This window comes from Colobus angolensis, unplaced genomic scaffold (assembly GCF_000951035.1).
Source record: "Colobus angolensis palliatus isolate OR3802 unplaced genomic scaffold, Cang.pa_1.0 Scaffold32, whole genome shotgun sequence".
NCBI classification, from domain to species: Eukaryota; Metazoa; Chordata; class Mammalia; order Primates; family Cercopithecidae; genus Colobus; species Colobus angolensis.
This window is the reverse complement of record NW_012116488.1, coordinates 9,915,128-9,986,613: the sequence shown is the minus strand read 5'-3', so window position 1 is coordinate 9,986,613 and position 71,486 is coordinate 9,915,128. Positions and strand designations below refer to the sequence as shown.

General features: G+C 47.0%; 1 protein-coding gene across 4 annotated transcripts; it reads left to right on the top strand.

Annotated features, from left to right (window-relative positions):
- Positions 1 to 16,399: 16,399 nt before the first annotated feature.
- LOC105518490 (chromosome unknown open reading frame, human C14orf132) lies at positions 16,400 to 65,628 on the top strand. 4 transcript variants are annotated; one of them, XM_011951505.1, is made up of 3 exons: positions 16,400 to 16,615; positions 58,282 to 58,533; positions 65,262 to 65,628. In XM_011951505.1, the coding sequence occupies exons 1-2, from the start codon at positions 16,589 to 16,591 to the stop codon at positions 58,504 to 58,506; spliced, it is 252 nt and encodes an 83-aa protein (XP_011806895.1). In that variant the 5' UTR covers positions 16,400 to 16,588; the 3' UTR covers positions 58,507 to 58,533; positions 65,262 to 65,628. The 4 variants fall into 4 exon arrangements, with proteins under 4 accessions (XP_011806895.1, XP_011806894.1, XP_011806893.1 ...); XM_011951503.1 differs by lacking the exon at positions 65,262 to 65,628 and adding an exon at positions 27,260 to 27,357 and having other exon boundaries at positions 16,438 to 16,615; positions 58,282 to 58,870; XM_011951502.1 differs by lacking the exon at positions 65,262 to 65,628 and adding an exon at positions 17,354 to 17,446 and having other exon boundaries at positions 16,460 to 16,615; positions 58,282 to 58,870.
- The last annotated feature ends 5,858 nt before the right edge of the window (positions 65,629 to 71,486 follow it).

The following is a 71,486-nucleotide window of genomic DNA, read 5'->3' as shown; positions in this document are numbered from 1 at the left end:
ATCTTACAAATGAGAGTCAGAGGTGAAGAATTACTCCCAAGGTCTCTGAGCTACCAGAGAAGCTCATCAGTCCCAAGTGTTGCCAGATTTCTAGACTCAAAAGCTCAACAGTTACTAGATATTGGTTTCTTAATGTCAATTCCACTAAAACAAACCAAGGCTCCTTGGAAGAATGACTTGTCCCCAGGCTGAGACAGAAAAAGTATGACATGGGCCTATAACATCTAATTGTTTCTGAAAAGTAAGTAAGTGCTCAAAAAGAAAAATGATTGGAACATATAAAAAGGACACAGAAACCGACCTGAATAAATTTGAATGGCCAGATTTCACAATGTGAGCATTAGAATAATGATTCTTGTTATGAACTCAATTGTGTCCCCAAATTGTTATGTTGAAGCCCTAATCCCCAAGGTGATAGCATTTGGAGATGGGGCCTTTGGGAAGTGATTTGGTTCAGATGAGGTCATGAGGGTAGGGCCATCATGATGGGGTTAGTGCCCTTGAAGAAGAGACACACGAGAGAGCTTGCTACCTCTTTCTCCACCACATCAAGACACAGTGGATGGCGTCACCTGCAACCCAACCATGCTAGCGCCTTGATATTGAACTTTCAGTCTCTAGAACTGTGAGAAAATTAATTTCTGATGTTTAAGCTGCCCAGTTTATGGTATGGTGTCATGGCATTGCTAGCAGACTAAGACAATAGTAAGATCGTAGTTCATGGAATAAAATAAGAATCCAAGAGTTCATACAGATAGGAAAGGAAACCTCTTTTTTCCCCCTTGGTCCGGAGAGGGTATTTCTAGACTCTTTTTGGAATATGTCTATCCCTGGTAGACTGTGAGATGTAATCACTGACAGTCCAAGTTTGGGTCATAAAGTAACGTCCAAGGCTGAGAAGCTGGAAGGTGGAGAAGTTGTCAACCTGGTCTAACCACTCTATGTGACTGTAGGCAAGGTTTTTGGAAGAAAAGCAGGGTTTTTAGAGCAAAAAAAAGACCAGGGTGGGTGTGAGACAGGCAAAAACAATAGATGTCAACAACATCCTGCCCTCTGACTGTCCAACTTCCATATACCAGTCTTCCGACACCCTCAAAAATATCTGCACTTAACAGAATGCAACAAATCATGTACAACCAAACACTGCCCTCTCCCCTACCCCAAATAGAGACAACCTAAAGTCATGTTCACATCCATATCCAGTTCCAAAATGGGTAAATTTCACTAATCTCCATTAGATCTGAATGTAGTTTCTAGAGTTCCAGCAACCTACAGCTGAACTCCCCCACTCAGCCTATCTCTTGTACAGCAGTGGAGAGACAATAAAAAAGAAAAATTGCAAGAAAAATTCCTTTGGGAAAAGAGGAAGCAGCATAAGGCTGTCACTTCACATTATTAAGCTTATGCATAGCCGCTAGGGGTTCCTCCTGGCAATGGATGAGTTCCTTGCTTAGCCATGTTTGGCTGCCCCTGTTTCTGCTCTCTGGGGAGATCCCCCTCAGCTGCTGACCTTTACTGCTGGATCATGAAGGATGCTCCTTTGACAGTTACATGTCTTTTGCAATCCAATTCTTGTTGGTGTAGGCTCAAAACTTCACCATTGTCTTGGGGGTTGAGTAACTCAGGCTTTTAATTCCCATGATTGGGATTTCTCTAGAAGTCCAGTAACTTGCAAACTCATTAAGATTCTGGTCAGTTATGTCTGGACAACTCCATGGACCAGCACCCAAAGCTAGAAGTTTGTTCAAAGTCTAGTGCTTGCATGCAAGTTGTGCACAGCTTGGGAAATTCTACGGATTAGAAGCAGGCCTACTTCTGTTCTCTCTCAACCCCAATCATCCCTCAACAATGTGGCCACCACCTTGGCTAGGCAACCTAACAAACAAAGTGTGGAGAGGTGAACATGCTCACCTGCTCTGTGCCCAGGCTAAATCCTAGTGACGTCTTTTTCTGGAGCAACTCTTACCCTGGTGGTTGGCACACATGGGACATGAGATTGATATTTGGAGGAAGTGGAGTGTGAGGTGGATGTCACACTTTTCCAGGATCCTACATGTCTCTCTCTGTTTCTTTCCCCCAAATTGACCTGATTAAGGAACAGAACTGGTTTTTCTAATTCTGTAAGGAGTAAGATTATCTGACTCTCGGTCAACTTGGATTATTGGCCAGAGACCAAATAAAGCCTCTTGTAGGAAAGCCAGATTTTATTCCCTCTCACCACTTGGATGTGCCAGTTTCCTTCAAAGCTCATCTCTTTCTTGTAAGGATTTACTGAAGTCTGTAAGAAGCATCCAGCATGCTCCAAGATCCTTTTTCCTGCCATGTCTCTTAAAGTTCAATACCAGTCAGCACGGAGCCCCAGTCCCAGGACAAGCAAGCAACTCTCAGACTGATTTGCTCCTGCGTAAGAGGGAAGGCCAACTTCTGACCTGCAGTTAGAGAAATCCTTGTCACTCTCACACTAGTCCCTTTCAGCTGATCCTTCATTCCAGGTTCTATCACTTGCAACGTGCCACTTCTGCTACCAGCTTTAACACTAAGTAAGAGCTTTTGGTTGCAGGGGACAAAAACTCTAAATTATTTTTTCTGGTAACTGAAAAGTCCAGGGGTAGATAGGCCTTCAGGCCCCAAAGGATCCAGATGCTCAAATGCTGTTACTGGAAACTCTCTCTTCATTTCTCAGCTCTGCTTCCCTACCGGTTGACTTTGGTAGGAAGATGGCAGCTAGCAGTTTCCCATTTATAGCCTATCAGGTTAGCAACTTCTCAGACTGACAGTTTCTCTTTCCAGTCAAAACGCCAAGGCTCACTCTCTCATTGGACCACCTTGGGATCATGTGTCCTCCCCTGAATAAAATCGTCCATGGTGATGGAGGATAGGATCAGCCCAGCTGAACTCCTTGGACAGAGAGTTGTTGATGGGGAAAACTGGAGCACAGTAACCAGGGGAGGGAGAATGAAGACTGGACAGGCACAAACATCACATATCCACTATAAGGTGCCAGACACACAAGGCAGCTGTACTTGGAGAGCACAAAACGAGAGGGAAAGAACACTTCTGGAATATCTACTATGTGTCTTTCTTCTGCTTATTTTTTCAACATAAAATTTTTAGCACCTATTATTACAAATAATAGCAACAGCTAATTCATAGCCTTTTTGTTTACTTGGCTTTACACTATTAATTCATTTAATCCTCACAAATCCACAAAGTGAGGACTATAATTATCATTCTCATTTCACAGGAAACTGAGGTACAGAGCATAAGCAAATTGTTGAAGATTAGACACCATGAGTTGTAGAGTTTAGCATCTCTTTTCATTTCCTGGGGCTACTGCAACCAAGTATCACAAACTGGATGGCTGAAAACAATAGAAATTTGTTCTCCACATTTCTGAAGGCCTGAAGTCCCTAATCACGATGTCAGCAGGGATGTGTTTCCCCAGGAATCCTGGTGGAACCCTTCCTTGCCTCTTCCCTGCTTTCGTGGTGGCCGGCAGGCCTTGGCATTCCTCGGCTTACAGCAATATCAGTCCCGTCTCTGCTTTCATTATCATGCGTTGATCTTCCTGTGAGTCTCTGTGTCTCTTCTCCTTTTCTTATAAGGACATGAATCATATGAGATTAGGGCCCACCTTAATGATCTATGTTAACTTGGTAACCTCTGCAAGATCCTACTTCCGAGTAAAGTCACATTTAACAGGTTCTAGGGGTTTGGAATTCAACCCCCTAGAACCTGTATCTTTTTGGGACATGCATAACAGCATCTAGGCCAGCCTGGTTCCAGAATCTTTGTTCACCTTTAGCCCCAGTCTAAGAGATAGCCACTGGGTCCCAGTGGCAAGGAAGCCAGGAGTGTATCTTCCAGGGACTTTCAGGTTGTACGCAGATGTATCTGGTATGGTAAGCAATGAGTGCTCCAAGGAGGGTGGTCACAGAAACTGAGTACCCACTGAGCCCCAGCAGGTTCTGAAGGAGGGGATGTCTTCACGGAGCCATGAAGGAGGAGGAGGATGCAGCCGAAGGAGAAGGAGAGGGAAGGAGTGTGCTCTAGGAGGAAGGAACACCAGGGCAAAGGCTGAGGGTGCAGAGGGAACACGGCTTGTTTGGAGAGGACAAATCAGTTCAAAGAGATGGCAAAGAGTGAAATGAAAAAGAGGAGTTAAGAGGCCGGAGGGAGGGCAGAACTGGAAGGGTTGAGGCAGCCATGCTGAGGAGTTCAGACATCAAGATATCAGGACATCTTGCCCTAGGTGATGTGAGGAGCATCGCAGGGCAAGTGAGGGGCTCAAACAGAGGCACTGAGACTGCAATTCAGTCCTGGCTGTCCTGTGAGGTTGGTGGTATTAGCTCCATTTTACACAATGTAGAAAGAAACAGAAGCTCCCGAGATTAAGTTGCTAGGTCTGGGCAGAGGCAGAATCTGGACCGTGCTCTCACCCTGCAAGGTTCCCAGGGGACTCAACTTACTCCAGGAAGCAGTGGGGCATGAGGCAGTGGCAATTGCCAGCCCAGATGCTGAGTTCAAGGCCCGCCCTTCAACTCATGAGCCGGGTGACAGGAAAGTTGCTCCTCTTCTCCGAATGCAGACACCTTGCCCTGGCCTGGGCTGCCTTGTGGGGCTGCTCTGGGGAGTGACTACGTGATGGGTGCTAAGGGCTGGGAAAATCAACATGCAGGGAGACAGGAGCAGGCTGGAGACCACGTGATCACTGTCATCGTAATTGTTGTTCTGCGAGATGATGGGCTGTGGCTGCCCTGGGCAGGCAGAGTTGCAGGAAGAAGTATCTTACAATTTGCTTCCTGCATCACCACTCTGCCACCCTCCCCAGCAGAGCTGCATGTTCCCCCATCACTTCCTTCCAATGCAATCCGCACTTTCATTAAAACGAGTTCATCAGACTCTTTGGAGGTGCAGCCAACAAAGGAAGCAAAAACAGCAATTACCGTCTGGGGATGGTGCCTGGAGATTTGCAGGTTTCCTGTGAAGAAAAGCAAGTGTGGGTGGCATGGAAGGATTTAGCTGGGGCTTTGGGGAGGAGACACTTCCCTCTTGGCAAGTGGGAGAAGCCGGCAGGCATCCAGCATGGGTTGGGACTGGGATTACTGAGAGGGATGTGGGCTTCCTGAGAGGGAGCATTCATATCCCAGCTCCCAGTTAAGGTGATGGGTCCAGGCCTGGGATGCCAGAGTAGAGGGGGCTGTCATCTCCAAAGACAGCATGGCTGCATTTGAAATGGCTCTGTTTTGTCCGCTTGGGAAACGGGGGCTTTATTCTGGTTAGAATTGCCTGTACCTGGCTCCCTTGCTGGAGCACTTTGTCTGTTCCTTCTGCTTACGTGTCCCAAACCAGTCATCCTCGAGGGCCACGAAGCCAGCCTAGCCCCCTCCAGCCCTCCTGCATCCCAGCCCAGTCTCATACATGAGCTGTACTGCGAATGGACAATGCCAGTGCTTGTCAACAGAAACAGACTGCAAGCCACTTGTACAATGTAAAATGTTCTAGTCGCCACTTTAAAAACATTAAAAAGAAATGGGTGAAATTAATTTTAATAATATTCCCTTTAGTCCAGTATATCCAAAATATTGTCATTTCAACATGTGATTAATATTAAAAATCATTAATTCTTTTACACTAGGTCTTGGAAGTCGTGTATTTTACACTTACATCTCAACTTGGACTGGCCGTGTCTCAAGGGCTCAGTAGCTGCATGTGGCTGGTGGCCACCATGCTGGACAGTGCAGTCTGTGCTGTGTTTTAATGTTGGGTGTGGCCTTGTTTCCATTTATCAACTTGCTTCATCTTCCTCCTGTGGAACTGTGGTCGAGGAAGGGATATTCACCCCCGGGGACCCTGGCACAATGCCTGGCTCTTGTAGGAGCTTAGTAATTGCTTTGGAGTAATTGAATGATCGTATGTGAGGGTTCCTCTGCTCTCACATTAAGAAGTCATGCTAGAAAATGAGGACATTTAATTCTCCCAGTGTAGCAATGGCGAGGGCTTCCCGCTCCTAGTGCCCTTTTCTTTCCCAAGCTGCAGAAACCTGGTATCAGTGAGGAAACTGGGGCCAACAGGTGAGCTTCTGTCCATCTGAAAATCACTCAGTATAACTCTCAGCCCTGATGGGTGTGCATGGGCAAAGGAAAGCAAGTGGGATCATTGAGATGGGCATAGGGAGACGTTTCCTTTCCGCATTCTTCTGCCTACTTTCATCCATCCCCTTACCCAGCCATAGATGCTTATGAGCTCATTAGTTTGTTCATTCGTGAAGCATTCTCAGAGCACTCCATTTAAGCCCAACGTCTCCAGGTGCTGGCGTGTTTCGTGGATAAACAAAAAGCCTTCCTGCCTCTTTCTCTGTAATCCTCTGGTGCACTTGTTCTAGCAGGACATTTGTTAAAACTAGAACAAACATAAGCACATAAGCAATCCCTGCACACAACAGGCCCCTCCCTCCCCCCGCGGTCTGTAACCTTCCTTCTATGCTTCCACCGACAGAGTGCCTACTATGTGCCAGGTATGGCGCTAGGCACTCTTACCACCATTTCATTCAGCCCTCCACTTTTACACATGAAAATGTTTGGCTCAGAAAGGCTAAGTCGCTTGCCCGATGACATCAGCTAGCAGGGTGAGAGTCAAGATGCAAACCTGATTCTTCAGCCTCCCAACTTTTGGCCATATTTCAGCTCCTTGTCACTGCTGTTGAAACTCTGCCACTCTGGCCACCCTTTCCAGGCGTACGGTGCTCAGCACATAGTAGGTGCTTAGGAAACACATATTGGATAGATGAATGGAATACCTGCTGAATAAAAGAATTAATAGGTGAAGGAATGGATTAATTCTTCCTCACTTTAATTATTTCTGTTTTTGCATTGATCTGACTGAAATATAGATACAATAGCATAGAAGACATTGGGACTTTAGACTCATCTGGGTATGGACTGAAATCCTGGATTTGCCTATATTTGCTCAATAACCTGAGCAAGTTAACCTTTCTGAGCCTCTGTTTTTTGTAGTTTACTGTCCATCTCGTGTGTGTCCTAGTGTGATATGCTCAGTAAATTCTTATTAAATTTGAATTGATTTAAATTGAAACAAATTGAGTTGAACTGCAATTTCATAGCAGAGTCCTAGGGAGCCCTAGAAAAAAGAAGGCTTAATTTGGATTGGAAGAAAGATGAATGGGCATCAGACTCACCTGGAAAAGCTGTAAGATCCACATTACATAGCCCCTCTTCCAGAGAACCTGGTTCAGGAGAAATCTGTTTTAACAAGGTCCCCTGGTGACCCAGATATCCAGATACTAGGGTCCAGGGGTCACCTTTTCCAAAGTGCAGGTGGGAGGGACCCCCTGTAGAGAGTGGTCAGGGAAAAAAAATGTGTCTTACTGAGTGAGTGGACACAGGAGGGAGTGTTGGGGCCAGGCCTTGAAGGACAGCAGGATTTCCTGTGCATGTTGCTGTCCCTGCTGGCCTCAACTGCTTCTGCCTGTTAAAAAAGGGTGGGTCATGGGCTAGGTCCACCCACTGCGATGTGCCTTGAATAATGTATGAGGTCACTCAGTGAGAAGCTCATGAATGCTTAAATCCTTTTAAGGGCTTCCCAGGGAGGCAGTCATCCACCCCAAGGCCTCTGTGGACCCCTGCCTTCTCCATCTGGATCCCAGATGAGGCATAGTGACAAGGTCATGCCCCCCTGCTATAGCCTTAAGGCCAAGAGCCTTTTAAGGAACAGAATGTTCCTTCTCACAGATTCCAAGTTCTCTGCACACATGAATCTAGCACTGCACACAAGTATCTAGCACTTGGCGTAACAGCACGCTGGAGAGCGTTCCAGGATCCCAAAGGTGCAGTCCCTGACTCCATCCCTGCGCCACACTGCCCAAGAGCATGCAGGTGGCCCAGCCCGAGACTCGACTCCAGGTCCCCTTCCTCTCACCTCCAGCCCTCACCAGCTCTGTGTGGCTGGGTTAAATCACCTTGCTGCTCCTGGCCTCAGACAGGATAATTAAGTGTTCTTGCCTGGCTGCTGTGAGCATGGGAGGAGAGGACATGGAGGAGGCCCTCCGGTTCAGCTCCTCGTGCAGATCAAGGGCTGCCAACACAAAAGCTGGTGCTGTTTTCCCTGTTACTCTTGAAGGTTCTCCCCACGCCTCCGTGTCCCCAGGGAGTTGACACTTGTCTCACGATCAGTGTCTCTCATGCATTGGGCTGTGTTACAGGAGGGCAACAGAGAGCCTCGAAGATTCAGTGCTTTGAAGGTGAGCAGTGAGCGAGTCTGCTCTGTGTCCACGGGGAGACCTGACCCCACTGTCTCTAGGTGCTCACTAAAAACAGAATGCTTACTTATAAGTGGGAGCTAAACGTTGAGTACACACAGGCATAAATATGGGAACAACAGACCTATTAGAGTGGGGATGGTTAAAAAAACCACCTCTCTAGGCTGGGCCTTGGTTGTTCACACCCGTAATCCCAGCACTTTGGGAGGCCAAGGCGGGCGGATCACCCGAGGCCAGAAGTTCGACACCAGCCTGGCCAACACGGTGAAACCCTGTCTCTACTAAAAATACAAAAATTAGCTGGGCCTGGTGGCTGGCACCTGTAATTCCAGCTACTCGGGAGGCTGAGGTAAGAGAATCCCTTGAACCTGGGATATGGAGGTTGCAGTGAGCTGAGATTGTGCCACTGCACTCCAGCCTGGGCATTAGAGTGAGACCATCTTAAAAAAACAAAAATCAAAACCAAAAAAAAAACTCTCTCTCCAGTACTGTGGTTGCTACCTGGAGGATGGGATTTGTATTCCAAACCTCAGCATTTTGCAATGTTCCCATGTAACAAACCTGCATGTGTACCCCTGTATCTAAAATAAAAATTCAAGGAAAAAAAATGCAACCCTGAAAAGTAGCCCAGGAAAAGAGTCACTAGAACCTTGCCTTCCCGCCATCCCCTCTGAGACCCTACAGGTGATGCTCAGGGCCCATGGCAGGTTGCTTCTCCCAACAAGTAAATAATTTTAAAGTGGAGAAATGCTATGGAAAACACAAAACAATGTGCTATGATAGAGAGTGGCCAATTACTTAAGCTAGGGTGATCAGGGAGGGCCTCCTGGAGGAAGTGGCTTTTGAAATGAAATCTGAACCATCAGAAGAAGGATCTAGAGAGAGTCCCAAGTAGAAGGAATAGCAAAGGCTAACTCCCTAGGGAGAAACACAACTTGCATGGTGTGCTCCTGGGACAGAAAGAAGCCTCCTATGCTGGAGCACAGTGAACTCAAGCATTGGTGGGCTGAGAAAGGGTATAAGAAAGAGAGGAGATGAGGATGACTTTGTTAATTCCCCCAAAAGACCCTTCTATGAATTTTAGGCCTCCCTGCCTCTCCACCAGGTGCCCTTGTGTAGTGTGCAACTTTTAGAATCATACATGGAGGACTTGGGTAGTTCCATTCATTACTTGCCTGTGATGGAGCCAGGTGGGCAGGGAAATCAGCTCAGTGCTGGCTGGGCTAAATGTGAGATGCCATCAGCCACTCAGGAGACAGTGCTGAGGAGACAGCGGAATGTGCCCCTGAAGCTCACAACAGAGGTCTGGGTGTCCTCAGCGGGTCATTTTACAGGCCTGGATGAGGTCACTCACGCAGATCATGTAGGGTGATCTTCCTAATGTGTATATCTGCCTGGGAGATGCTTACCAGATAGTGGGCGACGCCAGCAAGGGCCAATGAATCAAAATTTAAGGAGGCACTCACTGCCAGGCTCCTGCCAATGTAGGGTTGGTGCCTGAGAGTGAGTGCAACCCCAAATTTTGTGTCTCCTTAAGTCTAGCCCCAGTCCTGGGTAATTGAGCAGATAGGATGGTGCTTACAACAAATGGTGCTGGTATAATTGCACATCCCTTTAGGGAAAAAAAAGAACCTTAACCTTTCATTCAGACCATACATAAAAACAAAAATAGATTAGAACCTTAAGCACAAAGACTATAACTATAAAACTTTTAGGGAAAAAAAGGAGAAGCATCTTCGTGACCTTGAGGCAGGCAAAGATTTCTTAAATAGGACACAAAAAGCATGGACCTTGAAAGATAAAAAATGAATCAATAAGATTTTTATCAAAACTAAGAACTTTGAGAAACACTGCTAAGAAAATGAAGAAAAAAAGCCATGGACTGACATAGCTAAGTGTTGATGAGGATGTGATGAAAAAGAAATCCTTGCACACCATTAGTGGGAATGTTGACTGGTACAGCCATTATGGAAAAAATATAGAGATTCTTTTAAAAATTAAAAATAGAACTGCCACATAACCCAGCAATCTGTCTTCTAGGTATATATAGAAAGAAAATGAAATCACCACATTGCAAAGATACCTGCATGCCCACATTCATTACAGCACCATTTATATAGCCAAGTGTGCACATATATAGTGGAATATTATTCCACTTTAAAAAAGAAAGAAACTCTACTATTTGCGACAGCATGGACAAAACTAAAAGACATTATGCTAAGTGAAATAAGCCAGACACGGAAGGAAAAATACTGTATGATCTCTCTTATGTACGTAAACTTTTAAATAAGCACGTAGAAACCTAATAGAACAACGGTTACCAGGCACAGAGCTGGGAAATGGGAACCTATAGATCAAAGGGTGCAAAGTTGCACTTATGCAGCATGAGGAAGTCTAGAGATCTGATGGCAAGAGGACTGTGGCTCATCATATCATATTGTATGCTGGACATTTGCCAAAAGAGTAGATTTTAGTTACTTTTGCTATAAAGAAAGAACAACAGAAAGAAAGAAAGAAAAGAAAAGGTCAACTCTATGCAATGATGAGTGCAAATTTGCTTGACTGCAGTAACCATTTCACTATATATGTGTATAAGAAGATAAATATATGAAAGCAGCATGTTGTACAGTTAAATACATACAGTTAAAAGACCAGAAACAATAAAATTAAATAACAAATAAAAAAATTTTAAATGAAAAAATACCATGGATTATTGCAGCATATGTATTTGACACAGGACTTGTACCCAAAATACATAAAGAACAACTAAATAATAAAAAATAAGAAAAAGACAAGTGATCCAATTTTTAAAAAAGTAGGTGAAAGATAAGAAAATAAAAGAATGGCCAATAAGCACATGATTTGATGCTCAGCATCATCCGTCATCAGAGAAATGCAAATGTAAGCCATAATAAAATACTGGCTTATACCCATTAGAATGGCTAAATTGAAAGCAACGAAAATACCAAGTGTGGCAGGGAATGTAGGGCAATTAGAATTCTCATACACAGCTGGTGGGAATGTAAAATGTACAAACACTTTGTGAAACAGTTTGGCAGTTTCTTACAAACAAGCAACTAAGCAAACAAAATATCTATACAAATTCTGACACATAAATGTTCATCAGTGCTTTGTTCGTAATAGCCAAATACTTGGAAACAACCCAAATGCCCGTCCACAGGAGAATTGATAAACAAGTTGTGCTATATCCACACATCAGAAAACTATTCAGCAGTAAAAATGGAACTACTGACACAGGTAACAACATGGGTGATTCTCAAAAATATCACGCCAAACAAAAGAGTCAAACGAAGAGAAGAGTACAGTTGTATGACTGCATCTATAGACATTCTACAAAAAAAGGATATGCCACTGGCAAATAAGCATCTGAAAAGATGTTCAACATTGTTAGCCCTTTCTTAGGAAACTATAAAGTAAAACCACAATGAGATATCATGTCATGCCTATCATAATGGCTAAAATAAAGAAAAATAAAAAGGACAATGCTCATATTAGTCAAAGTTCTCCAGAGAAAAAGAACAAGTAGGACATTCCTAGAGATAAATAAGAGGAGGTTTATTATGAAGAGTTGGCCAAGAAGTCCCAGAATCTACCATCCACAAGCTGGAGACCCAGGAGAGCTGGTGGTGTAATTCAGTCCAAATCGGAAGGCCTGACAATCAGAGGAGGCCATGGTGCGTATCTATATCCCAGTCTGAGAGCAGGACAAGATGAGATGAGATGTCCCCAGCTCAGGTAGTAAGGTAGGAAAAAAAAAAAAAAAGCAAATGCCTTCTTCCAGCTTTTTGTTCTATGCAGGACCTCAATAACTGAATGACATTCATATGGTTTGGCTGTGTCCCCACCCAAATCTCCCCTTGAATTGTAATAGTCCCCACGTGTCAAGGGCAGGGCCAGGTGGAGATAATTGAATCATGGGGGTGGTTCCCCCGTACTGTTCTAGTGGTAGTGATTAAGTCTCATGAGATCTGATGATTTTCCAAATGGGAAGTTCCCCTGCACAAGCTCTCTTGCCTGCTGCCTTGTAAGACGTGACTTTGCTTCTCCTTTGCCTTCTGCCGTGATTCTGAGGCCTCCTCAGTCATGCGGGACTGTGAGTTCATTAAACCTCTTTCCTTTATAAATTACCCAGTTTCAGGTATGACTTTATTAGCAGCATGAGAACAGACCAATACAGATGCCCCCCCTCCTTGGAGAGGCCAATTTATTGTCCTGAGTCCACTGATTCAAATGCTTACCTTATCCAGAAACATCTTCAGGGACACACCCATAAATAATGTTTTATCTGGGCACCTGATAGAAACTGATTCATAAAATTAAGTATCACAACAACAAATACTGGCAAGGATATGGAAAACCCACTCCTACGTTGCTGGTAGGAATGTAAAATGTTACAGCCACTGCGAAAAACAGTTTGGCAGTTTCTTTGAAATGAAAACTGTAACTACCATACGATCCTGGGCCTTTATCCCAGAGAAGGGAAGACATGTTTATACAAAAAGCCATACACCATGTCTATAGCAGCATTATTCATAACAGCCAAAAGCTAGAAACAACCAGGATGCCCTTTGACAGGTGAGTGGTTAAACAAACTATGATACATCCATAACATAGAATAACATCCAGCAATGCGAAGGAACAAAGGAACAAACTATTGATACAGGCAACGATCTGGATGGACCTCCAGGGAACTATGCTGTGTGAAAACTGCCGATCTCAAAAGAGTATAAACTGTATGATTCTTTTATAACATTCTTGCAATCACAAAATTATAGAAAGGGAGGGCAGATGAGTGGTTGCCCCCGGTTAAAGAGTGGGTGGGGCAGGGAGGAAGTAGGTCTCCCTGTAAAAGAGCAAAGTGAGAAATGCTTGTGGTGATGGAAATGTTCTGTATCTTCACTATATCAATGTCAGTATCCTTGGGCCGATACTGTACTCTAATTTTGCAAAGATGTTATCATTGGGAGAAACTGGATAAAGGGTACATGAGATCTCTGTATTGTTTCCTACAACTGCACATGAGCCTATAATCATCTCAAAATAAAAATTTTTAAGAAAGGCACCATGAAATGATTTCAGCAAAAGATTTGCAAGATCTTTATGTAGAAATACTAAAGAAAAGTTAAGCATATAAAGAGATATGGCATGTTCTTGAAGAGAAATATTTATTATCTGTAATATGTCAATGATACCCAAAAAGAGTTAATAGAATTGTGTTCAAGTCCAGGTTATTTGGAGGAGCTGACGAGGTCACCCTAAAATGTATCCAAAGAGCAAAGAGCCACAGGTAGTAAGGAAACAAAGAATGCAGTGAGGAAACCTGCTCTCCCATACATGAATTAGCATGAAACTAGAGTAACTAAGTCAGAATTGCATTAGTATTAGACAGATGAACAACCAATGGAACAGAACAGCCTAGAAACAGACTCACGGCTAGATGGACACCTGATAAATTTGGTGTTGCAGATCAACAGGAAAGAGCCGATCTAGTCAATATGGGGCTGGAATAATTGAACATTAATATGAGAAAAATAAAATTGCTTCCTTACTCCCGCCTCACACACAATATATCAGTTATACAAGGCTGAAATATGAGAAAAAGCATTTAAATTTTTACTAAAATACTACAGGACAACATCTTTATGGTCTCAAATTGGCAAGTAATTTATTAAACAAGGGCTAACTATAAAAGAAAATATTAATAAATTTTGACCAAATTTAAATTATTTACTTCTGTTCATGAAAATATATAATAGAGTGAAAAGAAATGTAAACATGAAAGAAGATACTTAAAAACCTATAACTAACAAGACTAGTACCTAAAACATACACATACTTTTCCTGAGTCAATAAAAAAAAATAAGCAAAATTTTAAAACAAGCACAAAAGACCTGATGAAAGGCATTTCTCATCAAAGGAAATGAAACTGATCAATAGATGTGTAAAAGATGCTTAGTGTCATTAGCAGTCAGAGAAATGAGGATCAAATCCGAATGAAACACTACTTCATCGTATCATTTTGCAAAACTTAAAAACAAATCCTGACGATGCAAAGTGTTGGTCAACTGTGGAGCAATAAGAACCCATGCCTGCTATAGGTAGGATAATAAAATGGGTGAAACCACCTTGGAAATCAGAAACTGGAAAACAATGGGCAGCAATTAGTAAAAGTACAGAGGAGCTGACCACAAGACCCAACTGTTCCATTCCTAGCATATTCCCTGAGGACCCCTTGCACCTGTGCATCCGAAGACAAGATCGAGAGTGTTTATAGCAGCATTTTTTTTGTTTGTTTTGTTTTTTTGGCATTATCAGAAAACCTGGAGATGACCAAAGTATCCATCAAAGGGCTACTGCATCAATAAAAACTGTGATAAAGACATACAAATGGGACATTGTGTAGCACTGAAAAACAATAGACATCAACTACGCAAATAATGCTGAGAAAGGAACAGAGAAGACATGGAAGAACAGATTCAGAGCAATTTAATTTTTCTACAAAGGGTTAAAGCAGGTAAATTGTAAAGGTAAAACTATAAAGAAAAGCAAGAGAATTGACATGAATGAATACTAAATAGGATAGAGGTGACCCTGGAAACGGGGCAGGTAGGAGATGCCTTAGGAGAGATACACAGCAGGACTTGAAGACTGTTTTTTATTGTTCCATTTTTTAACCTATGCAAGGCTACATTATTTTTCAAATTGCACACACACAACATACATACCCTTCGATTGTGAAGTATGACACTTCACAATAAATGTACGTATTTCTTACAGCAGACGGGGAGCCCTGGACATTCCTGGGCAGGCTGCTCTGCTATTGGCCACAGGAAGCATGGGAGGAGGTGGGAGGCTCTTGGCATGGACTGTTTGGGCATGCCCCGTGTGGACGACGCTGGGAGGTGGCAGGAATGATGGGTGTGGCGAGCACAGTACTGACTGAAAACAGGGAGGGAAGGGAGGGCCAGGGAATTGGAAGGTTTAGAGACCAGAGAAGGAAGGGAGAAGGCAAGCATGACGGGAAAAGTGAAAAGAGAGAAGAAAGAGAAAAGTGGTGGGGGGCGGGTAGGGGAGAAGGAGAGAAGGAAGAGGAGGAAGAAAAGGAGAGAGGAAAGGAAGGGAAGGGAAAGAAAGGAAAGTTATCGGAAAGATAACACTGAGAGCCTTCTATGAATCAGTGAGGTTCTGGTCCCATTCCCACAGCCACAGTCCCTGCTGGGCCCCCAGCTGCCGGGGGACCTTGAACAAACCCCTCCATCTCCCTGTGCCACAGCTTCCTTGCCTGTGACAAAGTCTGGGAGTCCCAGGCTGCCACTCACAGAGGCTCATGATGACCATGAGTGTGAAGTACCTGAAAGAGATACCACCCGAAGGGACCAGTGGTACTCTACACACACACACACACACACACGCACACACACACTCACACTGTTCCCCTTACTTGAACTGTGGCATCTGCATAATTTTCGATACTTGTTTGAGCTGAGAGCCATAGAGTTACCCGCTGTGCAACTTGAGCACCGTGCAGTCCTCGAAGACACCACTCACAGCCTCATCTCTATTGGATGATTAGCCATGTTAGGGCTCTCATTTATTGAGGACACCGCGTGCTATATTCCCTATCTCATTTAATTATTCGATTCTGTATTGTCTTTTCACAGATGAGGAAATCTAGGCTAAAAGACACTATCTTGTTCAAGCTGCACAACAAAGCAGAGCTAGGATTAAACCTCGCGGAGCCGGGAGCACACTGGACTCTGGGAGGAGCGTTGGCGTGGAAAGCCAGGTCACTCCGATCTTGGTCCTTAGGCACTGGATAACGTGTCAGCCCCAAGAGAGAGCTGCCCACAGCCCCGGGTGGGTTGGGCTCAACTGCACGGGGCGGGGTGCCAACAGCTCAGGACTTGGGTTCCAGGCTGGTTTTTGCACCAACCAGCGGGGCGGCCTCGGGCCTCAGTTTCCCCATCCCGCGCACGAAGGGAGGCGACTGTGAGCGCTTGGGGTTTCTGACGGACCCCGCCCCGGGGGTGGGGCCGGGAGTGGTCACGTGGAGGGGCTCCCAGTCCCCCGAGCCCCGCCCCGCCCCGCCCGCCCCGCGCTCGGAACTCTCCGCCCAGTAGCTGTCCGGAGGCAGAAGCCCAGAGACAGCCGAGGGCGCCGTGCGGCCTCTGGACGCTAGCTGCTCCGCCCGATCCCCGCCAACTGTGCAGGCTGCTGACCCGCAGCGGCAGCTGCAGCAGCGAGGACGCGAGCGCGGGCGGCAGCAACAGCCGCGGCGACAGCGACACCATGGATCTCTCCTTTATGGCCGCGCAGGTAACGGGGCGCCCTCCCCACGCGCCCGGGGCTACCAAGTTTGGGGAGGTTCGGGGCCACGGTCTCGCCCTCCACGCTGGGACTGGGCAGTGGCGCCCGCCCGCGATCCGCGTCCCGGTCCTTTGTCCCGAGCCGGGCACCCCCACCTGGTGAACGCGTCGGAGGCGGCGATCGCGGCTCTCCCGGGGTGGGGCGGGCTGCGAGCCCCACACCCCCGTGGCTCGAGCTGTTCCCACTCGGGCCCCTCTCCCTGGCAGGGAGGCTGCGAGGAGCCTGGGCAACCCGAGTCGCCCCCTTCCTGCCCATCCCCCACTGCTGTCCCCCTTCTGGGGTCCCGGAGCCCTCCAAGACCGGGGCGGCTCAGACCCGCGCGAACGCGGATGGGCGCACAGTCTCGCTCTTCCCGGCTCTGTTTTCCCGAGGCGCCGGTAATCTGTCTCTTGCCGGTGACCTCGAGCGCCCCCTCTGCCGCCGCCTGAGGAAGGCGCTGAGACCCGCTTTGTGACCGTGACCCGCCAAGCGTCGACGCGCCGCGGTCATTTGTCCTCTTTTGCTTTGTGTAGAGTCTAATGGAGCCACCAGTGCCCAGCGCGGCCGGAACCCTCCCCTGACACAAACAGGCTCCCAATGGCCGGAAAAACAGATCTCTCACAGCTTGAATTTTCCTCCAGCAGAATCCCCTGGAGTTCTGAGCTTGGGTGATGATTCTGTTTCTGTGCCTTAACTCTCTTGAGCCAGAACAAAGACAAATCCCGGATTTCTCCATCAGTCTGGGGCCCTAGAGAAGACCCAGAGCTGGCTCCAGGGAAGGGCTGCATTTGGCTTGGGAGAGTAAGTCCCAGTCTACCAGAGCCACATCTTGCAACTTCTCTGGTTGTGTTGGTTGGTTATGGTGGGAGCAGAGAGGTCGGGAGGCCACCCAGGCTCCCTTCTGTCTCCATGGTGTGTGGCAGGGACCCCATCTGCTGCTGTTTTCTTTTACAGGGAATGAAGTTTGAGGGGACACTTTCTTTTTCCCCAAGCTTCACCTGTAGTGGAAACCTGTTTGAAAAGCGGCAGCAAAATCCAAGCTGTGTGTGGACAGCGAGTCTGCAAATGGAAGCATAAAAGACACAGAAGCCCCAAGTTAGCTCTGAGGGTCTAGATCCCGGCCCTCTGGCAGCCTGTTAAGTTTTCCATGATGCTAATTGCCCTTCTGAGCATTGCTGCCCCCCTCCCTTTTTTTGGCCTGATTTTACATCTCCTGCGCCTAAATCGATATTTATAAATATTATCATATAAACATCATTTTAGATAATGATGGTTTTAGCTGCACGAAAACTAAGGAGGCTTTCCAGGACTTACTTCTAGAGTGGAGAGGAACTGTGTCTGCCTTCCCCTCTGGATCCCACCGAACCTCCGGAATTTCCATGGTTACAAGACAAATTGATCCTTGCTAACCCTGGAGCTGGCTGGAGCATCAGTGCTGCCATGGCAACTTCACAAAATAAACACAGGGCTTTTCAACGTCTTTAGGCAGAGTCTGCCCAGAGACCATATTCCTATTTTTCCTTTTTTGTTTACAATTCACATTCCACTTGGTCAATGTATTCTTGACACATTTTTGACACTGGTTACATGCGCAGTACTGTGCTAGCTACAAGGGATAGAAACATGAAGTGCCACACACGTGAGAACAGACCCTAAGGTTTGTTGGGCACCTACTAAGTGCCAGATGCTGGGTGCTTGGCATATTTTATCACAGCAAACCCTTACAAGTCCATGACGGAGGCCCCATTTTACAGGTCAGGACACTAAACGAGATTAAATAATTTGCCCAAGGACATGCCGTTTGTAGGGAGGAGAACTGGATTTCAAATCTGAGTCTGAGTATCTGCAAAGCCACTGGGTTTTCCACCTTATTGCTTCATCCTGAGAAAGATATGATGTAAGGTACAGTACAGATCTATTTCAGAGTGATTTCTCTCTTCTCCCTCTGGGAAGTGGTCTTACTATTGTGCCTTTCTAGTGGATTGCTTTCTGTTGTTGATTCATCCCGTTATCCCCATCAGGATGGGAACTGTTACTTGCTACCTGCAGCGCGTCGCAGTGCTTGGCTGGAGTAAGTGCTCAGACCCTGCCCCTGGCGTGTCCTGTGGCCACCAGGTGAGGGTGACAGTCACGGTCTCCCTGTGCAGTCTTTCCCTCAGCAGGGAGCAGTTTGCAGAGGAATGTTGGTGCATCCATCCACTTGCGCAGCAAATGTCTAATACCTGCCTTGAGATAAGCTCCGTGTCAGCCACTGGGACAGGGATCCCGTGGGACAAACTTGAATGGAACGTAGATTTTCTTTCTGCATGTTTATCAAATCTTGGAGAAAGGATGGGCCCAGTCAAGACCCAAAGAGGGGAATGGCTAAAGTGATGGATTGAAGAAGGTGCCCAGCACAAAGTAGGTCCACAAGTATTTGTTAGAGGATTGGATGAGGACAAGATGTATGTTCACGAAGAGACATTAACAGGAAAAGACGGTGCATTCAAAGTGTCAAATGCCAATGCCACTGAACAGCTGTCATCATCAGGACTTTGAGAATGGGGGCTGTAGATGGATTAGAACTATAGGCATATATCTCCTGGTGGGCCTAGGCATTAAGACTGTTCTAGGTGGAGAGGTATCAAGATAGGGAAGCCCAGGAAATATTCACAGAGTCCTTCAGAAAGTTAGAGGATAGGGGTGCAGGAGGGCTGGGAGAGAGAGGCCAGGGCCAGATTATAGAAGGTGCTGATTGCTGGGGTGAGAAGACTGCATCTAATTAGTAGGCAGTAGGAGCCATTGCAAGTTATTGAGCAGGGGAATGGCATAGAGTTGGAGCAGTCCCTTGGGAAAATCTCAGCTCCTGTAGAGGAGAGAAGCTGGAGGGATGCCTGGGGCTGGGCGTGCACACTTGTGTGATTAAGTCAGTGAAGCCAGATCCACGTGACTCCAAGCCCACATTTCTTCTTACCCACGTTGTTAAATGTGATTCCTGTTTTTGGCTGAAGAAGACCCAGAACACATAAGCCATTTTGGAGAGATTTTCCACTCAGAAGCTAAGCATTAAATAGATATCCTCTTTGGGTGTACAGAGTAGACACCAGTTACCTGGCAAATCCACTTACGCAAAGGCACCCTCCCTGGTTCGGTACACGTGGCTGTGTGACAGCGTAAGAGAGGCTGCAGGCACTGAGGGTGTGCTCATGGGCCCCATCTTGCTTCTGAGCCCTGGAGGCTCCTGGTTGCCCTCTCTCCGACCCTGGAAACATCCCAGCCCCACTCCACACAGTCCCTGAGTCTCTAGAGAGTCTGGAGGATGTAAACAGTGAAAAAGGGCATCCATTTCTCTTTGACCAGGAGTGGCCAAGAGGACAGGGTCACCTGGGTGCCCAGTGGGCTGGGGACAAGGGGAGAATCAGTCTTTTAGGACTCAGTCCAAAATCCCTGTGTCATTGGTGGGGTCACCCATGTTCAAAGACAGCTGCTGTGCATTTTCCTCTCTCTCTCCTGGACACGCTTGCTGCCCACCACTTCAAGAGCTGGAATCTGATTCTTCTCCCATTAAATCTGGGACTATCCTTGGTGAAGAGAAAGTGTAGTGGCTTTCTTGGTGAAGAGAATGCAGTATTGGTGACATTCTGTGGCTAAGTCCTAAAAAGCCTTAGCTTCCACTTGGGCCTGTTGGGACGTTCACTTGCTCCAGGGGAAGCCCACATCATCCAAGAAGTGCAGTGACACAGAGGCCATGGTGCTGGGGGAAGGGAGTAAGCGTTTCAGGAACGTTCTGCAGGTTAAGCCAGCACGCATTACGGGGGATTGGTATGGACAACAGAGACAGGAGGACTCCTTCGCTTGTTCTTACGGTGTAACTCTCCTGTTAAAGCATGCCTCGGGCGCAAGAGCTCAACCTTATTTTTGTCTTGCACTGTCCCGTCCCTAAAGTGAGTGGTTTCAACCCAGTGATTCTCAAATGTTGTTGCCATTAGAATCACCTGGGAGCTTTCAAGGGTCCTGTTTTTGCCCCAGTGGCATCAGCTGGAACAGCAGGGGCTGGAGTCTAGGCTTCTAGCCTGTAGCTTCCTCCGAACTTGTCTCGTGCCTCCAGGCAACTTGACCACTCTCTCCTCTTGGGATTTCATCCTGCAAGGGCTTCTTCAGGTGGCTTGGGCTTCCTCCCAGCATGGAGGTCCCAGTGTTGTTGCTCTTCTTGCATGGTGCTGGCTCCCCTAAGAGTATTCCAGCAGTTCCAGGTAGAAGCTGCAGGCTTACTAGGACCTGCCTGGAAGTCCCAGAATGTCATTAACACTACATTCTTTCAGTCAAGAAAGTCTCCAGGCCAGCCCAGATTTAAAGGAAGGAGAGTCGGATTCCAGCTCTTGATGTAGCGTGTGTGTCTAGGAGAGAGGGACAGAATGGATGGTCATTGTCCTTGGGGACTGGCTACTACCTGGACCAAACAAAACAGGCATGTGGGCTGGATTCATCCCGGGGCTGCCAGTGTATTATCTCTAGACTAAATAACAGTGTGTAGAGCTTGGCAAAACCTTAAAACACTGCCAGGCCCAGTAGAAAAGTCACTTATTCCTAAGGAGGTAGGCCATGACCTTATGAGGCTGAACCATGTGAAACTGCTGACATCTGACCATTTTTGACCTATCAAATGACCATTTTATTTGGTTCAACTTCATTTTGGGGAGATCCAAGTAGGCTTCCTGTGCTTGAGGAGCTGGGAATTCCCCCACATCTCTCATCCACCTGTCTCTTGGAATCTGGCCCTTGCTAGGTGGGAGGATTTTCTTTACATCATATTAACACTGGGCCTGTCCTTCTGGGAGACACCACACATGTATCTAATCACAGCTGAGATGCTGGCATATCCCCTGCTAATTCCCCTTCTCTTTACCTGGGGGTAAAGAGACTTGAGAGACTCACAGTTAATTTGCATTTCAATCATTTTTCAGGAGGAAAAAGACACAAAAGACGTCTCTTCATATTGGAGAGGTGACTTTTTAATCTCTTGAAACTCTCTTAGCTATGGAGAAGGGCCTCATTCTGACAGATACGCAAGAGACTGGCAGAAATTGTCCATCCCCAGAGGAACATATTACTGTCCAGAAAAATAGAATTCCAGGGAATCTGGCAGTCTGCTTCTTAGAGAATATTTTCTTCAGTCAATGAGTGCTTCTTTTCCTTTAAGCAAGAATTATCATTAAAATACAAATTGTCTGTTATCTTAGGGCTTATCTTGTTGTACTTCAGGTTTCCATTGCAAAGCTTTAAATATTTTATCCTTCTAATTAGACCCGCTTCAGGAGAGAGTACAAGGCTACATTTTATGCAGAGATGTAATGAGCAGTTCAAGAAGTAAACATTCCAGTGATTTCTGTAGACCAATTTTCTAGTGTTTTAGGATTTCAGACATTTGACTTGAACAATGGAATCTCACAAAGCTAAGAGTCCTGGGACATATGCGGGTGGACGGCAAGTCTCCAGTGAAACGCCTGAGTGTTTACGGAGCACTTGCTGTGTGCTCTGTTCTCTTCAGGTCCTGTACCTCAGCTCTTTCTACACTGAGGTGATGGAGACCCATCTGTGTTCACCCATCTGTGTTCACTCCCTCCTCACTGTGTCCCCTCAAGACGCCCCTGTACCTTCCCATCACAGCTACCATTCAATAGATGCCTTTGAGGTACCAGACAAACCCTGTGCTGAGCAATACACAGAATCTCACTGAATCCTTGCAATGGCCCCATGGAATAGGCACATTCAGATCCATTTTATAGGTGAGGAAACTGAGGCTTGGAGGGCACACAGCTGAGGATCAAACAAAGGTCTCTGCATCACGTCAGCCTATTATTTTTAAAAACTTTTTAAAGAGATGTTTTAGGTTCACAGAAAAATCGAGAGGAGGGCATAGAGATTTCTCAGATGCCCCTCTGCCCCTGTTCATGCACAGCCTTTTCCACCATCAGCACCCCCACTGGAGCTGTGCATTTGCCACAACTGATGAACCTACATTGACACATCAGAATCCTCCAAAGTCTCTGGGCGCGGTGGCTCATGCCTGTAATCCCAGCACTTTGGGAGGCCGAGGCAGGAGGATCACCTGATGTCAGGAGTTGGAGACCAGCCTGACCAACATGGTGAAACCCTGTCTCTACTAAAAATACAAAAATTAGCTGGGCGTGGTGGTGGGCACCTGTAATCCCAGCTACTTGGGAGGCTGAGGCAGGAGAATCGCTTGAACCTGGAAGGTGGAGGTTGCAGTGAGCTGAGATTGTGCCATTGCACTCCAACCGGGCGACAGAGTGAGACTCCATCTCAAAAAACAAAAAGAAAAACAAAAACAAAACACTCCAAAGTCCATAGTTTACATTAGGGTTCTCTCTTGGTGTTGTACATTCCGTGGGCTTGGACAAATGTATAATGACGTGGATCCACGTTATAGACAGTATTTTCACCGGCCTAAGAGTCCTCTGGACTGCATGTATTCACCTCTTCCTCCCCTCAACCCCTAGCACTCACTGATCTTTCTACTATCTTCACAGTTTTACCTTTTCCAGGGTATCATAGTTGGAATCATTCAGTATGTAGCTTTTCAGATTGGCTGCTTTCACTTAGTAATATACACTTAAGGCTTGATAGCTTTTTCTATTTTCTATTTTATTTTGATTTATTTTTTATATTTTTGAGATGCAGTTTCACTCTGTTGCCCTGGCTGGAGTGCAGTGGCATGATCTCAGCTCATTGCAGTCTCTGCTCCCCAGGTTCAAGGGATTCACCTGCCTCAGCCTCCCCAGTAGCTGGGATTACAGGTGTGTGCCACCATGCCCAGCTAATTTTTGTGTTTTTACTGGAGATGGGGTTTCACCATGTTGGCCAGGCTGGTCTCAAACTCCTGACCTCAGGTGGTCTGCCTGCGTTGGCCTCCCAAAGTGCTGGGGTTACAGGTGTGAGCCACTGTGCCCAGCCTGCTTTTTCCATTTTAGTGCTGAATAATATTCCATTGTCTGGATGTACCACAGTTTGTTTATCCATTCACCTATTGAAGAACACATTCTTGGTTGCTTCCAAGTTTTTACTTTCCTTTTTGAGATGGAGTCTCATTCTGTCATCCAGGCTGGATGACAGTGGTATGATCTCAGCTCAATGCAACCTCCACCTCCTGGGTTCAAGCAATTCTCCTGCCTCAGCGTCCCGAGTAGCTGGGATTTCAGGTGCCCACCACCATGTCCAGATAATTTTTTGTATTTATAGTAGAGACAGGGTTTTGTCGTCTTGGGCTGGGCGTGGTGGCTCACGCCTATAATCCCAGCACTTTGGGAGGCCGAGGCAGGCAGATCACCTGAAGTTTTGGCAATTATTAATAAAGCTGCCATAAACATCTCTGTTCAGGTTTTTCTGTTGACATAAATTTTTAAGAGCCTATTTTAAAATCCAATCTAACAATATCTGTTTTTTAATTGGACTGTTGAAACTTTTATTTTATTTTATTTTATTTATTTTGTTGAGACGGAGTCTCACTCTGTCACCCAGGCTGGAGTGCAGTGGCATGATCTCAGCTCACTGCAAGCTCCGCCTCCCAGATTCACACCATTCTCCTGCCTCAACCTCCCAAGTAGCTGGGACTATAGGTGCCCACCACCATGTCCAGCTAATTTTTTTTTTTTTTTGTATTTTTTAGTAGAGATGGAGTTTCACCATGTTAGCCAGGATGGTCTCAATCTCCTGACCTTGTGATCCATACTCCTTGGCCTCCCAAAGTGCTGAGATTACAGGCATGACCCACTGCTCCCGGCTGAGACTTTTTACATTTAATGTGATTACTGATATGGTTGGGTTTAAATCTACCATTTATTGTATTTATTTTCTATTTTTTCATCCTTCGTTTGGTCTGTTTTTCTTCTTTTTCTGCCTTCTTTTGGGTTGGGAAATTTAAATGTTTCCATGTTATCTCCTGCTGGCTTATTAAACACAACTCTTTGTTTTGTTAATTTATGGTTGCTTTTGTATTTATAGGATAGATCTTAACTAATTACAACCTATTAAAAGAAGGCAGAAAAAGAAGAAAAACAAAGGAAAGAACAGATGAAAAAATAGAAAACAAATACAATAAACAATAGATTTAAACCCAACCATATCAATAATCACATTAAATGTAAACAGTATAAACACTCTGATTAAAAAAGCAGAGATTGTCAGATTGGATCTGCAAGTGATAGTATGCCACTGTACATACAGAAAAAACTTTAAAACAGTAAAACTCTATTTCTCCCTTCTTAGTTTTTGTGCTATTGTTGTTATACATTTTACTTGTACATATGTTATAAACCTCAAACTACATTGTTATTATTTGTTGAAAGTCAGTTTTCTCTTAAATGGTTTAAATAGTAAGAAAAATTTTCATTTATTTTCCATATTGTTATTATAGCCAGTGCCCTTCATTCCTTTGTGCAGATCCATGTTTCTATATGGTATCATTTCCCTTCTGCCTGAAAGACTTTTTTAGTAATGCAGAAGTGTTGATGAATCCATTCTTATATCTTTTGTATGTGTGTGGGGGGAAAGGGCTTTGTTTTTTTAAAGTTTGTTTGTTTCTTTGTTTTTTCCTGGGCATAGAATTCTAAGTTGACAGTTTGTTTAAAGATATTGTTCCATCATCTTCTAGTTTACATTATTTTCAGTGCAAAATCTGCTGCCATCCTTACTTTGTTTCTATGAACGTAATGCATCTTTTTGACCTCTGGCTGCTTCTAAGATTTTTTTCCTTATCATTGATTTTGGGCAATTTGATTATGATGTACTTTAGTGTCATTTTCTTCATGTTTCTTGCGCTTGGAGTTTGGAGAGTTTCTTGCACTTGTGGATTTACAGTTTGCATCACTTTGGGAATTTTTCTGCTATTACTTCTTTGGAGATATATATATACACATATGTCTATATATGGATATATATATATATATATATATATACACACACATATATATATATATATCTCCATCAACTCAGGGAGTCCATTGAGCCCTGCCTGAGTTTCCTGCTCCATGGCCTGGAAACTCTCCACCGGCAGTAAACTGGAGCACCTGTATGGCTCACCTTGCTAATATCCCATCTCTCAAGGGTCACTGTCCTTCATGTATATATATGGATATACATATGGATATATGTATATGTATGTATACGTGTGTGTGTGTGTGTGTATATATTTATAGTTCTGTCTTCTCTCTCAACTCTTCTTTTGCCACTAATACACATATATTAGGTCACCTGAAGTTGTCTCACTGCTCACTGATGCTCCTTCTCTTTTTTTTGGTCTTTGTTTCTGTTTGTGTTTTATTTGGATAGTTGTTATTGATATGCCTTCAAGTTAACAAGATTTTCTTCTGAATATCTAATCTGCTATTAATAATAGCACCACCCAGTGTACTTTTGATAGTAGATATTATGGTTTTCATCTCTAGAAGCTAATTTAGATCTTTTACATAAAATATATCTCTTCCCTTCTCTTCTTAAGATGTTCATTGTTTCCTGTAGCTTTTTGAACATATGGAATATGGTTATAACAACTGTTTTAATGTCCTCACTTATTAATTCTAAATATGTCAATTCTGGATTGCTTTTGATTGATTGCCTTTTCTCCTCATAAGGTTCATATTTTCCTGCTGCTTTACATGCCTGATGATTCTTGGTTGGATGCCAAACACTGTGAATTTTACTGTGGTGTATGCTAGATATTTTTATATTCCCATAAATATTCTTGTGCTTTGTTCTGGGATGCGGTTCAGATGCTTGAGAACAGTTTGATTTTTGTAAGTACTGTTTTAAAGATTTGTTAGGCAGGATCAAGCCACATTTAATCTAAGAGTAATTATTCCCCATCACTAAGGCAATGCTGTTCTGAGTATTCTACCTACTCAGTGCTCCATAAATGATGAGATTTTCAAAATGACTGAGGGAAACAGGCACTATTTCTGGTCCTGTATGGGTGCCAGGCACTGTTTCCTGCAATTTTTTGGGTGATTCTTTCCCTGCTTCAGGCAGCTTCTGCACAAACATGCACTGTTGAATGTTTGAGTGGTCCCTCTCTCAAGCCCAGGGTTCTCTCTCTGTGCAGCTGTCTTCTCTCGGTACTCTGCCCTGTGGTCTCCAGCTGCCTCACTCTCCCCAGACTCGTTTCCATTCTTCAATTCAGGGAGTCCATTGAGCCCTGCCTGAGTTTCCTGCTCCAGGGCCTGGAAACTTTCCACTGGCAGTAAACTGGAGCACCTGTATGGCTCACCTTGCTAATTTCCCATCTCTCAAGGGTCACTGTCCTTCATTGTCTGATGTCCAGTGTCTTGAAAATCATTTTCATGTATTTTATCTAGTTTTCAGTTGTTTCAGTTGGGAGAGTAAATCTAGTCCCTATTACTCCATTTTGGCTGAAAGTGGAATTTTCTTAAGCCTGTGTTTTCACAGCTGTATTTCCACCCTTCTTCCTTTTCTCCAATTGTGGGAATGTTAACACTTGAATCTAAATCTAGATCGTCACCCCTACCTCCCAGCTATGGACCCTGGTCTATCTGGCACTTCTCTTTCTCCCTGTCTCCCAAATGCCACAAAATGTGAGTAACATACATACATACTCTACAGGTCAAGTGAGCCTTGGGAACAACAGTGAGAAAGCCAAATCATGTATGGACCAGCCTAACTCCTTTCCATCCTGCCATTGCCGCTTGGAGTTCTTCCAGGTATCCTGTGACAGGATGTTCCATGAGACATTGAGGGAGCCAGTCTGTAATTCAGGTGTGGGGTCTGCATACCAGGAGCCAGAATTGGGTAGTTCAGTGAACAGGGATGGGTTATTTAGGCCTCCATCCCAAATACCTGGGCCCTAGGAAGTCTGGTTCCCCAGAAGGATGAAAGTGAAGGGAAATGGTGGAAGCAGGTTGCTCCAGCCTGAGGCCCATGCAGTTTGCCAGCCTACCATTTAGCCAAGAGCTGGAATACTGCTTATTTCCTCCAGCCCTCGTGAAGACCCCGCATCCATTTCCTCACCATGATGCTCTGGAAGCTGATTAGAAATGAATTAAGACTTGGTTTCCAGCAGCTTTGAAGGACACCTGAGGGGGGCTGACTAATGTGCTCTCCCAGGCACCCTGCACCCCCGTCTCTCTGCACCGAGTCCTAGCAGCCTTTCTTGCATCTCCTGCTTTCTCTCTGACCTCCTGCCAATCCTTCTTCTCTCCCTGAGGAGGTTGCATCTGGGCCCTGCTGCGTATCCCAATAATCAAATCAATCAGGCAGGGCCAGCCTTGCAGGCAGGCTGTGTTGGGGAATGTGGAAAGCCAAAAAGAAGTGATTGCCAGCCTTCGTCGTCTTTGTCATCCTTACCAACAGTGTGAGAGCACACATTGCATACAGAACATCATTCCTAGGCACGAAGACTGGTAAGGCAGGAGCCCCACCCTCTGGTGGAAGAAGAGGACAGATGGTGTAGGTGAATCTTGAGCACCTGCTAACAGCCAGGTTCTGTGCTGCACGGGCAGCCTACGAAGGCAACACATTCAGCATGCCCATTTTAGGGAAGAGGATACTGAGGCTCAGAGAGCTTTGGGGCCTTGCCCAAAGTCATCCAGGTGAGAAGAGGCTAAGCTGGGGTCAAGGCTGGATCTGAGCCCAAGGCTAGGTCTGAGTCACGGCTGATGGACTGTAGAGTGTTGGAGTGAGGTGGAGGCAGATGTGAGCCACAGAGAGTATGGTTGTCTGTCACAACCCCTTCTAGCCTGGCTGTCTCTGCAGCCTGTCCGGGCAGAGTGGATGATGGCTGAAGACAGGTGTCCCACGACTCAGACAGGCTGGTGCCAGAGGTGGAGGTGAGGACCCCACAGGAGGCTGAAAGAACTGAGAGGGGCATTGGAGGACAGGAAGCTTGCTCCCCCCAGGAGGGGCCATGCCTCTCCTCTGCCCCTGCAGCTCCAAGCAGCTCGCCATCAGGGCATCCCTCCCTTCTGAGGGTCCCTTGAGGGCCCAGCAGCAGACTCCTTTCTGCCAAACATTGCAGGAGTGATGTCTTCTGCAAAAGGGGAATCTGTGTGGCCTCCTGCTGATGAATGATGTCTATTGGCCCTTGGAAGTGGAGTCCATTTTTTACACTTTTGGTCAGGAAAATCACATGGTGCCAGTAGACATCCTGGGAGAGGATCCTGCAGGCCTCCTGTGGTCTATCTGGAAGGAAGCTCGCCTCCACCCCTGAATCCTTTGTGGAGAACAACGTGAAGGCACTGAAGCTTTTTCCTTCTCTTTGTTCCTATCACGAAGGTTGGAGAAGCTAACCTTCAGGTGCCATTGGTCGCTTGAGTCACCATAACCAGAACTGACCATACCGACCATGCTAACGCCTGCCTTGCTGTGTGCCAGGCTCTCTGTATTACACGGAGCAGCACAGCTAAGCCTCACCACCATGCTCTGAAGTCGAGATGACAATTAAGCCCAACTTTCAGGTGAAGCCACTGAGGCGCAGATTTGAACCAGCCACCTGGCTCCCACGTGCTGCGTCTCGTGGCTCACTCCCTCAGCTCAGGGTCTCCACTCTCCTCCTTGCCCACACGTCATGGGGCAGATGCTCCTCACTCGGTCACTCTACACCTCTGTCTATGTCCGACTTACTCATAAACACAACTTGTGGCTCCTGGAAATAACTGCCCTCTGTGACCCAGTGCTATTTTATTCCATAGGAATAAAGATCCTTAATGACACCATTTCTACCTCCCCTCTTCCTTGACTTCCACTCTCAACTCACCTTCCCCTTCTTTTAAGAATCTTGTGAACATTGGCTTATTTATACTTTTGTACCATCTCAGGCCTCCCGGGGCAGGTTTTAATCATCTACCTTCTTGCTTGAAAGACTCCAATCCCTCACCCGTGCTGAGAACATTTCAAGCAAAGCGAGATGCATGAGAACAGTTTTTAATTGAAGTTAGCATTGTGGCTTTTCCCACACAGCCAGACACTGAGGCATGCTGGGGAGATTAAAAGTGATGTTGGAGAATGCATCCACGAGTCTGTGCCCTCAAGCAGAAAGCAGCAGCCACCTGGGCTCATGGATCAGACAGGATGCATCTCAAACAGGGAATGGGAAGGATGGGCCTCCATAGATTCCCCTACCTGGCCCAGCCCACTCAGGTGCCTCCCAAAGCATTGCAGCAGTAGGGCTGCCACTGGCAGGGCTGGGAACAGCTAGGGGCCTATCTTCTGTGCAGAGTAGCCACAGGTTGCCCAAGGGGCTTCAATTCCCCGGTGAGCCTGATTGCATGTCCCGAGAAAGTCATGACTGAGCCTGTTTGCATATTTGGAGAGGGGCTCAAGATTACATTCCCCAGGCTGGGCGCAGTGGCTCATGCCTAAAATCCCAGCACTTTGGGAGGCTGATAGCGGTCAGATTGCTTGAGGTCAGGAGTTCAAGATCAGCCTGGACAACAGAGTGAGACTCTGTCTTTACAAAAACTACAAAAAAGTTAGCCAGGTGTGGTGTTAAAAAATTAGCTTAGCCAGGTGCACACCTATAGTCCCAGCTACTCAGGAGGCTGAAGAGGAAGGATGGCCTGAGCCCAGGAGGTCGAAGCTACAGGGAGCCATGATGGCAGCACTGCACTCCAGCCTAAGTGACAGAATGAGACACTCAGAAAACAAAACAAAACAAAAAACCTGCTTCATGGGTTTATTTCAAACGTTGGAGGGGGTGATTTGTGCAAATAGCTTTGTAAATATACCAGATAGTAATGACACAGCTTGACATGTATTGAGCACTCATGAAAGGCCAGGCTCTGCTCTCAGCACTTCTCATCATTCCCATTCTATAGATGAGGAAACTGAGGCCCCAGGGTTATGGCACCAAGCCACACAGGGAGCAAGTGGCAGAGGGGGATTTGCAGGTCGTGTTTGGGCATCCTTGCTGTCAGCCACTGTGCTGTGCTCACCTGTCACATGGCAGCATAGCTCGTAGGATATTCTTTAACCTGGCAGCAGTCTCTGCTGAGGGGGTCCTAGATGGGCTGGGTATTTCTTGACCCAGTAACATCCATCCAAATCGCCATGGCACTGCTGCAGCCCTCGGCCCTGCCTCTCCTCCTCCCTGGACCACTGCAGGTGCTTCTCACCTGGGGGGTGTCTCCAGTTGCTTCCTGATCTGTTTCCTTTCTTCACCCTTGCCAGAGGGAGCTTCCTCCTGCTGAGGGTCTTCTGTGGCTTCCTCCATCCATGGGATACAGTGCCAAGGCCTTGGTCCAACCCTTGTTCCCATGAACAGACCCCATCTGTAGGCCTGGGCCCGAAATGCATCTTCCTGGTGCCCACACCAGCTAGGCTGAGACACATGTAGCTCCCCATAGTGGTGTTCCAAATTTTCAGTGCCTTGTACCTGGGATGCCCCCCTCCCCTCCTTCAATGCTGAATTCAGAATCCCCTTCCCACAAAACCAGGTGCCTGGATCCCACACACTAAGATGCTATCCTTCTGAGTGGCCAGTGCTCTTCTGTAGCATTCCTGGGGACTTCTCCCTCCCTAGCCGCTAGATTGTCATTTGTGGAGATGATCAGCCGGTTCTTGTGTGGCTCCTCCTAGCACAGGACATGGGGCTGGTATGAAGTCGATTCTGCACTGAAGATGAAGGAAGTGGGATTGGTGTCACAGGCCCACGTCTCTGCTGGCCCCCACACTGGCTGTGGGATCTTTGCAAAGGTGACCCCTTACAACCACCATCTCTGCAACAGTAAAAGTGGAATGACAGCCGTTCTATTGTCACAGCGAGCACTGACCAGCCAAGGGAGCTGCGATGTGCTTTGTGACATGTAGAGAGTTCCAGTGCCGTGCATATTTGTTGCTTGAGTGGCTAAACAGAATGTTGAGTTTATTCAGCAGATTTTTTTTATCCTCTGCACCCTCATTCTCGTGCTACCATCTGGGGACTCAGGACTCAGCTTCCTGACAGAGCAATGTCCTTCCTCACTCTGTCTTCCTCCCTTGCCTCACCCATTCACTTGATTTCTTCCTTAGCCACCCCAATTCCCACGCTGCACATCTGAAAGAGCCAGGAACTTCACCTCTATGCTTTGGCCAGAGGTCTCTTCCCTCCCACCCGTGCCCAGTGCCAGGGACCCAGCCCAGCATCAGCAAATCCAGCAAACACATCTGTCTAAAGAGGAATAAGTCCCACATCTCTCATGCCAAACATCCAAGGAGCTGAGATGGGAAGGGTCTGGGTAAAGGGTTCCCTGAGCCCTGAGACACACCCCTGCCCATTTCCATAGCCCATTGTGTATTTACTGTAGACCTTTGAATAGGAAGTGAAACAGTAAGCTCTTAATTCTCAAGTTTGAAAAAGTTCTTCCCAGAACATGCACCATCTTAAAATAGTAAAAACAAAGACAGTGCCACGACCATCACCTACTACTAGTGCTACCAAAACTAAACACAATGGCAGCTTATTAAATTACCATTTCCCTGGTGCTAGGCTCTGTGCCTAAAACCATGCACTGGGTCTCATTCTCAGGGCTCTTCTTCTGTCAGCTCAAGAAGCCCTCACAGCACCTCAAGGAGGGAAATATTTTCATTACCCACATTCAGAGATAAGAACGATAAGGCCCAGAGAGGGTAAGGGATTAGTCCACAGTCACACAGCTCCATGGTAGCCAAGTCAGACAGGGGTGTGGACGGCCCAGCTCTTTGTTCCTGCACCTTCTCCCTGTTGGAGTAGCTGGGGTTGGTGTTATCTGTTGCCATTGGGCATGTGTATTCACACCCCTCATTTTAGTTCATAGGTTCATTTAAGGAGCTACCTGTGTGTGTGACAAACAGCAAATGTGGCTGCCTGGAGAGCCAGAGCTAGAGCTGTGTGTGATGAACGTCTGCAGTGGCAGATGTCATTCACGGGGGTTCTGATTGTGTGTGGATTTAACTTACTATGTTTTCCTTTAAGTAGCACTAATTAGCCATCATGTGCCTTTGGGTGGGCAATATTTAAAGAAATAAACATCTCAGGGTGGGCGCAGTGGCTCACACCTGTAATCTCAACACTTTGAGAAGCTGAGGCAGGAGGATGGCTCGAGGCCAGGAGTCGGAGACCAGCCAGGGCTGGTCTCTACAAAAAATAAAGTTAGCTGGGTGTGGTGGTGCCTGCCTGTAGTTTCAGCTACTTGAGAGGCTGAGGCAGGAGGATTGCTTGAGCCCAGGATTTCGAGACTACACTGAGCCAAGATCACACAACTGCATTCAGCCTGGGTGGTAGAGTAAGACCCTCTTTCTAAAAATAAATAAATCGATAAATAAATAAATGAACATCTCAGCATAATTCCACAACTTTCTTACAAATGCTCAACAGAACCATTATTCTAATACTTTGTCTCTATCTAAGTCACCACATTCCCCCTTAACGAGGAGTTAATCAACCTTCCTGAGGATAAACCCTCTATCCAGCTGGTCTAGTCCTTTGGCACATGTTGAAGTCAAAAGCCCTTGCAGGCAGCTTTTCTTGTCTGCTCATGGCTTTTCTCCAGCAAGTCGCTCCATGGATGGAGTCCCTGCTATGTACATATGTCATCTCTGAACCTTCCACAGTCTGCCCACTGGAGTGAAATGGGCTTGGAGTGAAGGAGCGGATGTTTGGCTAGACTACCAGTTGGAGGCAGAGCCTGACTTTGGACCCTGGCCTGACCCCCTAGTCCTCTTTCACCCTCAACCATGAGATGAGCATCACCAGCTCTAAATGTTCTCCATTAATCAAGAAAGAAAGCAAAAAGGACCAATGGATCTTCGTGTTTTCCTTTCATTAATCTACTTTATATCTCCCCTGCCTTTTGCAAAAGCTGACATGGGGATTGCAGCCCTCCACATGTGTCTTTATGTTAATAATTTGAAACACCAGCACTGTCTGTTTCAATTGGAAAGGAGGCATTTTCTGCCTCTTAAGAAAAAGTCCTCCTGCCTAGCTCCCTTCTCACGGATGCTAACGCTTACAACCCCCTCAATTCCACCACTCTGAGCTGCATGCGTTTCAGAACCCCTAGAGAGTGGCCCAGATCCCTTTGCCAAACATTTCGGCAACTGGACTCAGGTTTTTCAACAGCGGATTAAAGTGCTGTCTTCTCTCCTGGGCTGCCAGGTACATTCTTTCTCGGCCTTCGGAGTGCCCTTACATACTCTTAGGACGAATCCAATCTTGTTTCTGAGATGATTTTCTCTCCAACAGACAGGTTACTTATGGAGCATAATATAGACTTGATGTTGCCCAAACAAGCCACTGAGCATTTATTGAGTGCCTGCTATGTGCAAAACACTGAGGATCAAAGAGATACCACAGACCCTTTCTGCCCAGAGTCACAAAAAGAGTGGGTATCAGTACCTTTATCACAGAAAATGTTTATTTTCATCTGATGCTTTTAAAGAGTTTGGGAGGTGGATGAGGCAGGGATCATCATGTCTGTTTGAAAGCTGGGTAAGCAGAGGCCAGGGAGCTGTGAAGCAGCCATTGACTTGCAGCTGGGGTGGGTCTCAGGCCTCCTTGCTCCTGTCCAAGCTGCCGTCCCCTCAGAAACAGAGGGTGAATAGGAAGGAGGTTCCTTATAAGAACTGACCTCTCGAAAAGTGCTGTCCACCCAAAGAACAGGACTGTGGCATCGGCATCCTTTTTGTTTGTTTGTTTGTTTTGTTTTTTTGAGACGGAGTCTCTTCTGTCACCCAGGCTGGAGTGCAGTGGTACAATCTTGACTCACTGTTACGTCTGCCTCCTGGCTTCAAGTGATTCTCCTGCCTCAGCCTCCCTAGTAGTTGAGACTACAGGCAAACGCCACCACTCTTGGCTAATTTATGTATTTTTAATAGAGACAGGTTTTCACCATGTTGGCCATGTTGGTCTTGAACTCCTGACCTCAGGTGATCCACCTGCATCAGCCTCCCAAAATGCTAGGATTACAGGGGTGAGCCACCACGCCCAGCCATGTGGTGTCCTTTTGAGGAACAACAAAAGTCACGTCCCTACATTGGCTTAGGCAAGGATTTCATGACCAAGAACCCAAAAGCAAATGCAGTAAAAACGAAGATAAATAGCTGGGACCTAATTAAACTAATGAGCTTTTGCACGGCAAAAGGAACCGTCAGCAGAGTAAACAGACAACCCACAAAGTGGAAGAAAATCTTCACAATCTGTACATCTGACAAAGGACTAATACCCGGAATCTACAATGAACTCAAACAAATCAGTAAGAAAAAAACAATCCCATCAAAAAGTGAGCTAAGGACATGAATAGGCAATTCCAAAAGAAGATGTACAAATGGCCAACAAACATATGAAAAAATGCTCAACATCACTAATGATCAGGGAAATGCAAATCACAACCACAATGCGATACCACCTTATTCCTGCAAGAATGGCCATAATCAAAAAATCAAAAATAGTAGATGTTGGCATGGACACGGTAAACAGGGAACACTTCTACACCTGCTGAAGGGAATGTGAACTAGTGCAGCCGCTATGGAAAACAGTGTGGAGATTTCTTAAAGAAATAAAAGTAGAACTACCATTTGATCCAGCAATCCCTCTACTGGGTATCTACCCAGAGGAAAAGAAGTCATTATGAGAAAAAGATACTTGCACATACATGTTTATAGCAGCACAATTTGCAATTGCAAAATCATGAAACCGACTCAAAGGCCCACCAATCATCAAGTGGATAAACCATCAAGTGGATAAAGAAACTATGGTGTGTATGTGTGTGTGTGTATGTATGTATATATATATATATGAGATAGAATACTAGGAAGCCATAAAAAGGAATGAATTAATAGCATTTGCAACGACCTGGATGAGACTGGAGACTATCATTCTAAATGAAGTAACTCAGGAATGAAAAACGAAGCATCCTATATTCTCACTGATATGTGGGAGCTAAGCCATGAGGGTGCAAAGGCATAAGAATGATACAATGGACTTTGGGGACTTGGGAGAAGAGTAGAAGGGGGCATAAAAGACTACAAATGTGGTGCAGTGTATATGACTCAGGTGATGGGTGCACCAGAATCTCACAAATCACCACTAAAGAACTTACCCATGTAACCATAAACCACCTGTACCCCAATAACTTATGGAAAAATCAAATTTAAAAAAATTAAAAAAGAAAAAACTCACATCCTAGTCTTAATTTGCTTTCCTGGCATTTTGCATTTTCCATGCTGGGATTCTGTTCAGGCCAGCTCTGTTGAACAGGCTTGCTGGTTGGCAGGGATTGTGCACACACATGGTGCCACCTCCCTTAGCTTTTCTGGCCCTGTTTTCTTCCTAACCCAGTGTGCTCTCTTCCTCCCGTACACAGGTCGGGGGTGTTGACGTGACTTCCTGAACATCATGTGTAGTGGTGGGGGGAGTTTTCTCTCGCTTCTGACCCAGCTGGGTGTGCTGAAATAACTGTGAGGCTGCAGAGTCCTGAGCCGGATTGTGTTGGCACAGGATGGCCACCTCTGTGCCTTCCTCTTCTGCTCATACAGGTGCCCCTGGGAAGGAGGGTGCAGTGCATTCCCCTGAGAGCTACATTGGTTGGAGGAGACTGTAGATTTTAGAATGTTCTCCTGGAGATTCCGATGTGCACCTCCAGTGGAGAATCTGGCCTTTTGTTGCTGTTGTTTCATGCTATGATTACTACTGAAGACAATTTTGCCATATAGAGGAGAGGATGTTTAAAAATAAACCAAAAGGGTCCACTTAGGGAGGTAAACCCACTGGACTTGCCATTGCCCCAGCCCCCGCTTCACTCCAGGATGCATGTGCTCGCTGATGGAGAATGATGCTCAATTTCACTTTTATTCCTTTGGTCTTCTCTTCTCAGCCTTCATCACCCACCACCACTTTCCCGTTCTCTCTCTCTTCCTCCAAAATAGGGATTACATAGTTTTTCTCTTGGTACCTCTGGCTTCCAACCTGACCCCCTGGCATGTCGTAGGTGCCCAGTAAAATGTCTGTTTAGCCAATGAACGAGATAACAATGGAACAAACAAATTCCCCACCCATCCTCCTAAGGCCCTGATACTTTATTCTCCACAGCGGAAAGGAATTTAATCTGATTAGGAGGCTGCTGGCCCACACAGGGGACATCCATTTGGTTCCAATGACACTGCTGAATCACTTGAAAGATGCTTTCGAGTTAATTGGGATAGAATAAATACTAATTTATAGCAATCTTTGCCAGCTATTCCCTAAGGGAAAATTTTTAAACTCCCCATCCTCTTGCTTTGCTTGACTGCTGAGATCCAGTGAGAGTGGCCTGAACTTCTCATAGCTGAACCAACAGAGGCACAGACTCATCCCCTCTATCCCCACCTCAGGAAGCCACAGCCAGGTGGAGGAGCTCCTCAGGTACAGCCAGGGAGGTGGGGCATCTCAAACTGGCCTTGGCTGTTTCTTCTTAAGGTTCTTAGCCAGCCTCCTCTGAATGCAAGCTGTGGCTCTGGGGCTTGTCCCAGTCCCCTGAGTTCTCACCATGGACCATGGGATGCATATGGAGGACAAGGTCCCCAGGGCCCTGGACCACATCATCTGAGCCTTTCTGTCCCCCCAGGGCAAGTGCTTCCTCCATTATTGCTAATCTAAGATGATGTACTCTGATGAGACAGAGTTTTCTCCCCCTGCGTTGTGCTGAGTTACTATGGCAACACTTCCAGAAAAGGTGAATTTGCTTTTTCCTCCTAATTCTGAAATGCTCTCTGGCTTTCCAAAAATATCCTTATTTCCTTGGGTCCTACATGTCGGACACACAGAAAATACAGCCATCTCCTCCGCCATGTATGTATTATATCGAGTAGCTCAATGCACAGCAATTGATTGGGTACACTTTTTTTAAATAAAAAGTATTTTTAGCATCTGCTCTATGTCAGTAGATGTGCTAGGCACTGGGATTCAAAGAGAAGTTGGACTCGACTCATATCCTATAAGTGCTCACAGTCCCTAAGAAAAATAGGTAAGTACACAGCTAACTATAATGTAACATAAGTACACATCTAACTATAAGGTAATGTAACATAACATAATATATTGTAAAGTAATATAATATAATGTACTATAATACATGCAATGTAATAAATATAATGTAATGTAATGAATATTTTGTCAGTTCTAGGAATAAATTAGCATGTGTTCCTTCTCTACTGGGAGAGAAAGCTGTTTCTCTCCCAGTAGAGAAAGCTGTTAATTCAGCCTGGAGTGAGGAGAGTTAGGAGTCAGTAGATCTGGAGTTTGATTCCTGATCAGTTACATACGAGCTGTGCCAGCTCAGGGAAATGAACATCCCTCTCTGAGCTCCGATCCTCCATCTCATCCTGAGCTGTTGTGAAAATGAGGAGACACCACAAAGTTGCAACAACCAGTCCCGGAGCAGCTGTTACTCGAAAGATACTGCCCCTCCCTGCCCAGGTGCTGGGGCGCCCAGAAGGGGCTCAGGAGAGGAAGTGAGCATAGATAGTGGGACCTGCAGGCAGTGAAGAGGCAGGTCAGCACTTCCGTCAAAGGCAGTCGCACCAGCAGCAAGGCGGCCACGTGAGCACACCTGACACATCATTTCGGGAGGGGATAGGACAGCCAGTGTGGCCAGTGCGGGGAACTGGATCTGAACCCATTGCCATCCTTGGGCTCTGGGTGGGACCCCTTTTGAAAGCTTCCACTGAACCAGAAAGATAGCACAGCGGTAAAGTGCTTACAAGGGAGTCACCGCAACAAACATGAACATTGCTCTAAAAATTAGCATGCACTTTGGGAGGCCGAGGCGGGCAGATCACCTCAGGTCGGGCGTTTGAATCCAGCCTGACCAACATGGAGAAACCCCATCTCTACTAAAAATACAAAATTAGCTGGGCATGGTGGTGGGCGCCTGTAATCCCAGTTACTTGGGAGGCTGAGGCAGGAGAATTGCTTGAACCGAGGAGGCGGAGGTTGCTGTGAGTGGAGATCAGACCATTGCATTCCAGCCTGGTCAACAAGAGCAAAACTCTGTATTTAAAAAAAGAAGAAAAAAAATTAGCATGCACTCAGCGTAGATCCCAGTGTCATTGTGCCTGGTCACATTTGGAGTGCTGTAGGTTTCCCTCTACCTTCCACCAGCTTAGATGCTCTTTGAGGGAAGAAAGCAGCCCTCTTTGTCCTGCACAATGTAAGGACATGCAGGTGGCCACTTACAGGGGTTCCGGAGAGGGTTATGTCTTCTTTGCCATGTGTGTCTGTGTCCTTGCCTGTCAAACAAAGGTGACAATAGTACCCACCTCATAGGGTTTCGATAATAAAACCCAATCATGCCTGTAATGTGCTCAGCCCATAGTTGGCATAGAGCAGGCTCTCAATAAATATTAGCTTTCATTTTTATTTCATCCACCTCATTGTAAATTGAAGACTCTCCAGCATGGACACATTAGCCAAGGAGAGTGGCAAGTACTGATATCCAGTAGCAAATCTTGCCCTTAACTGCAGCCTGCATGGGCGAGCAGCACAGAAAGGCTTGGTAGCTCCCTGTGCATTGGAAAGCTTAATGAAAGGGCAGATCATGTTTTTTCAGCAAAACAGCCAGATTTGGAGGCCAGTTCTCTGCAGGATGTCACCCCAATGTGTTGCAGGGCTGGGCAAGTTAACGAGAAAGCCTTTGGGGTTTGGGGATCGGAGGAAGCTTGGATGCCATTCCCAAGTGTGTGATGTGAGTGATCTTAGGCGGGGTGCTCCGTGCCCCGTCCGGCAGGCACTCACTGTAGATGCGTGGGTGCTGATTCTAGCCTTCAGCCCCCTGTCTGTAGAAAGAGGCAGACCCCACCCACTGATAACCTCTGCAGGGAGTAGAAAAGAATTTCTCACTTCCAGATGCGACCAAAGCAGGGACTCTTTGGAGCTCTCTATTTCCACCTCCGTCAGGATGAGCACACGGACCACATAGGGAGCGGCAGCCGCTTAGTACCCCCGGGAGAAAAGCTTGGCCACATTCATCAGCAAAAAGCCTATGTACCTGGCTTCTGTCCAAAATTCTGCCCATTAGCTCTGGTCACCTTTAGCACGTGCTGTGCTCCAGGCACTGTGCTGAGCACCAGGGGACTGTGATGGTTCATTTAAGGTGTCAACTTGGCTGCACCCTGGGATTCCCAGATTGGGTGTCCATGACAGTGTTTCTGGATGAGGTTAGCGTTTGAATCCATGGATCCATTAAAGCAGATGATCCTCCCCAATGTGGGTGGCATCAACCAGTCCACTGAGGGAGAAGGAAAGAGGAATTCGCCCCTTTCATCTCCTGCCTGCCTGCTTCAGCTGAGACATTGGTCTTCTGCTCTTGGACTGGGTTTTACCACCCCAGCTCCACTGGTTCTCAGGCCTTTGGACTTAAGACTGAATTATGCCACCAGCTTCCCTGGGTCTCCAACTTGCTGGTGACAGATGGTGGGGTTTCTCAGTCTCCATAATTGCATAAGCCAATTCCTCATAATCTCTTCATATATGTATGTATGTGTGTGTGTGTATATATATGTTATTGGTTCTGTTTACATTCATATATATGTTATTGGTTCTGTTTCTGTTCATATATGTATTAAATATATATATATGAACCATATATATATATATATAGGTTCTGTTTCTGTTTCTCTGGAGAACCTGGACTAATACAGATTTGGTAGACACTATTGATTTCTATAATCCTGGAATATTGCAAAGTATACCATGATACTCGGGCAGTTTGAATTTAGTTTCTGGTTCTCTGGAAATATTTAAATTGTCAAAGCCTCAGTTATAATACCTGTGTGGTGGGAAGACACCACCTGCACCTCACTGTGAGACACACGGTGATTAGCCAGGGCAGGCACGGGGTGTGCATGAAGCTGGACAACTGGCAGCACAGTCTGGAGCTGGTGCAGTCAGCCTGGGCAGACAGGCAGCTTTCGAAGGCTTCAGCCTCCTGCACTGGCTTCAAAGGCCCAGGATTCAGAGGCTGACATCTGACCAGGGACCTCCATGAGTCACTCATGTAATGGTGTTGAGGGCCTTGATGATGTGGAGTTGCACGCCACAAAATCCTGCTTTTTTATTAAGTTTTAAAGGACCTCAATATGTATTATTTTAGAGAGGATGGCTTTCTACTTTGAGATCCCTTCTTCCCAGCAAACACCAATCAACCTTTATTTTTACAGCCTGGAAGTTTATTTTGATGCTCTTGGCACAGACATCTCACTAAGGAGAAGTCTTCAAACCTGTGCTCATTAGCATTTCTTCCAGGGCCTTCCAAAGACCCCTGGGAGGAAATTCACAGAGCATGCTATTGTCCTGCTTCCACTTAATATTCCACACAGGAGAGCCCTGCCCCAGGAAGAGGGGTTGACTTTTGTACTAAGCCAGGCAGATTTACTGAATTGCACCCCCAGACCTCACCTCCACTTGTAGCCAGGGCTAAACCAAGAGCCTATGAGGTAGGAACTCTGTGGACAAATGAGGGTTTTCCACTGTGGAGGGCACTCAGGTTGTGCCCCTTGGAATTGTCCCTTTTCCTTGGTAATTAAGTCTAGGTGCCTAGAGTCCTACGTTCTTTACCTGGTTGTTTACTTTTTAAATAATTGATTGCCCACCTCAGTGTGTCATGAGCCAGGTAGCCATCCTTCCCTTGGATCACTGGAGCTGACCTCAGCCCAGCCTTCCTTTTCTGGAGCTGGTTACCTATTGCTACCTCATTCTTCTTCTGCACCATCTAAAGGTCTCTCCTTTTCTCTCTCCTTGAGGAAGCCCATGGCAGATAAAACTGGAGCCAGGTTTGTAGAAATGCAAGTCCTCAGGGAGGAGGAGATACTTGAGGCATGTCCCAGGAAACCCAGATTCTGATTTGAACTGGATTGCAAAGGTTCATTCGCCAGTGTACATGAAGTCTCTCTCCCTCTCCCTCCCTCCCTCTCTCTCTCTCTCTCTCACACACACACACACACACCACACACACACACACTGCACTGACCCCTTCTACTCCTTGCTAGCTGAGGGACTAACCTTGGGAAAATCGCTTAACCCTTTCTAGGGGCAGTTTCTGCATCCCCTTTTGTTAAAGGCATGGATAGAAATTACCCCACCAGAGTCATTGGCAGTTCTGAAGATTCCGATGGAAGGTGTGCAGGGGAGTAGCTGCATGCCCTGCATTCTCATGGGGTGCACCTCTATCACCTTGGTTTCTTCATCCCTAGGGTGGTAGGGTCTCTGAAAGGCAGCTAAACCACTGTGAGTTAATGACTGCCGCACTGTGAAGGTCATCGATCATTGTCTGCCATTTGCAGAGACAGCTGAGCTCACTCTGAGCCTTTGGTGATGTGCTGAGAAGGGGAAGCAACATCCAATGAGGTTTGTGTTAGTCCATTATCATGATGCTCATAAAGACATACCTGAGACTAGGTAATTTATAAAGGAAAGAGATTTAACTGACTCATAGTTCCACATGGCTGGGGAGGCCTCAGGAAACTTACAATCATGGCGGAAGGGGAAGCAAACAGATTTTTCTTCACATGATGGCAAGAAGGAGAAGTGCTGAGCAAAAGAGGGGAAAGCCCCTTTATAAAGCCATCAGATTGTGTGAGAACTCACTCACTATCACGAGAACAGCAGCATGGAGGTAACTGCCGCAGTAATCCAATTACCTCCCACCAGGTCCCTTCCACAACACATGGTGATTTGGGGAGCTACGATTCAAGATGAGATGTAGGGGGGGACACAGTCTTTTCACTCTCCCTCTGTGGCCCATGTCTCCCTTCAAGGCTTCATCACCAGGGGTGTTTCTCCTATAGTGAAATGCAAGCAAGCCCCTGTCTCTTCTCTACCTTCCCTAGATTTGGTGGCATAAACTCAAGTGTTCTGATTGCCATCATTGCTACTACTGTCACCCCAATTAAGCCATGAACACACACACTTCCCCCTGGGGATCCCCAGTCTTTGACCAGCTTGCCACAGTCCCAGCCCTCTCTCCTGGAGGGGTTCAGGTGGCAGCCTGTGGACCCAGCCTGTTGCCACCCTGAGGGATGGTGCCACTCAACCTTGGGAAGCTGGGCCCTGGTCTGTGGTGAGTGAGAGCCCCAGATGTCTCAGCAGGAGACTAGCCCCATGGGGAGTGTGGAGAGCTGCGGGGAGGTGGGGCACACAGGGTGCTCTGCCAGGGCTGGTGGACATCTCCTTGTGCCTGTCCAGCCCTGGGCCTTTATCACAAAGGACTTTCGCTGAAATCAACCAGCTTGAGCCTCAGCACAGCTCCAGGGCATGCCTGGGAGAGCCATGTGAATGTGGCCTCACAGAGAGGTGAAGGGAGACCTGGTGTGACGGGAGAAGCTCTCTTTGGAGTTGCCTCTGACTCAGACTCCACACTGGTCATGCAGGGCTCAAGACAGCCCCCAGGTCAGAATGGCCATCAGGGTTAAGGTGGGAGATGTGAATGGAAAGGCCTGGGACCTGGGGAGCCGTGCCACGCTGCTGGAGACTCCTTCTGAGCATTTCCTCAGGAAAGTTGTCACGTGTTCTGCAGGCCTGTCGAAATGCCTCAGTGATCTCTGCTGTGGGCCGAGGTCCACTGAGTCTCGATTTGCCAAGCACCTTTGTCATACATGCAGTAAAATCTTGGCGCTGTAGAAAGAGCTTGGGACGTGGAGGCAGATGTGGTTTGGGGTCCAGCCTGACCCTGGGCGCTGGGGCCTCAGCTGAGAGACTGTGCAGTTGGAAGGCCACCACCACCTCCCAGGGGCCCTGAGGACTGCATGGAATGGTGAATACTGGGCTTGCCACAGCGCCTGGCTCAGACCAAATGCCGCAGTCTCCTTCCCAGGTGTGCTTTTGATTTACTTGCTAATATACATACCAGAAGATTGTTTTGGTGGAGGGGAGGATATGGTTCTCTAACTGGTAACAGATGCACAGAACCCTGTGACCATGACCACAATCAAAATTTAGAACTTTCCATCGCCCCAAAATATCTCCTCCTGCTGTCTCTTGCAGCCAGCCACCCCCTACTGCACACACCCCTGTCTCTGCTGTTGTCCACCCCATTGTTTTTTGCATCATCCAGAATACCATCTAAATGGCCTTTCCCATATAGCTTCATTCAGGTAACCTAATGCATTTGAGATTCACCCATGTCATTGTGGACATCAATAACTTCTTCATTTTTATTGTCGAGTGGAATTCTATTGGGTGAATGTAGACGGTTCACCCATTTACCAGTTGAAGGACACTTGCATTGTTTCCAGTGTGGGGCAGTTATGAATAAAGCTATTGTAAAGATTTGCACACAGGTTTTTGGTGAACATCAGTTTTTATTCCTCTTGGGTAGAATACGTAAAAGTGGGATTTCTGGGTCATATGATAAACATATGTTTAACTTTGTAAGAACTGGCTTAACTGTTTTCTTTAAATGGCTGCGTAATTGCTTGCCATAGCAAGGTACAAGAGTTCCAGTTGCTCTACTTTCTCATCAGAAATTAGTAACACGAGGGTTTTTTTTTTTTTTAAGTTTAGCCATTGTGGTAGATGTGTAGTGTTATCTCATGGTAGTTTTAACTTACATTTCCCTAATTAATGATGATGAGCACCTTTTCAAGTGTTTATTTGCCCTCTGTGTATACATCTCTTGTTCAGTGATATATTTCCTATTTAGCTGTTCAGATCTTTTACCTATTTTCAAAAGTGGGTTGTGGCCGGGCGGGGTGGCTCATCCCTGTAATCCCAGCACTTTGGGAGGCCGAGACGGGCAGATCACGAGGTCAGGAGATCGAGACCATCCTGGCTAACACGGTGAAACCCCGTCTCTACTAAAAAATACAAAAAACTAGCCGGGCGAGGTGGCGGGCGCCTGTAGTCCCAGCTACTCGGGAGGCTGAGGCAGGAGAATGGCGTAAACCCGGGAGGCAGAGCTTGCAGTGAGCTGAGATCCGGCCACTGCACTCCAGCCTGGGCGACAGAGCCAGACTCCATCTCAAAAAAAAAAAAAAAAAAAAAGTGGGTTGTTTTCCAACCCCATTAAAAAGTGGGCAAAGGACATGAACAGATACTTCTCAAAAGAAGACATTCATGTGGCCAAGAAACCTATGAAAAAAAATTCAACATCACTGATCATTAGAGAAATACAAATCAAAACCACAGTGAGACACCGTCTCACACCAGTCAGAACGGTGATTATTAACCACAGTGAGACACCATCTCACACCAGTCAGAACGGTGATTATTAAAAAGTCAAGAAACAACAGATGCTGGGAAGTTTGTAGAGAAAAATAATGCTTTTATACTGTTGGTGGGAGTGTAAATTAGCTCAACCATTGTGGAAGACAGTGTGGTACTTCCTCAAAGATCTAGAAGCAGAAATACCATTTGACCCAGCAATCACATTATTGGGGCTATACCCAAAGGAATATATAATAAATTATTCTATTGTAAAGATACATGCATGCATATGTTCATTGCAGCACTATTCACAATAGCAAAGACATGCAATCAATCCAAATGCCCATCGATGATAGACTAGACAAAGAAAACGTGGTACATATATGCCATGGAATCCTACACAGGCATAAAAAGGAATGAGATCGTGTCCTTTGCAGGGACAGGATTGGAGCTGGAAGCTGTCATCCTCAGCAAACTAACACAGAAACAGAAAACCAAGCACTGAATGTTCTCACTTGTAAGTGGGAGCTGAACGATGAAAACACATAGACACATGTGGGGACACTGGTTTCAGTGTTCTTTATGTATTCTACTTATAAGGGTTTTTTTGTCAGATAGATGATTTGTAAATATTTTCTTCCAGCCTGTGGTTTGTCTTTCCATTCTCTTGATGGTGTTTTTCATGGAGAAAACATTTATAATTTTAATAAGATCCAGTTTGCAGTGTTTTCTTGTCTGGATTATGCTTTTGATGTTGGAGCTAATAACTCTGCCTAACACAAGGTTACAGGCATTTTTCTCTTACGTCTTTTCCTAAAGGTGTTATAGTTTTATGATTTCATTTAGGTCTAAGATTCATTTTGAGTTTTTGGTATGAGGCATGAGTTTTGTTTTTTTGCTGCAGCTGTTTTGTAATTTTTGTGTAAGAGATTGGGTTCCAAGTTCACGTATCTATCTCCCTATATATTGTTGCATATTGATGTCCACTTGTTCCAGTATCATTTGTTGAAAAGACTATCCTTTTTCCATTGAATTGTCTTTGCAATTTTTTCAAAAATTAATTGGCCATATTATGTGCATCTCATTTCTGGAGCTTCTATTTAATGTATGTATCCATCCTTTTGCTAACACTACACTGTCTTGATAACTGTAGCTTTATTATAAGTCTTGAAATACAGTAGCATGAGCTCACCAAATTTGTTTTCTTTCTCAAAATTGTTTTGATTATGCTTAGTCCTTTGCCTTTGCAAATAAATGTTTGAATCAGCTTGTTGGCATCAACAAACATTCCTGCTGGGATCTTCATTGGGATGGCATTGAGACTCTACATCAATTTGAGGAGAATTCACATCTTAACAATATGGAATCTTTGATTTCATGACCATAGTATTTCTCTCCATTTATTTAGATCTTCTTTGCTGTTTCATCAGTATGCTGCTTTCATGAAGCATTTGGATCCTGCACATATTTTGTTAGATCTAGGCTAAATATTTTATTTTTTGGTGTTGTTGTAAATAGTGCTTTTTGGCTAAAGTTCATATTGTTTGTTGCTTGAGTGTGGAAATACAATTGATCTTTTAATATTGACCTTGTGTTCTATGATCTTTCAAAATTCAGTTATTAGTTATATGATGTTTTGGAAATTCCTTGAGATTTTCTATATAGACAATCATGTCTTCTGCAATTAGAGACAGTTTTATGTCTTCTTTATATATAAGGCATCTATGTATATGTGACTTTTATTTCTTTTTCTTGCTTTATTGTACTGGCAAAAACTTTCAGTGTGATTTTGAATGGGAGTGGTGAGGTGAGACATCCTCTCGTATTCCCTAGCTCGCAGAGGGAAGCTTTCACTCTTTCACCATTAGGTATGATGTTAGCTGTAGGTTGTTTGGTTTTGTTTTCTAGATGTTCTTTGTCAGATCCAGGAAGTTCCCTTCTATTTCTATTTTACTAAGGGTTTTAAATAATGAGTGGATGAGGCCGGGCGCGGTGGCTCAAGCCTGTAATCCCAGCACTTTGGGAGGCCAAGACGGGCGGATCACGAGGTCAGGAGATTGAGACCATCCTGGCTAACACGGTGAAACCCCGTCTCTACTAAAAAATACAAAAAACTAGCTGGGCGAGGTGGCGGGCGCCTGTAGTCCCAGCTACTCGGGACGCTGAGGCAGGAGAATGGCGTAAACCCGGGAGGCGGAGCTTGCAGTGAGCTGAGATCCGGCCACTGCACTCCTGCACTCCAGCCCGGGCGACAGAGCGAGACTCCGTCTCAAAATATAATAATAATAATAATGAGTGGATGTTTACTTTTGTCAAATGTTTTCTCTGCATCTACTGATATGATTGTTTTGTTTCTTCGTAGTTCTGTCAGTGTGGCATAAATTATATGGATTGATTTTTTTTGAATGCTGAATATTTGAATGCTTTGCATTATCTTGTTTATATATTGCTGGATTTAATTTGCCAATATCTCGTCAACTGCTTTATGTCTCTGTTCAATTGAGGTATTGATCCACAGTTTTCTGCTCTTGTAATGTCTTCGATTTTGTTAGCAGAGTAATGCTGCCTCATTAAGATGATTTGGGAAGTGTTCCATAAAATGAGTTGGTAAATATTCCCTCCTCTTATTTTTTGGAACAGAATGTCTACAACTGGTATTTTTCTTCTTTATATTTTTGGTAAATTCTTCAATAAAATCATTTGGTGATTTTTCCCAGGAGACTTTTAACTAAAATTTTAATTTATTTAATAGCTAAAAGGACGGTGTGGTTTATCTTTTTTCCTTGAGTAAGTTTTGGTAGTTTGTGTTTTTTAAGGAATTGGTTCATTTCACCTACCTTGTCAAACCTATGGGTATGTAGTCGTTTTTAATCATCTCAGTAATTCCTTATTGTCTGTCCTTTTGTTGTCAGTAATGCTTGTGGCGATATCCCTTTTCCATTTCTAATATCAATAATTTGTGTTTTCTCCCTTCTTGCTCAGCCTGGCAAGAGGTATTTATCATTGCTATAGATCTTTTAAAAGAACCAGTTTGTAGAGTCATTGATTTTTCTCTATTGTTTCTGTTTTCAATTTTATTGAGTTTTGTTCTTATCTCTATTGTTGCCTTCCTTCTGTATGCTTTGGGTTTAATTTAACTTTCCCCTCATCCTAATTTCTTAAGGTATAGCTTAGATCGGGGTGTCCAACCTTTTGGCTTCTCTGGGCCACACTGGAAGAAGAATTGCCTTGGTCCACACATAAAATACACTAACACTAGTGATAGCTGATGCGAAAAAAAAAAAAAAAAAAACGCAAGCAAATCTAGTAATGTTTTAAGAAAGTTTATGGATTTGTGTTGGGCCACATTCTGTCCTAGTCTGCATGCAGCCCGTAGGCTGTGGATTGGACAAGATTGGTTTAGATTATTGAATTGAGACCTTTCTTCTTTTCTCATATAAACAATTAGTACTATAAATTTTTCTCTAAGCACTGCTTTAGTTGCATCAATGCATGTTGATAACTTGTATTTTCACTTTTATTCAGTTCAGAATATTTGCTAGTTTCCCTTGAGACTTCCCTCTTGACCCATGGATTATTTAGAAGTGTGTGGTTTAGCTTCCAAGTTTTGGGAGATTTCCCCAATATCTTTCTGTTATTGACTCCTAGTTTAATTCCATTACGATCAGAGGACATATTTCATAGGATTCTGATTCCTTTAAACTTGTGAAGGTTTGCTTTATGACCCAGGATATGATCTGTCCCGGTGACTATTTCACATGCCCGTGAGAAGAATGTGCATTCTGTTGTCAGGTGGAAGGTTCAATACACATCAGTTAGATCCTGTTGGTTGATGGTAGCATTCAGGTCTTCTGTGTCCTTGTTGATTTCCTATTTCTTCCTATACCAAGAGAGAAGTGCTGAGGTGTGATAATTTTGGATTGGATTCTAGGTGTTTTGAATATTATGTTGTGAGATGCTGGCAGCTATGGGCTGAGTTGTTGCCCCCTCCCCCAACCCCGCCATTCCTATGTTGAAGCCTTAATTCCCAATATCTTAGACGTGAGTGTATTTGAAGATAGAGTCTTTAAAAGTTAAAATGAGGTCACTAGGGTATGCCCTAGTTCATATGATTGGAGTCCTTATAAGAATGGGAAATTAGGACACAGATATGCACAGAGGGAAGACCATGTGAAGACACAGGGAGAAGGTGGCCACCTGCAAGCCAAGGAGGGAGGCCTCAGAATAAACAAGCCCTACTGACGCCTCGATCTTGGACATCCAACCTCCAGTACTGTGAGGATGTAAATCTCTGTTGTTTAAGCCACCCAGTCTGCGGCACTTTGTATGGCAGCCAGAGCAAACTAGTGTACTGTGTCTTCTTAAAAATTTTAGAGCATTGCTTTGTTTTAGCAGTTTGGGTCTGGTCTGAAAATTCTCTGTCACCTTCTATAAGCAGTGGTTGCATGTCATTTGGGTGTGTCTTGCAGGTACACCCCTCAAGGGTTAGTCTCAACATGGCAGGGGTTTGCCCCACAGTTGAGTTATCAGAGCCTTTACTGTGCTCCTTTGAATCTCTTTTGTGCATGCAGTTTGGGGTGAGCCCAAAATGTATACAGGTTCGTACAACAAACTTAGGGGGTTCCCTTCTCCAGCTTCCTCCCTCTGCGTTCCCCTGACACTGTCTAGCTCCCAGGGGCCTTTCTGTCTAAACCTCTGGCTGCAAAGCCGGTGCTTCTGCCCGCTGCATCCTCCTGTGCTGCTGCACGGGTCTGCACCGCCACAGCACCCTGCAGGCAAAGCAGTGAGAGAAAATGGAAGAGATCAAGGGAGCCCCCCATACTCTTCAGAACATGAGGCCCTTCCCCGGGTTCCTCTGGCCAGCAGGAAGGTTTTATCTTGTGTTTAGGTCACTGTCACTGCTGCCGTTGTGACTGTGGCAACACAGCTCAGCAACTGACACTGCCTTGTGAGGCAGGGCCAGGAGATAAAAAAGAGAAAACAAGCAAAAATCAGGGATTCCCCTCAAACTGCCAGCTCACAGGAGCCTGGCTTCTCAGTCTTCGGTCTAGAGAGAGGGGGTTTCTTCTAGAGCTTTTGTGCTCAATCCTGGGAGATAAAAAGGCAAAAGCCCCAGTAAGCTCATGACGCCTGTCTTTCTCCAGGTTTATTTCCCCCCTACCCCCAAGCCAGCTGCTGCAGCCTTCTTGTCAGGGGCCTCGCCATTGCTTGTTGGAGCCTGCCTGGGATTCTTAGTTGTAATCTGCAGTGGGCTTACTCTATCTGCACTGGCACTGCAAGCATTTTATCATATTCTCCTAGTTTCATAATGGTCCCGTGGGTCCCAGGCAGGAGTTCTTGTGTTGAGACAGTGAACAGATCCAGCAATAGAAGTGGCCTAGTCCAGCAGGCAGACTGGGCTGGCACCAGGATCTTACATCTCCCTTGGGGCCCCTTCAGGTACCACCCATCCCCTCAGGAGGACCTGCCTGCCTGTTCACAGTCTTGCAGTCCTGCCCGTCCCAGGTCGGGAGGACACTGTGCCATTCAGAGCCCAGCCTACCAGCAGTTCCTGCTGATTTGGAAGAGCCCGTGAGTGGGAAATGAAAACTTAGGTGCCTTTCCATCCTTTGCTGACCCTCCTGCTCTTTGGGGCTTCAGCCGTCCCCATCAGAGGACATTATGAGGAGATCAGCGTATACCTCGCCATGCGCCTTTCATTTCTTTTCTTACGTTCCCAGTGGAATCCACATAAAGTAAACCAGACTCAAAAGTGGTAAATGGAGAAAATCAAAAGAGACCCCACTCTGGAGAGACCCTGAGACAGCAGGTCCAGCTCTTTGCCTTGGAAGCTATGGGGCCACACAGCAAGGATGAAACTTACGATGACAGCTCACGAGCGTGGAACACACACAGCCGGGTGCTGTGAGTTTCTGTCACCCCACAGCACCTTAGGAGGTGGTTCCTGCTCTTATCTTCATTTTACAGATAAGGAAGCTGAGGCATGGGATGGATAAGTCACTTGCCCTCATCATACAGCTAAAAAGGAATCACGCGGGAGCTCAGCCTCATGCCTGATTCTGCGGCTCTTGTCAAGAATCCCGGCCTGTGTTGCTTCTTTCTAGCCGAAATGTCTTCACCCCATCAAAATCCCATCGCCTTTTTCCTCTCTCTGTGAAAGTGCACACGATACTATTTTATGACTGTGTGTTTAAGTCTATATTCTTTTCAAATGTTGAGCCCTTCAGAGGTCATGAGTAACCCTTGGTGTGCCTAATGTCTGTCTATCACTTCCTGGTGCAAATGGGCCTTCGGTATTTGTTGAATGAATGATGAAAGGATGGATGGATGGTATTCAAATCTATCCAGGCTTTATGTTTAGACCACAGACAGCCTGCGAGAATTTAGCGATGAGAGAAATTATCTTTATAATGTTTGTACACTAACTGGTGGCTTTTCTGGAATTTTCTGATGTGCTAGGTCCCCCAGAGAGCCTGGGCCACAGATGGTGTGTTCTGAAGAGACAAAACTGAAGGCGTGGTCCCTTGTACAAATTCTGAAATTGCTGCTATTTTTTAGATTAGCCACATATTGAGTTGTCAGATGTAGCAAATAAAACATGCACAGCTAAATTTCAATGTCAGATAAACAACAAATAATTATTTAGGATAAGTATATGCCATGCAATATGTGGGATACACTTATGCTAATATGTGGGATATACTTATGCTAAAAATTGTGTTGTTTATTTGGAATTCAAATTTAACTGGGCATGTTATATTTTGTTTGAGAATTTTATTGAAGGGTTTGTGTGGCAATATTTGCCACACAGGCTGTCACTTTAGGCCTGTCTATAAATGACTTCAGCCTTCTTAGTATTGGGCAGGGACTTCTGACCTTAGATATCACCCCATCCAAGCTACTCCCTAGTACGTAAAGCTGTAAGACAGGGCAGGGCTGGAGCAGGGCCAGATCTCGGCTCTCCAGACCCAGAGCAGCACGGGAGCAGCACAGCCCACTGGGGACATGGTTGTCTTTACCCCCATACAAATTTAACTTTAAAATTCACAGCCCAGGAGCATCAGTTTCTAACTGTTCTGGGCCAGGATGCCACAGGACGGGCGAGGCCAAGCCAGGCACTGAGACTGCATCTAAGGGAGGAGGGTCTTCTGGTCCCCGTATCACAAGCCATCACAATTACACTTCTGTTGTTTTGTGTTTACCTCTCCTCTGAAAGGCCTGCTGGGGTCACCTCTGATAACCACGCTTTGTAGATTTCCTTCTGAAAGCATTTTCCATTCCTCTCTCCGTAGAGGTGGCGCTTAGAGGAGATTTATATAACAGTCACCTCCTTAGCAGGAACAAGTGGAGACCTAAAGGCCACCCCACTCCTTGGAGCAGCTCTGCTCTGGGAGCAGGATGGAGACTGTCGGGAAGGCAAGGCCCTCTGAGGCTCCTGGGGGATGTCATCCCATTGTCCACAATGGCCCGGACCACCTGGAACACCCTACATCGCACTCAGCCACCACATGCCACATGGTGCCCCAACACTGCAGGGCAGGGACTCTGAGTCTGGGGCACCCTCCTGAATTCAGAGAGTACTTAATCCCGCAGCCACGATCGATTATAACCATCACGCATGTGGTGCACTCCAATACTCAAAGCACTGCTCTTAATTTTAGGAAGTTCAAAAATACCAAACTATAGCAGACACTCATATACCCACTGACCAGAATAGGCCATTTATAATATTTCGTCATGTCTGCCTTGTCTTTCCTTATAAGAAATGACTTCTGATGAAATCAGTCTCCTTTGTCCCATCTTCCCCTTTCCCAGAGGCAGCCGCCATCATGAATCTGGCTTCTCAATCCAAGTTGGTACTTTTACTAACATTTGTGTAAATCCATGCATACTACATGGTAATATTATGCATGCATGTTTTTGATTTCAAGAATGCTATCTGAGTTTATTTTGCGACTTGCCTTTTTCCCCTAGAAAGCATTTTTCATCCAGTGTTAAGAACCTCCCAGCAGCCCCCCTTCTATGAGCTGTCTGTATTATTTTCCCTGTTTTTAACTGAGAACCCTCTGCCTCAGAGAGGTTAAGAAGTGGGCCTAGATCACACCAGGAGGCAACGTTGGCCCTGGGGCTAAATCTCATCATGGCCTCAGGATTCTTGACTGATGGTCCTAGGGATCATTCATTCACCAGATATTTTTTGAGTGTCTGCTCTGGTCTAGGCATCGGGGATACTGCGATACTGTGGAAGATCCCTGCCTTCTGAAAAGTGTAGGCAGAAAAATACAGCCTTCTCTCTTCGACAAGCCAACAAGTGTTTCTGTTTCCTTTTTTTTTTTTGAGACAGGGTCTCGCTGATGCCCAGACTGGAGTGCAGTGGTGCCATCATACCTCACTACAGCCATGATGTCCTGGGCTCAGGCGATCCTCCCACATCAACCTCCCTAGTAGCTGGGACCATAAGTGTACACCACCACACCCCGCTAATTTTTTTTATATTTTGTAGAGATGGAGTCTCACTACGTTAGCCAGACTGATCTTGAACTCGTAGCCTCAAGCAATCCTCCCACCTTGGTCTCCCAAAGTGCTGGGATTGCAGGCATGAGTCACCGCACCCGGCCAACAAATGTTTTTTTGTTGTTGTTGTTTGTTTGTTTTTAATCTTGACATGAATATCTCCTCCCATAGGGAAACAAGGCCCCCATCGCCCCCAGGTCACCTCGTGTTATCCTGGTTGCCAGCATCTAACTCAGCAACAGGAGACTCATTTTCTTGCTCTGCCCCCTTAAGCCACTCTCTCTTCTGCACAGTAGCTTTTCTAGGGTTTAAGGTTAGGATCACACCCCCCAAAATCTGCTCTGAGTCAAAACCTCATCCAAGAGTCCCATTCTCTGAAGGCCGGTGGCCACCCCTGCCCACTGGTGTGGGAAAGCCCAGCTGCTCGTTTCCAGCAGTGGCATGCCACCGAAAGGGCATCTTTAAAAGTGGCTAAAAGTAGACTGGAGCTGGTCGGGCGGGCTTTGAGAGTGACATTCTCTCACCACCTGCTTCCAGGATGACCTCAGCCAACACCCCTCATGCTGACCACCAGCCAGATCGTGATCAAACTTTTGTAACTTCCAAATGTTGGAATTGAGACTGACTTTTTGTTTTCGAGTCATGGAATTCTGCTGTTTGAAGTTTTATTTTTATTTTTATTTTTATTTTTTGAGACAGAGTCTCGCTCTGTCACCCAGGCTGGAGTGCAGTGGCGCGGTCTCGGATCACTGCAAGCTCCGCCTCCTGAGTTCACGCCATTCTCCTGCCTCAGTCTCTGGAGTAGCTGGGACTACAGGCGCCCACGACCAAGCCCGCTTAATTTTTTGTATTTTTAGTAGAGGTGGGGTTTCACTGTGTTAGCCAGGATGGTTGAATTTATTTTTATGTCTAACTCAGCACTTTCCATTTAGAACCTATTTCACAAAGAAAAAAATATCAAAACAAAATAAAACCAACAAGCTTCAGACAGATGGGTGGAGCAACAGGGCTGACCAGCTTTGGAGCACCTCTCAGCCGCCTGTCTCAGCATACGTTGGGGGCACAGGCAGCCATCTGCTGACAACTAAAAATGAGTATCTAGTTATCGATCACACAAAAAGCACATGACCAGAAATGCTGTGTTCCTGATTTCCTCACTTTAGCTTAAGCAGCTGGATAAGAGATGCATGTAATATTCTCCTACAAGGACGACAGAGGGAAGGAATACTGATTGGTAATTGTTGTGTAACTTTTCTGGGCCATGCTTTCTTATACATGATCTTATTCACTGCTTGCAACAATCTCGCTGGTTGGACTGCATTCTCTTCATCACTTACAGAAGGGAAATTGAGGCAAGTCGGTAAGTAACTCACCCAAGCTCCACCGTATGTGGATTCACCCCGAGCCTTTCTGACACCAGAACCCACCCTCGTTTCCCACGCTCCGAGACAGCAGAATCCATCCAACACTGACCATCCTCTCTGGCAGTTCTGAGCTCCCACCACAGGTGCAGGGCAAAGGGGACTCCCCGTGAGGCCTGTCCCACGTCTGGGAGCTCCAGGATTGGGGTTTATGAAGTACCGCCTGTGGGGAGCCCTCCTGCTGATTTCATATTCATTAATTCCGCATGCTTTTACTTGTCACTTTTTTTTGTATGTTAAGGATGGGGCTGAGGGAGTTTGTGATGAGTAGACCATATCCTTGCCTTCAAGAGTTCTCTGTCTAATGGGAAGTGGGCATCCAATTATGCACACCATCCTGACTCCTTTCTGGAACAGAAGTCCGGGGTGTGGTCGGCAGAATGATGCCCCCACCAAGGATGTCCACATCCTAACCCCTAGAACCTATGTATGGGTTACCGTTCATGGCCAAAGGGACTTTGCAAGTGTGATTAAGGATTTTGAGATGGTAGGAGTGGCCTGGATTAGCCAGGGGAGCTCAGTGTCATCACAAAGGCCCTTGTAAGAGTGAGGCTGGAAGATGAGAAAGAGAGATTGGAAGATGAGAGAGAGATTGGAAGATGCTACACTGCTGGCTTTGAAGATGGAGGAAGGGGCCATGAGCCCAGTCGTGAGCCCAGGAATGTGGGCGGCCTCTAGAAGCTGGGAAAGAGGAGAAAACAGATTGTCCCCTAGAGCCTCCAGAAGGAGTGCAGCTCTGCCAACGCTTCGATTTTAGTCTAGTGAGGTCTCTGAAACTGTATGACAAATTAGTGCTGTTTTCAGCCACTGTGCTGGTGGTAATTAGTCACAGCAGCAACAGGAAACTGACATGCAAAGGTATTAAATAAATACCTGCAGGGAGGCAGAGAAGTGAGGGGTGCAGAGGCTGGAGGGCATCACCCTGACCCATTTGGCAGGAGTATTTGGAATACAGGTGCCAAGTGCCTTCTGGCAGGAGCCCATCGGAAGCAGGTGCTCAAGGGCCACCTGATGACCCGGTTGGCGGGAGTCCTACAAAAGGATCTGTCCAGATTCCCTCCCTCTTCCCCAGTGATTTGGATGAAAATACTCATCTCATTCACATTTGCTCTAAAGAGAGGAGAGAGACGGGACATATGCCCAGAGAGCTCCATGGGGTGGGAGAGTGGATCAGATCCCATGCATGGAGTCCAGGGAGCCATCTGTCTGAGCACCCAGCAGCATGGGCCTGGTGAGGGAGGAGAGACAAGAAGTAATGAGTGGGAAGGGATAGGAACTCTGGTTAATTCCGGGGAATCTGGCAGGGGTCATGGGGGGATGTGGGGGCAGAACAAGCCCCCGCAGCCCTCGTCACACCCAAGAGGAAGAAAGCACAGCTTCCCACACTGAGTCTGCTTTCCAAGAGGCCACCAGCAAATGTTGGTGACTTTACCTTAGCCTGGGAGGCCTTCTGTTGTGGACAGGCTGGGCAAAGCCACTGATGATGTCACCTGGGGAAGGGAAGCCGCTCATTAGGCTGGCATGTGTCTGATTCACCTGCACCCCATCTGACCTGCAATTCTTTTGCTTCCACTTATAATTGTATTTTTAGCCTAAAAAAGCTGTTGTAATATTCTTGTTTGCATTGGTCATTATATTTAATTTAAATATATTAATAGAATATGCTATACATATAAGAAGTACTTATATAAAAATGTACCCCTCGAGGGGTGAACACAGCATGGTAACCTGCAGCCCCCACTCAGAAATTGCGCCTGGCCTGCCCTGAGCCCCATAGCAGTCCCTTCTAGTCACTGCACTGCCAAGGTCAACAACTGCCTTGCTCCATCCCCTCAAGGACAGCACCATGTTAGGAATATAGGTGCCGAGTGCCTCCTGGCAGGAGCCCATCAGAAGCAGATGCTCAAGGGCCACCTGGTGACCTGGTAATGGTCATCCTTTAAGAAGAGGCCACAGAGACTCAAGGCAGGCCAGAGAGCTTCTGAGCAGCAGCTGCCCAGGCACCCGTGTGCCTCTCATGTTCCAGGAGCCTGACCCTGAAGCCCATGGGGCTGCATGTGGAGCAGGGAGTGCCCGGGCTCATAGTCGGACACTCCTGGCACTCAACCCTGACACCACCACAGATTAGTGCTATGGCCTTGACCTCTGCTTATCCATCTGTAAAATGGGGTTGCAGTAGTAGCCTCCGCCAGGATAGTTGAATGATTGAGAGTATTTTAATATCTCTAGCAAGCCCCTGACCATAGCAGGAGCTCCACGTCCAATACTATCTCATGCAGTGCTTGGTAACTGTGCATCCAACGCAGACATCACTGTGTCGTGTTCATTCACTCAGGTTCCCTTCAAAAGAAACATTGGTTATGGGCCAATAGGTGTCAGTGCCAGCCCGGGAATGCACATGCACGTTCTGCCTCTGGAGACGGCCTGGGAAGCCTGGATGTGGGCCTCCTGGGCTGGGGCAGGGAGGGGCCTCCTCTTCACTGCTGTGTCCAGGATCACCCCCTCCCTTGGAGCACCCCACCTCCCACCTGAAGTCTGAGCAGCAGAGAACCTTTAAAAACAGAAATGGGAAGCTCTGATCCATGAATGCAAACATTCTGGCATCCCGTGTGCAGTGGTGTGTGGCGCAAGCGGTGGGAATTAGGGTCACTCTTCCGGGGTATTTGTTCCTATCCACCGGAAGGTATACAGTGTTCATACTCATCGACTCAGAAATTGTGTGTCTGGGAGTCTGCCCTAATAAATAACAATGTGTGTACAAGGATGCATGTACATGCTAAAGGATGTACAAGGATGTTGATCGGTGCATTACTTTTCATAGGAAAAGTGGAAATTGCTAAATCTCCAACTGTAGGGCAGTGGTTACATTTTGGCTTATGTTCGTGATAAAATAATACACAATTGTTAAAATGGAATTTTGATGGCCATTTTGAAACATGGATTAAAAAACACATTTAAATGTGTTTTCGCTCTGTTTCTCTCTCTCTCTCTCTCTCTCTCTCTCTCTCTGTCTCTCTCTCTCACACACACACATACACACACACACACATAGAGGAAAAAAAGATTGAAAATAAAAGCCATCAAAATGTTAGCAGTGATTATGTGGTGGGATCATTATTCTCATTTTTTTTATCCTGTTTTGTATTTTCTCAGTGTTCTATGCTAAGCATATATTATTTTTAAAATTAGAAAAGGAATGAAGGTATTTTACAACCCATATTGTCATGGAGGAGCCTGGCATTGGGGGAGGGGAATGGCTGGAGGGGTTGCTGTGAGTCCTAGTGAGTCACCAGCTAGCTGTTGGGTGAGTTTCTTGATGCTTTCATAGTAGCGTGGGCATGAGAACGTCTGCCTCAACAGGCTGCTGTGAACACTAATTTTTTGTAGATTACCATATGCACCATCAATTATAAAACCATGAAAGCAAAGCCCCGTTTTGTAGGTGCAGTAGAAGTCGTAGCTTCATGTGGGGCTGTTTGCCCAGGCCACTTCCCTTTTGGAGGGCACATCTACCCAAGCTCCCACGGCCCTGGATAATTGTCTCTCTCTCTCCTTCTTCGCAGCTGCCAATGATGGGAGGAGCTTTCATGGATTCGCCCAACGAGGACTTCAGCACCGAGTACTCCCTGTTTAACTCCTCTGCCAATGTCCACGCAGCTGCCAATGGCCAGGGCCAGCCGGAAGATCCTCCTCGGTCCTCCAACGACGCCGTCTTGCTCTGGATTGCCATCATAGCCACGCTGGGGAACATCGTGGTCGTGGGTGTGGTGTACGCCTTCACCTTCTGAGGACGGCGCACCCTCCACCACCATGGGGTGAGGCTTGGCACGTAGCTCTGACTTGCTGTTGGCCTTTGGCTGCTCCCATGTTCTAGAACCAGGAGTTTTGACCAGAGGCAGCAGCCATCCTTCTGGAATTTCCCCCCAGCAGCCCTGATTTCAAATATCCCACGTTGTGGTCACGCTGAGTCAGAAGACATGGAAGTATGGGCCTCCCACCCCTAGAGGCGTGATGGGGCAAGGCCCTCAAAGGGCAGATTGGGGATCCTTGAAACTACATTCCAGGAACAGGAGACTAGATGGGACAGCTAGTTAGGTTTAAAACATAGGCACGGTTTGATGGTCGCTTGCTGGTGGTAAATAATCACTTGTGTGTCTTGTTTTTATGCAAACTTATCAAACCTAGGGTGTGGAGTGCTGGGGCAGGAGCAGCCCTCAGGACTTCAGTGTTCCCGACCCAATTCTGGTTTAACATTCAGTCCCTTGGCCATCTAGTAGGGCCATTGGATGTTCCTAATTTGACTTTGAAATGGCACCTTTGTCACGAGACACCCGGTCCCTTCCGAGACCCAAGTGCATCCGGAGACCCAGGGATGGGGGGTTACTGTAATAGGGTGGGGTTTCTGGGAGTGTTGTTGGTGGTTTTTATCTCCTGGTCAGACTTTCTCTTCTTTTTAAGAAGAGGAGGGGAGAGGATGTCCTTTAGAACTAGATCTGCCAGGCAGTGAACTCTTCAGGCCACCCACGTGAGGATGCTCTTTCTTCTCTGAGGAATCGTGGAATTTTAAAGATGAACAAGATTCATGTCTGCTGAATTATTCAATGCATGGGTCAGAGAGGGGGGTGATTTGCCTGTGGTCACCAGGCACGTTCGTGGAGGAGTCGGGACAGAAAGATGTGTCCTTTCTGTTTCAGCTTACTGCTCTCTCTCACTGCTCAGCTCACTGCTCTATCTGCCCCAACTAAGCACTTCCCTGAGGAGGTTGCTGAGAAGCTGTCCTGGGGAGAATGTCCAGACATCTTGAAGGTGGATGCAAGATGGGCAGACTGCTCAGTCACCTGTCCTTTACACTCAGTGTGGATACCGTGCATTCTCCTGCAGCTGTGAAAGTGCTTCTGCCCAAGCCACTTCCTTAAATTCTCAAAAATCAGCATCTGGGGTCCTGGCAAACAAGGAAGCTTCCAAGTAAAAACCAGAAGGAAGGGCACACTTTTCTTTCTTCCTGAGGAAATCTTATTGCACAGGACCCACCCCCACCCCCACACCTTCCCAAGGCAGCCTCCCTGTGCAGATAGAGCGGGAAAGGTCCCAGAACGGGACTCACTCATCTCTAGGCCCAGAGAGGCTTTCTCCTCACTTGGTACACTGCAAAAAAAGAGAAAAATTGTGTCAATAACACCCTCTGTGGTAGAGAAACTTAAAAAGCTGGTTAGGAAGCTCGCGTGTATGTTTAGGGACAATTACAAGAAAGCTGGACTTTTCACTGTGGTCTCAGGAGAAATGAGTGTTCTTGACGACAGGCAAAGGGACATCTTAGTTGTCCAGAAGCAGCGCTCTTCCCTGGAAGCCGCCATGGTAATAGGATTCCTAGCTTGGCTCCAGACAGTGCCTGCTCATGGCCGCCAGTTCTTACTGATCACATCTGTCACTGCCGCCATATATCATCTGCCAGTGCATCAGCTTAAGGGGACATCACGAGTGCAAAGAACCTGACCTTGGCATTGAGGGAGAAGGGACACGGACCACCTGCCTCGAATTCCTGGAATCACTGACAGGGCGGAGGCTGGGCTGGGGAGTTAGCCACGGAGTACGTGGGTGGCTGTGTCTCCAGCAAGTCTCTCTCCACCAAACCCCAGGTCTGCTCCATGAGCAAGATCTTTAACAGATGGATGTCTCCATGAGAAAACCCAAGGCGAGAAGCCCAGAGCCAAGGCGGGGCTGCGTGATGTCCTCATGGAGTCACTCTGCCCTACATGTTCAAATCTTCCCTTCTGGCCCCACATCCCTAAGAGGGCCTGACCCCTGTAAAGATGCAGGAGGCAGCTCCCTGGCTTCCAAATGGCCCATGGAGATGGCAGTCGAGAGAGAGGGTTCTGTGTTTGCTGCAGCAATGGGAAGAGAAGGCAGGAGAAAAGGGTGGCTTCTAGCCCTGAAGAGGACTCCAGCATCCCAGGAACTGGGTGCTTCTGGCTGCAGGAGTTTTCCCTATGGAGGCCCCTCAGCCTCCAGCCCTTAACATAAATGACAGTTAAATTCAGTTTTCAAGCCTCTCTCGCTTTTCAATATCAGAGCGGTAGATGATCCAGGGCATTGGAGACCTCGACCACTCTACATTGCAGATTACAGTGACTTCCTCGGAGTTGCTCCATCTTGGTCTCCTATGGTTTCTTTATCAACTTTTTTTACTACCATCTCTCAAACAAAAATGAAGATAGATGTGCCTGTTAGTGTCTGATTAAGGAGCAAAGGATGGATTTCCCGCCAGAGCGAGCTGCACTCTCCCTCCTGCCTCAGCGGGGGTCCATCTTAGCAGTTCAGAAAGGGGAGAAAGATGCCGGTCCTCACTGCTTATGTGTCCAGGTGCCACTAGACTTGCATGCACACTAACTCCTTACAATCACCACACAGCATCATCGCCCCAGTGCACAGATGAGGAACCAGAGGTTCAGAGGAGTGAAGTCGCCTTCCTGAGGTCACACAGCACGAAAGTGACAAGCTAGGATTTAAACCTGGGAAGTTGGGCTCTAAAGCCAGGCTCTTTCTGCCACACAGTATTGCCTTCTGTGACTGGGTGGCACCTCCAGGGCACATTTACACCAGGCCCTGAATCTGCAGAGGCTGTTTCTCAAGATGCCCGTCATGGTGTGGCCTGGGCCAGCTCTGGCTTCCACACGTCCCTGACCTCCCTCAGAGCGGAATATGCTCAACCTCCTGCCCAGTGCTCTGTCTCTGTCCAGATTTCAGGGGTACTGGTCCCGAAGGCTCAGGTCTCCTTGGAAGTCTCCGGTGAAGTTCCCAGAGACTGGTTTTCTTGGGATGCAGTCAGAAAGGGGACCCTCCCTGGCCAACACCCAGGAGCCCAACAGAGGCACCCACACATAGAAAGAGGCTCACCACAGCCAGAAGTGCAGAGTCAGAGTCCTGGGACCATCTTGTTCTGCAAGGTGACCCCAGGCTCCGCAGGACAGGGGAGAGGGTCACCCGTGTTCAGACTCTAGCTGGGGTCTCTGTACTGGCTTCTCCCTGGATGGGGTTGCCTGTTAAATAGCTGTGCCTCAGAGAAAGTGTCCTGCATTTTCTGGAATGTTCTCTGTGCTTGCCCGTCTGTGTGCCCCTCCATTGCTCCTCTACAAGCAATTAAGTGATTCAAAAAAGCAACTTAGGCTGGGCACAGTGGCTCACGCCTGTAATCCCAACACTTTGGGAGGCCGAGGCGGGCAGGGACAGGAGTTCAAGATCAGCCTGGCCAACATGGTGAAACCCCATTTCTACAAAAAAAAACAAATACAAAAATTAACCAGACATGGTGGCATGTGCCCGTTATCCCAGTTACTCAGGAGACTGAGACAGGAGAATTGTTTGAACCAGGAGGCAGAGGCTGCAGTGAGCTGAGATCGTGCCCCTGCACTGCAGCCTGAGCAACAGAACGAGACTGTCTCAAAAAAAAAAAGAGCAACTTGCTGCTTTGTGAGGTTGTGAGCGGCCACCACTGGAAGTCTTTGAGAAGAGGCCAGACACCGCTGTAGCCAGGCCTGTCTTAAGAGGACTTGTGCCTCCAGGGAACCAGGCAGGCAGGATGATGGCGCAGCTCTTCCTACTCCAAGACAATGCTGTCCTTCCCCTTTCCCATGAAATCAAGGTCAAGAAGCAAATAAGACTCCCTGCTCCACTCTACCCCCAAGAGAGAAATTATTCTCTCTCCTTTCAGATCCCCCAGGATCTGAAGGAGAAAGGCTGGGAGGAGGGGCAGCAGCACTTCGCTGCAAAGGCAGCAGATGCTTTTCCAGCCCGGGTTCAGCTGGAAGGCTTGGAGGCCGGCCAGACCACTCTGGCATATCCTGGAGTGGGTCCCTGGAGACTGAAGAGGCTCAGTGGAGTCTGTCTGTTGTCAGCGCTGCTGCCTGATCCCTGCAAGACAGATGGCACTTTCCTTCTTCAGAAGCATGATCTGCCTTCGTTATTAGCAGTAATATTATTGCCAGTTATTATTCTTGCTGGTGCCAGTTTTGCATATCTTTTTGTTGCTCTATTTGTATCTCATTTACTTCTCAAATTACCCCTGGGGGCAGGAATGAGGATGCAGAGAGATGCACATTAATTACTGTCGCATTTTTCTGTGGAGAAAACTGAGGCCAGAGCCAACTGCTCACAGCTAAGGAGCTGTGATGCAGACCCAGTTCTGTCAGCTCTAGAGGCACCTGCATCCGTGCCCACCAGGGTGATCCCCCTGGGATGGACCATCTCTGGATATGGGACCTCAGAGACTGGGGTTGAGGTTTGGTCCTGAAGAACTTGTAGCCAGATTGCCACGTTCAAGTGTAAGTCCAGGAAAGGGGCAGGCAGCAGTGCACATGGATTTATCAGTTTCAGAACCTTGCAGTGGTAAGAGGCTTTAGAGAGCATCTAATCGAGACCTTTAATCTTGGGGGAGAGCAGCTGAGGCCACATGGAGAATTAGTGGAGAGCTGACAAGAGTCTGGGCGCCTGGCCCAGGGGTCCGTGGTCCAGCACGTTGTGCATTCAGTGGGAAGCAAAGGGCTTGCCCAGGATTGCCGGCCCCGGCCCTGAGGTGGGTTGTGCTCACTGCAGCTGCCACCGGACCACTTTGCTTCATCCTGGCAGATGCCCAGTGATTGTCCCTGAGCAAGTCCCAGGGTTGGGCTGAGCTGCTGTGACAGGGGGGCCCAGGGAGCTCTGCTCAGGGAGCTAAAGGGAACAGTCAGAGCTTGAATGTTCTATGTTCATCTGCCCCAGCCCCTCCCGCCCTGGCCCACTCCACAGGCCCCTGACCATGGTCACTCACTGAGAGGGATGGAGGAGAAGGTGGTTCAACTGAGTGCTGAGAACCCAGAGGGACAGAGTCCACAACTTCCAAGCAGGAAAAGGGACCTCTCTGAAAAATCTGGATAACCAGAATTATCACAGCACCCACGCATTCCCAGTGCGTCCTTCTGAGATCAGACCTTGAGCATTTACTGGGTTTCTTTTTGAGGAGGAGGGAAAGTGACAAAGGATAAAACAATGCAAACCATCATGACTGAAGACGATAAAAGACTCCCTGGAGCGAGAAAACAGTTACTGCCAGAAGCAGAATGGAAGAGCCAAAAAGTACACGAAATTGACTCCATAAATTTTGAAATAAAAGTGTATGGTGTGTTCTGAGTCACTATAGAAGCCATGCGTTTATTATCAAGATAGAAAATAAAAGCAGAGAATGACGTGGACATTGGTCCTTGGAGAGGCTGCACAGGTGGTGCGGTCCCCGGGGGGTTCCGGATGCTGGTCTTCTGACGGTGGCGGCAGCCTCGCCCCTGCCCAGATGGCTCCATCCAGACATTTGGCAAAGTCGTCATCTGCTCCTGGGTCCTTCTTCAAGCTGGTTTCCTGCCTCCCCAAGAGGAGGTTTGAGCCCCATTCTGCCTTGGAAATAAATCCTGACAGCATATTTGCAGGGAATTTGCAGGCCTTGGTTATTGGGAGAACCAGAGCCCACTCCACACCGAGCCCCGTCCATGTGGCTGAGCAACACCCCTGTGTCCCCTGTATCTGTCTCACTGGCTGTCTTTCTGCCGGTTTCTTAAAGAACCACACCATGACCGCATTTGCCGTTTGAAGCATTGTCCCAGCAATGCAGATGGTGCTGACAAGGGCTCTATACGCTGGCAGAAGGGAGCTTCCAACCTTTTAACCTGAGGAAACTGAGTCTCTGAGAGGCTTGGGGGTGTTGCCAGGTGGAGCTTCTCAGGAGACAGGGGTCTTGAGCCCAGGACACCTAACTATCGAGTTTTCACTAGGAGACTTAGTGGTGACTTTCATGAGGCCAGTCGTTCTCAAGGAAGGGCTGGGGGCCATCAGCAATGTCTGGAGACCTTTTTGATTCTCACAGCTTGGTGGGGACTGCTACTGGCATCTCATGGGTGGAGGCCAGGGATGCCCCCGAACACCCTACAATGCACAGGGCAGCCCCCCACAAATGAGAACTATCCAGCCCCAAAACGCCAACAGTGCCGGGGTCAGGGAATCCTGCCCTGGACCATCCTATCTCTGATTCCAAAATGATGCGTGCTTTCCACTTTTCCCCATTTGTGAGTCATTGAATAAATCAAAGCTCTTCTGAGCAGCAGCAGTGATCATGGTCACTGCCCTGAGTTCAAATAATGCCAGCTGAGGACAGTGATCTGGAACTCCCAGCATGTCATATGGGTCTCTTAGAAATCCATGTGACTGTTTCCACCATCTTGGGCATTTGTGGGCAGACTGAAGGCAGAAAACCCTACAAAGTGGATGGGGAGTGTGGGGCTGGATTTTTGCCCACCCCTAACTTTGTGGCTCTGGGATCTCCAGGGACCTGGCCCCTCACCAGTGCATCTGAGGAGCATGCTTGGGGAAGAGCTTAGGAATGGGATGGGCATGGGAGTGCTGGGTAGCAACCTTTGAGCAAAGCTGCATCTTCTCTTATTTCTGACCTTTTTCCACGTGCCCCGTCCTATTTCTGCCAGTTGAAGGCATGCTAATATTCTTTATACTATTTAGTCTTTTGCAGAAACCTTATTATTGTAACTTGCTGCTCTCCGGATACCAGTTCTTCGTGCCGAGAGCATCGGAAATGTTTCTGTGTCTTACCGACGTTTTCATGATCAACTTGTAAATGTAAGCAATTGACTTCATAAAAGGTATTTTAACTATTCTTGGGCCTTTGCTACCCAAGCACCGGGTTTCACCATGCGATCACTCACTTTCCTACAGTGAAGACTTTCTTAATGTAGGATTTCGATGTGCTCTTTTGATTAAAAATATCTAACCTTAAAAGATGTAAAAATGTATCTGTGAAATTTTCTCACTTTGTTAGCATTGTTGCTGTTGTCATTTTCTATTATGATAATTGAAGAGAGAAAAGAAGAAAACATGAACTCCTGTGTGTCTGGTTCTCACCTGTGCTTTATATAAAGCAGACAATCTACCCAGCTTTAAAAGGCTCAGCCCCAGCGTCACCTCCATTCTGATGCTTTTCCTGCCCCACTGGGGCAGGACAGGTCCCCTGCTCCCTATCCCCTCCTGATCCCACTCCATCATCACACTGTAGCAAATCGAATTGCAAAGCTACATTCAGTTTTCCCAACTATCTGAGCCATCTAAGAGCAAAGTTTATCTTATTCAACACGTTATCCCCACCACCCAGCATAGTGCCTGGCTCCTAGCAAACACCCGATATTCTGTGAATGAGTGAATGATACCTGAATGACCAGCCCAGTACATTTCAACACTACAAGGAACATGGACCATATCATTTTCTTTGTTAGTTCACTGATAATAACAAACATTCGTATAGCACTTATGAGATGTTTGGTGCAGCTCTGAGCTCTTTCCACACATGTTAACTCACTTAATCCTCATTTTACAAATGAGAAGTCTGAGGCATGCAGAGGTTTCTTGCCCAAGGCCATGTAACTGGTGAACCAGGACTGAAACCTGATTCTGGGTCAGTCCTGGGCTTAGGCCTTCAGAAGCCTCTTTTTGGTTCTGTCTTTGGAACCCTGAGAATGCAAGCAAGGCTAGCCTGCTGGATGAGGAGAGACCACAGCCTGGCCATTCCCAGCCTGCCAACGGCCCAACAGAAGTGAGTCAAGGGAGGGGTTAGAGCAAGAAGGTGTTCCATAATGTCAAGAGCTGCATGGACTTTGTAGACAGCAACTAAAGAGATCACTGAGGGCTGCCTGGAGGAAGCAAGACTTAACTTGGCATGGAATCTGCAGAAGCAGGTGCACAGCAGAGGGTGCACGGGGGTCGGGCTAGAAGGCCAGGCTGGATGAAGGTCAAGGCAGCAGTGGAGCTGAGGCTGCTGAGGATGAAGGGATACAGCCAGCTGGAAGGGGCCTTGAATGTCAGGGTGGGCGCCATGGTGGGCCATAGGCCACCATTGGCCATAGGGAAGCAGGGCTGGTTCTCAAGTAGAGAGGGCTGCAGTTTCCGGAGCAGGCAGGCAGCAAGATAACTGGGAAAGGGCTCTTGATTTTTCCCCTGGAACCTGCCCCTCTGGCATCTTCCCTAGCTCACTGGATGGCACCTCTGCCCTGCACCCATCGCGGATAGGCTGGGGTCTCCCTCCCAGTCGTGTGCCTTGCAAAGGTGGCAGAGGCTTTCACGTGGCCCAAAGGACTGCGTTCTCAAGACTGATAAGCATCATTCTGAAATAGCAAAAATGGCTAGCAGCAAGGTTTTTCAAGAAAAGGAGGCATCCTTGGTCCAATGCTGCTGAATTTATGTCTCAAGAAGTTACTGCCAGTCCAGCCCAGGCCACAACATGTCCCTTGGTTCCTGCCCCACCCTCCTTGCTAACATTTAATTGAATTTTTGGTTTTACCAGTCAGGATTGTAAACACATACATCCTCATGCAATGTGCCTGTTCCTAGTCAACCCTGGTATTGTAAGGGTATGGGAAGATTTCCTGGAACAGAATGTCCATCTGTAATGTGGGGCCTGTAAAGAAATAAAGGTTCAAACAACCACAGCTCTTCACTTCTGCCCAAGAGCCAGTTACGCTGTGGGTAGTTAGGTGTTCCTCTCTCCTGGGGATGAGCTGGCCCCCCATTAGCTGTATACCCTTGGAGAGCTAATGCCTCCTCTGGCTCACCCCTGTGCCTTCCCCAATGCCCAGCCCAGGGATGGCAGTGTCAGGCTTTCCATAAATGAACTAATGATGGGGGCGGGGATGAACACCGCAGCCTCCCTTCAGTGCCTGCTGGAATGGCCAAGCCCTGCATCCGCTCCCCAGAGCTTCCTGAGCCTTTAGGGGTGGAGGAGGGGGAGAAAAAGGGGAGGCACAGGTTTCTAAGGCCGAGCTGGGCCCCTTAGTGATTCTGGCGAGGCTGCCTGTTTATTTAGTTGCCTGATACCCATGGTCTCCAAAGCTTGCCCTCGCTGGGGATTTTCCATTTGACTTCCAGCAGCTCAGGCTCCCGCAGGGTGCTGGCCATACCAGGCAGCAGAGATGGTCCAACAATTCATATTGATAAGAGCCAGCTGCTGAGGCCTCTTCCGCAAGCAACACAAATAATATTAACTACCATGGCAACCAGCATTTGAGCCGTGCTGCCCTTAGAGTTTGTGAGAACTTTCCATTCCAGCTTTCCATCCTCTGAACAGGTGACCTGTGTCAGCCCCTCCCATGCCCCAAGCACAACCAGGCAGGGCACCTACTCTCTGTCTTGTGGTGGGGGGGTGGGGGAGGCAAAATGATCAGATGAAGACAATGGGTTATAACTGCATGACAGTGAGAAGCTGAAATGGGCAGGGGCTGAGGAGGGCCACCTAACCAGGCTAGAACTTCAGGCTAGAACGCCAGGGAGACAAGCCTCCAGTTTTTAGAAAACAAAACTGAAGTTCATTGACTTGTTCATTCAATAAGCAATGACTGAGCACCTGCCACGGGCCAGGCACTGTTCTAGACACTCAGGGCGTAAAGTGAACAAAACAAAGCCCCCTCCTTCTGATGGCAAAGGGAAGGTAGACAAGAAGCCAATTAAGAAATAAAGATCAAGCCTTACTTTCTGAAAAACCAAAAGAAAGCAACAGTGAAAGAACGCGCTATGGAATAGAGACAGGTGTTGGGGGAAACAGAAAGTAAGTGTGGGGCTGGAGCAGGAGGGGCATGCGGTTTTGGAGAGGATAATCAAGGCATTCCTCTCCCCAGGGGAGAGGTGGTGCCAGTGGCTCAGGGTAGGGTGACAGTTCAGAGAGGTGACCTGACATCCTGCCTGACCTCCCCAAGCTTCTGGATAGAGAGAGTTTTGTACTCAGTTCTTACAGAGTGTTGTCTTGTCCCGGAAGTGCTTTTGGAAATAGCATCATTCATTCATTCATTCACTCATTCATTCATCCATTCTTTCACTGAGTCTCTACTCTGAGCTGGACAGGCAAGAATACACCCTGGCTCCTGCCCCCACGGTGCTCATGGTCCAGGTTCAAAGTTCCTATGTCATGTTCATGGTTGGGGCTGCAGGACCCAGTTCTCCCCTGAGATTAAGTCTCAGAAGATACCTGGTTAACCAGCCAAAGTCTGCATGCGGGTGACAGTGGCTGGAGACTGCTGCCTACAGGGAATGCCCAGGTGGTGCCCTGTACCTCGTTGGACCCTTGTGAGTAGGAAAGGCACCTCCCTGTGTGGCTCCTGCAGGTGCTGCTGGGGCCTAGCACCTTAGCACCTATCTCAAGAAGTCAGACATGGCTGCTGGGTTAGGTGCATGCTGGTTTTGGACTCTCAGCATCTGTTGTCACTCCTTTCGGTAAAGCGTGCTATTTCCTCTTGGGGAGTCACAACCCACTGTCTGTGTACTTGATCCCTCCTGGGCTGGGTAGCCTGAATGCCCCACGGCCACAATGATATGTACAAGGTGGGTGCATGGCTCTGGCCTGAGCAGTGGCGACCTTGCAACCCTCTGATCCCAATGGCTGGGCCAGGAGTGATTACACAACCAGGCAGATGTAAGCAGCATAGATGCCCGGATTTGTAAGGGAGCACTGGGAAGTGAGGTCTGCATGGGGGACTCTGTCTCTCTGCTGGAAGGAAAGCCAGGAAGATGTGAGCCTGTCATGGCAGCCACCATCTCACCACTGTGAGAGAAGCTGCTGAGAGTGAAGCTGCAGGAAGCGGAGCGCAGAGATAGGAAGAAAGAGATTGGCTCCTGATGAGTCTAACTGGACCCCCGTGGATCAAGCCACATCTGATTCTCCTGATGTGAGCTGATCAATTCCCTGTCTACCTGAACCAGTTTGAGTTGAGTCTCTGCCCCTTGTCATAGAAAGGATGTTGGCAATACTACTTCAGTTCACTCTGACTTTCACCCCACATGGGGATGGCCACCCCCAGGTTGAGGAGCTCCAGGGCACCGTCCTATTCATTCTTGGCCATCCTGGGCTCTCCTGCCTGGCTGCTGCCTCACTCTATTCCTGCTCTCACCTAGTTCCATTTGTCCCTGGAAGTTTGAACTGTGAGTCTAGCCACAGGCTCATCTTTTCTGGCTCGACACGTTGTCCCTGGTTTTGGCCTTATCTGCTGGTTTCTGATGGCCCCAGATACTGACCACCAATGAGGCTCAGCACCTAGGACCTGACCCCAGGATTAGTCTGACCCTGCTTCCAAAGAATTAGAATGTGTCAAACAAACTCGCTTCTCATTTTTGTTTCATGCCAGTAGAGTGGGGTAGGGGGCAGCCCCAGTACAGCCCTTTGTCATTACTACTGCTCCGGGAAGCCTACCATAACCCACATTATGCATCCCACTTCATAGTTTGCAGAAATCTTTCATGCAGTGGACTGAATATTTCTGCCACCCCCTGAAAAAATTCCTGTGTTGAAATCCTAACCCCTAATGTGATGGTATTAGGATGTAGCAGGGGCGGGGAGGGGATCTTCTGAAGGTGATTAGATTATGAGGGTAGAGCCACATGAATGGGAAGTTCTCTCATCAAAGGGACCCCAGAGAGCCCTCTCGCCCCCTTTCTGCTGAGTGAGGATGTAGTAAGACGGCCCTCTGCAACCTGGAAGCGGTGCACCAGAACTCAACCTTGTTGGCACTATGCTCTTGCACTTCCAGCCTCTAGAGCTGCAAGAAAAAAATCTCTGTTGCTTCTCCAACCTAAGGCATTTCACATACATTTTTAAATTTGACCACACAGGAGCCCTGCAGTGCACTGCCCAGATATCCTCAGAGGGCTGGTGCATTTTGGTGTGCACAGCTCCCAGCAGCAGTGTGCCTCTGTCTGTAACTGAAACCCCTGCAGGCTTTCAGTTCCAGCAACAGCTTTGCCCACACAGAGGGAGCAGCCAGGAAGGCCAGGCAGTTTGCTCCTTTCCTCCTCCCACATGGTGGCACTGATGACAGGTGTCCCAGCCCCTTTGCCTCCAATGGGCTCTAACAACTTACACCCCAGAACTCCCTGCAGGACCAAACTGAGGCTGCCGCCAGCAGGACACTGCCTGAAACTGCTACCCTGGCTTTGCTTCCTGCAAACATTCCCATTTCCCAGAAGCACTTCCTGAATAAATCACTTGCATTGAACCCTGGTCTCAGGTCTGTTTCTGGGGAACACACCAAAAGAAATGACCCTAACTCGCATGAGAGCTAGACATGCTCATCTACATTTTACAGATAGGGAAGCTAAAACTCAGAGATGTTAAGCGACCTGTCCAATATCACAGAGCCAGAGAGTGACAGGGTAGGCTTCAAATTCAGTTCTTCTAGACCCCACAACCCAAGGCACTCCATCCTCCATTGATTAATTAGATGCCTGGGACTGAAATTAGCAATCAGCAATCAGTCTTCAGAAGCTGGACACTAACACCAGAGCCTTAGAGAGCTCTCTGCAGCCCAGGGTCATCGTAAACACTGACCACAGAAGCCACAGCCCTGAGTTTCATCTGCCCTCTCACCCAAGCCTTGTCCATCCTTTTTCTTGCTCTGTAAGCCAACTGTGTGGATCCTAGGATGGAAGCCTTCATGTCCATCCAGATAGCCCTGAAGAGGAGAAACACAGAGGCCCAGTTGCTACAGGGTCTGAACCCAACAGTGACTGCTTCCACCCTGTGAAAAAGATACTTGTTATGAAGCCACTGACGAAGGTTTTCTTATATCCACTCAAGGCTTCCCCCACCTTGCAGTGTGCTTAGGGTTCCTTTTGTTTGGGGGAGGGGGCAAGAGCACTACTGGGCAAACGTGAACAGGAAAACACCACCTGATGGATGACTGGTCAGTCGCAGGCACGTGGCTGT

Excerpts from the sequence above, each read along its gene's own strand:
- LOC105518490 (XM_011951502.1), top strand. The coding sequence starts at position 16,589 with ATGGATCTCTCCTTTATGGCCGCGCAG. Across the intron at positions 16,616-17,353 it reads TCTCCTTTATGGCCGCGCAG|AACAAAGACAAATCCCGGAT; the intron begins GTAACGGGGCGC and ends CTCTTGAGCCAG. Across the intron at positions 17,447-58,281 it reads GCTGCATTTGGCTTGGGAGA|CTGCCAATGATGGGAGGAGC; the intron begins GTAAGTCCCAGT and ends CCTTCTTCGCAG.